This window comes from Pseudorasbora parva, chromosome 1, assembly GCF_024679245.1.
Source record: "Pseudorasbora parva isolate DD20220531a chromosome 1, ASM2467924v1, whole genome shotgun sequence".
NCBI classification, from domain to species: Eukaryota; Metazoa; Chordata; class Actinopteri; order Cypriniformes; family Gobionidae; genus Pseudorasbora; species Pseudorasbora parva.
Window position 1 is genome coordinate 37497007 of NC_090172.1, and position 62708 is coordinate 37559714.

Sequence of the window (62708 nt, forward strand, 5' to 3'; positions counted from 1 at the left end):
ACAACGAAAATATCCCCAGAGTCTAGAACCACTTCCACTTCTGTACACACACACATACAGAGACAAAGGTAAATGTATGCACTCAGATATACATTCATTCACACGTTTTCATGTTTTGACGAGGACTTTTCCATAGGCATAATGATTGTTATACTGTAAAATCTGTATCGTCTATTGCCCTACACCTAAACCCAGCCCATCACAGAAAATGTTTCGCATTTTTCAATTTTCATAACATATCACTTAGTCTGATTTATAATCTTTGGGGACCAAAACTTCTCCCCACAAGGTCAAGGTTTTTGGATATTGCTGTTGGATATTGTGGGGACATTCTGGGACATTTACCAGCATGTCTTGACACATTGCGCTCCTCCATCCAAGTTTTTTTTGTTTGTTTTTTCATTCTCTTCTCTGATTCTTGAAGCCGCCATGTAAGCTGGCATTTGTCTCACCCTTTTTTATCCTAAGAATTTTCATGTGCAATTGCTGGAAATAACAGAGCATCATTTTTGGTCAAGTTTAAGAAACATAATACAAAATAATAATAATATATATAATAATATAATTAAAAAAAGAACACAAAACAGAAAAATATCTATTAAAATAGTCATAAATATATATTCTGACACTATATATTCTGACAATATATATTCTGTTTTATTCTGTTGTGGTCTAGTCCATATCTATTCAAATTTTAAAATATGTATATTAGAGAATTTTAAATTTACATATTTAAAATATATAAATATGAGTATAATTGAACACAATAAAACTAAAAGTAATTTAATGTGTTTGTGGAATGAATATGTAACAGTTCTCAAATTCAGATCAATTACAGTAAAATAGAAGAAAACCTCAGCACGCATCATATAAGATCTTGATAATTGAACTGAATACTTATTTAAACAAAACACAGAGCTCTATGAGTCTTTATCGCAGTTCAAAATGTTTCACACGTTGATGAATTAAAGAATAAAAGGGTGGGCAGCAGTGTGAAGGGATGTGACAGTTATAATTCATCTCAATGCTTCCTGTGATGTTCCTGCCTGATATAGAATAACCTCCCTCTACCCATTTTCTCCAATACACACAAACACACACTCCCATTTCCTATGGACATACATATTATTTTCCTCTAACCTGCCATTTATCTTCAGGGCTGAGTGCTAGGCATAGGTGTGTGTATGCACAGAAACCCGGCAGTGAATCAAATCAATTGATGGAGAAGTGAGCCGGCAGCCTCCGGGTGCTTACTGAGCATGAAATATTATGGAGATTGTTGTTTAAAGTGATCTCTTCATCATCATCAGCTCTGTGTGTGAGAGAGAGACAGAGAGAGAGAGAGAGGGAGAGGGAGAAGGAGAGAGAGATTCCCTGTGCGGAACACAGCTGTCATAACTCAATCAGCCGGATAATGTAGCACGAGTCCACCACGTGTGCCGGATGCTCTCTCACACTCTCTTTCTTCCTTAAACACTGTGTTGCCCCCTCCAGCAGTCATAACCCGTGACGGCCGCGCTTGTCACAGCTCATATCTTACACTGCCCGTCATACTCACTGATGGCCCCCTGTCACACTCTCACAGTGAACAGAGCTTCATCCATGAAAACACAGGGATCTCAAAGGGGCTATCACACACACACACACACACTGATCTTACACACAGTTCATGTGATTTCTCATGCTGGATTATGCTAGTTACATCAATGTAGTGGGCTGTGTCAAACATGACAGAGAGCCTGAAGCTCTCCCACAGTGACTGCCCAACAACTCATCATATTTAAACTACAGCCACATCTGAGCAGAACATCTTCCAGGTGGAAACACTGCGGTTACAGGGGTCAATAACAAAAAAAAGAGTGTCCACAATAAAGAAAATGTTCATTACAAAAAATCTAGTTCTAAGAAATGTACTCTTTGCAAACATATTTTTTTAAATGTTTGTTTTAAAAAAAAAAGCTTTCACACCATTTTCAAAAACAGTTCACACTCATTATTTAACTGTAATTCATGAATAATTAACCATTAATATTTCATTTTTTACACGACATTGTAAAACCTGAACTAACCTTGACTTGAAACAATGCTATTTTTGACCCTGACATTGTCACTGGGGTTTATAGGGTCATCTCTATGATATAATTCCCTGTTTTATGTTTTGCTCTGTTTTTCTGCATGTAGGTTGGATCACATAAGATTGTTTTGGAGAGCGATTTGTTTTTCAAATATTAATAAGAAATTACAATTATAGATTGCACCAAGCTACTAAAGGTTTTCCTTACAATAATTGTACTTTTTTTCATGAGCGATAACAAAATATCAAAATTAATTTTAATTAAATAAATATATTTTAATATTTAATAGACAGGACAAAATTATGAGTATCATGTATCTGACTCAGAGTAAAAGCAATGCATTTAAAACCTGCTTTCATAATAATTACATATTGCATTGCTAGTCAGTTTATAGATTGGCCAACTTGAAATCAAACTGATCTACTTTATCCTAGCATGGCTGTTACTTTATCCCAGCTGAACACTCAGAGGTCACGTCCCCTCTGCAACTACTGTTCTGACCCATGGCCTGTGTGTTGTGTCCTGCTTAATGGTCCATTCCACAGCTCGGTCCAAAAGAGAGGACTGCATAATTAAGAGTCACTAGATCGCTCATCCGCTGTTCTACCCGTGTCTGTTACCGTGCTGACTGATATTACATCACTGGACGTGTCCTGGATACAGTAGCGGAGAGAGTCTGTTGCTGTGTGAATATAGCAAGAGGCATCAAACCATGATGCTGGAACCATGACCCAGTGAAGTCAAGGTCTTCTCTTAACTGTAGACATATTTCCAGCTTAACAAGACATTGATACAACAAAATAAAGAAAATTAGGCTTTATGAGAAGCAAAGGAACTGAATATCTTACTTCTGCTTTGGGTTTTCAACTGATAACTGATTCGCCTTCAGGGACACACTTTATATAGGTGGCATTACGTACTATGTACTAAAATTTTAATTAAGCGTTGGATACAATGCACTTATTGTGTACATACATGTTTTTAAATTTACATTGTACACCACACCTGTCCCTAACTTTACTCTTAAACTTACCCCTACCACCACACCTGTCCCTAACTTTACCCTTAAACTTACCCATACCAGCACACCTGTCCCTAACTTTACCCTTAAACTTACCCATACCACCACACCTGTCCCTAACTTTACTCTTAAACTTACCCATACCACCACACCTGTCCTTAACTTTACCCTTAAACTTACCCATACCACCACACCTGTCCCTAACTTTACCCTTAAACTTACCCATACCATCACACCTGTCCCTAACTTTACCCTTAAACTTACCCATACCACCACACCTGTCCCTAACTTTACTCTTAAACTTACCCATACCATCACACCTGTCCCTAACTTTACCCTTAAACTTACCCATACCACCACACCTGTCCCTAACTTTACTCTTAAACTTACCCATACCACCACACCTGTCCCTAACTTTACCCTTAAACTTACCCATACCACCACACCTGTCCTTAACTTTACTCTTAAACTTACCCATACCACCACACCTGTCTCTATCTTTACTCTTAAACTTACCCATACCACCACACCTGTCTCTATCTTTACTCTTAAACTTACCCATACCACCACACCTGTCTCTAACTTTACCCTTAAACTTACCCATACCAGCACACCTGTCCCTAACTTTACTCTTAAACTTACCCATACCACCACACCTGTCCCTAACTTTATTCTTAAACTTACCCATACCACCACACCTGTCCTTAACTTTACTCTTAAACTTACCCATACCACCACACCTGTCCCTAACTTTACTCTTAAACTTACCCATACCACCACACCTGTCCCTAACTTTACCCTTAATCTTACCCATAACACCACACCTGTCTCTAACTTTACTCTTAAACTTACCCATACCACCAAACCTGTCTCTAAATTTACTCTTAAACTTACCCATACCACCACACCTGTCCTTAACTTTACCCTTAAACTTACCCATATCACCACACCTGTCTCTAACTTTACTCTTAAACTTACCCATACCACCACACATGTCTCTAACTTTACTCTTAAACTTACCCATACCACCACACCTGTCCCTAACTTTACTCTTAAACTTACCCATACCACAACACCTGTCCCTAACTTTACTCTTAAACTTACCCATACCACCACACCTGTCCCTAACTTTACTCTTAAACTTACCCATACCACCACACCTGCCCCTAACTTTATTCTTAAACTTACCCATACCACCACACCTGTCCCTAACTTTACTCTTAAACTTACCCATACCACCACACCTGTCCCTAACTTTATTCTTAAACTTACCCATACCACCACACCTATCCCTAACTTTACTCTTAAACTTACCCATACCACCACACCTGTCCCTAACTTTACCCTTAAACTTACCCATACCACCACACATGTCCCTAACTTTACTCTTAAACTTACCCATACCACCACATCTGTCCCTAACTTTACTCTTAAACTTACCCATACCACCACACCTGTCCCTAACTTTACTCTTAAACTTACCCATACCACCACACATATCACCACACCTGTCTCTAACTTTACTCTTAAACTTACCCATACCACCACACCTGTCTCTAACTTTACTCTTAAACTTACCCATACCACCACACCTGTCCTTAACTTTACCCTTAAACTTACCCATATCACCACACCTGTCTCTAACTTTACTCTTAAACTTACCCATACCACCACACCTGTCCCTAACTTTACCCTTAAACTTACCCATACCACCACACCTGTCCCTAACTTTATTCTTAAACTTAGCCATACCACCACACCTGTCCTTAACTTTACCCTTAAACTTACCCATACCACCACACCTGTCCCTAACTTTATTCTTAAACTAACCCATACCACCACACCTGTCCCTAACTTTACCCTTAAACTTACCCATACCACCACACCTGTCCCTAACTTTATTCTTAAACTTACCCATACCACCACACCTGTCCCTAACTTTACCCTTAAACTTACCCATACCACCACACCTGTCCCTAACTTTATTCTTAAACTTACCCATACCACCACACCTGTCCCTAACTTTATTCTTAAACTTACCCATACCACCACACCTGTCCCTAACTTTACTCTTAAACTTACCCATACCACCACACCTGTCTCTAACTTTACTCTTAAATTTACCCATACCACCACACCTGTCTCTAACTTTACTCTTAAACTTACCCATACCACCACACCTGTCCCTAACTTTACTCTTAAACTTACCCATACCACCACACCTGTCTCTAACTTTACTCTTAAACTTACCCATACCACCACACCTGTCTCTAACTTTACTCTTAAACTTACCCATACCACCACACCTGTCCCTAACTTTATTCTTAAACTTACCCATACCACCACACCTGTCCCTAACTTTATTCTTAAACTTACCCATACCACCACACCTGTCCCTAACTTTACTCTTAAACTTACCCATACCACCACATCTGTCTCTAACTTTACTCTTAAACTTACCCATACCACCACACCTGTCTCTAACTTTACTCTTAAACTTACCCATACCACCACACCTGTCCCTAACTTTACTCTTAAACTTACCCATACCACCACACCTGTCTCTAACTTTACTCTTAAACTTACCCATACCACCACACCTGTCTCTAAATTTACTCTTAAACTTACCCATACCACCACACCTGTCCCTAACTTTATTCTTAAACTTACCCATACCACCACACCTGTCCCTAACTTTATTCTTAAACTTACCCATACCACCACACCTGTCCCTAACTTTACTCTTAAACTTACCCATACCACCACACCTGTCTCTAACTTTACTCTTAAACTTACCCATACCACCACACCTGTCCCTAACTTTACTTTTAAACTTACCCATACCACCACACCTGTCTCTAACTTTACTCTTAAACTTACCCATACCACCACACCTGTCTCTAACTTTACTCTTAAACTTACACATACCACCACACCTGCCCTCGGGTTAAGCAGATAAACATTTGGGTGAACTATCCCTTTAAACTTACCCATACCACCACAATAACTTTACTTTTTTGTATTTAAAGCATTTACACAATTAATAATAATAATAATAGCACAAATACTGATGCAGCATACCAAAGAAGTGAGGTCATGAGCACTTCCTCTGCATCAAATTCATTCCATACATGTGCACATTATGCATATGAAATGAAGTTAACAATGATATTTTTCTTATTACATCGTTTTAAAATGTATTTTTTTTTTTAAGCCTAGTCAACTGCTGTTTCAGTGTCCATTGGGATCATTTTAAAGCGTAAACCAATCACAGAGATTAGTTGAGTCTTGGGGTCAGAAAGCCTAAAAAAATCAAACAACCCCTACATTCAAGAAAAATCCTCCTTGCTCATCCATAAACAAACTCCAGCATATTCAGTTGTCAGACACGACTGGAAGGTCAAACGGGATAAAATAGCTTTTTGGCAGCAAATCTACCAGATGGGTTTGGTGCAAACAGGGATAAAAAGTACCCCATGCCCACGGCTAAAAATACAACTAGATATTTAATGTTGTGGGCCTATTTTTTTTTTTTGCTGGAGGTCCTGGACATCTTGTTCAGATGCATGGTATCATGGATTCTAGCAAATACCAAAAGATAAAAAATCAAAACCTGATGGATTTTGCTAGAAATCTTATAATGGGCCATGGTTGGATCTCCCATCAGGACAACGATCCAAAACAAACATCAAAATCAACACTCAAATGTGTCACTGAGCACAAAATGAAGCTTCTGCCATGACCGTCCCAGTTTCCTGACCTGAACCCTATAGAAGATGTGTGGCTGAACTCAAGAGAAGAAGCACCTACATGGGTCTGGGAATCTGAAGGATCTGGAGAGATTCAGTATGGAGGAATGGTCTCTGATCTCTATTCAGGTGTTCTTCAAACTCATCAGGCATTACAGAAGAAGAGTCAGAGCTGTTATCTTGGGAAAAGGAGGTTGCAAAAAGTATTTAATAAAAGGGTACCAACAATTGAGGTCAACGTGTTTTGGAGAAAAGCATTTATTTGATAATGTGTTTTACCCCCCATTTTCAATTATTTTACTTTAATGAAAGGTTAGGTTTTTGTGAATTTTTAAATAAAAGATCAAAAGGTCAACAATGCAGATTTATTTTTTATCAATCAATAAACAATGCAGATTTATTTTTTATCAATCAATAAACAATGCAGATTTATTTTTTACAGCCATATTTGATCATATATATATATATATATATATATATATATATATATATATATATATATATATATATATATATATATATATATATATATATATATATATATATATATATATATATATATATATGCGCACACACACACGTACACACATATTGTAATTTTAAAACAGGACAATAGCTAAACTCTTTTTGCGTGAAGTTCTAAATGTTGTAATACACTTTCTCTATATGTGCTAGAGGTGAAAGTAGGACGCAGACGAGTGCCTGATACTCATTTCACCTTGACATATGCTCCAGCCTCCTCTAACATGCTAATTATAAGAGTGTAAGAGAATGTGTAAAGAGGACCAGTACACACCTTCCTATTTAATTATCAAGAATCACCTTTCAGTGCGTATTTAAATTCATAAATGGATCAATCAATAAAGGAATTTATAGAAAGTCCAGTTATAGCATAACTATAGAAAAGTGATTATATCTGAACTACTAAAAATATGTGCAATTGTGTGTGGGTGTGTGTGAGAGAGAGATTGAGAGATTAAAAATACAGTAAAAACCAGTATTGTGAAATATAATTGTAGTTAAAAATAGCTGTTCTATTTTATTTTAAAATGTAATTTATTCCTGTGATGGCAAATCTGATTTTTCAGCAGCCATTAATACATTTGGTAACACTTTACAATATGTGTGCACTAATATACATGAATTCATGTTTAACTTATGCACAGATAATCTTGAGTTAATGTACAACTCATGAAGTCATGTGCCTCAAAAAGCAAAGTCATAACATGATGATTTATTTGCAAATCATTAGCTAATGATTCATTAAAACAGATGGTTGGAAGTTGAGATACACAGCTTTGGCCCACTGTGAAAATTAACATTAATTAACCATTTTTATGCTGATATGGAATTAATACATGAAAACACATTTAATTAATAGCACTTCATACATTACTCGATTAACTTAATCTTAAAATTTAAAATCTTAAACCTTAATCTATTAAATTAGACTTAATCTATTAACCAGATAGACACTTTATTAGTTTCTGATGCGGTAATCATTAATGAATGGTTTAGTTCATAGTCATTAATTCATTATTCATTAGTCATTAACATTAATTCAAGATTATTATTTAAGATATATTATTTAATAGTATTAATTATTAATTATTTATTTATTTAATATATTAATTTATTATATAAATGAATTAATCCATATTGGTGCACCTGTACTGTAAAGTGTTACCATACATACATACCCTTTTATTTCTCCCTGCTTTTCTTTTTCTCTTTTCATTCATGAAAATTCAACACCCCGTCCTGCCCTCTTCTCTCAAAGTTTCAGTCTCAGCATACAGCTGCTTTCATTTTACATTCTCCTCTCATCCCTGCTGCTTGGTTGCAGCCACCGGTTGTTACTCTAAGCAGAATGTTTTTTGTCATGCCGGCAAGCGTCTCCCGTTTGCATTTGTGGCCTACTTGCATTCTGTTTAATAAATTGATCTTCTAAAGTTTGTCCCTCATTTTAAAATATCAAAGCCCTGTGCTGCTAAGTAATTCCATCTCACTGATAGTCTACTTGTGCATCTCTTGCCATACCTGTTTTAATTACCCGTAACAATAAAACGAAAAGGTATTTAGAAGGATTGGCAGATGCTTGAGCTTACAAACATTTCTTCAGTAGTATAAGGGGTTGAGCTCTGCAGTCTTGCAGAACAGCAGCCATTTACGAGCCTGTTATCTGTGAGTTTGTGTGTGTTCACGTCAGTGTCTGCATATGTGTCTTTGTACGCAGTCCTGTGTGTTTGTGTGTGTGCGTGTGTGCATGTGTGTGCCTTTGCGTGTGTGTGTGTGGGGTCCTGAGAAAGTCTGAATTTTGGTCCTGTGTTCTGTCACTGCTCTGATAAAGACGGTGGAAACAGTGAGACTCAGGGAGCAACCAGACTTCAACACTATCAATGGAAAGACCTGTGTTTCCACGCCAGCTCAAACAGTCCATCCTCAGAAACCACAGACGCGTAAGATAAGACCCTTTAGTTCAGGATAACTACAATCAATCTCACATTAAGTACTTGAGTTAGAAACTCTCAAACAAGTAAGCAAAAATATATATCCCTGCTGAACAAAATACTTAAAATAGCCTAAGCTGATTTGCAAGTTTTAACTGGTTTACCTTTTACCTGGTCTCCCAGCCTCAAAGTGCTCAAAACCCTTTTAAAAACAGATGTCAAACCAGACTGGGAGACCAGCTAAGACCAACAACCTAGCCTCGGCTTCTCGAATAAGAATAAAATGTGGTTATTTCTGTGATGTGTGTGACGTGTTGTCCCACCCTCGTGCCTGTGAAAACAGTATCAGAGATGTCACTGCAAGTGGAAGGAAAGGTTACAAGGGCGCATTTTTTTTTTTTTTTTTTTTTGTTAAATGTATAATGATACACACATAAATAATTTATAATAAACACGGCAATATTCCATAAAAAGGGGGTCTCCACATCAGTGTATGCTTGAATACCATTTTTTGGCATCAAAAGTAGGGCTTTCCATAATCCGTGGAAGGACAACAGATGAAAAGAGGGTCACATACACACTTGCGATTCATTTAGCACACACACATACACGTAACTTCTCTTGCCAGCGGCCACCTGTTGCTGCTCTTAAGCACTACCTCATCCTGGCATCTCTCTCTCTCTCGTTGTGTTGACTCTCTCTTTAACAGTCCTTCTATACTAACCTGATCTCCAGATGTTATCGTACTCAGAGTGCACTGTTACTGTCCACAGCTGGCCACCTACCACACTCAACTACCATTTATAGACCCTTCTGAGAAAAAAAAAACCCAGCCGTTTTAGCTTACCGCCTCTATATATAATAGCCCAAACAATGCCTGTGTTTCTGCCTGTACAGAAGGTTTGTAAAACTAGAGGGCAATATCCTCCCTCCGAAGCTCGGAACAGATTTAATCACTCTGTGACTTTGAACATTTCCAATCACTTACAACGCCTTTTTTGATCAAATTTAATTAATGGATTGCAATTACCCGAGCTGAAATTAGTAGCATTTAAATGCATCCATTTACTTGATTAAAGTTAGATGATGAGAGAAAGAGAGAAAGAGGTAAGCTAAGCCTGGAGGAACCGGGGAGAACAGAAAGAAAAGGAGAGGGGAGTCAGGTGTCGGGTGCACACAGTGAAGCAAGCTACAAAAAGCCACAGGTAAATAAATGACGAGGGACTGTCGTGTCACTTCCTTGTCGGTTGAGCTCGGCTGAATATCGTGTAAGGCTCAGTCATCGCACGCTCTCGGATTCTCACTGAAGAACGCAGTCTGGTTACGTCACTCAAAACGCTGTTCTCGCTCTCCCTCCACTGTGTTCGTCATGCCCTCTTATGAGTATAGCTTACATGTGAGAGAGATTTATTGGGTTCAGCGAAGTAATGTGAAGCCCAGTGTTAAGAGACTCAACCCTAGCCCTCACCGATAATCACCCGATTAGCATCAAAATCTAACATCTGAATTACACCAGCCTCTCTCGGAAAAGTCTCCTTTTCTTTCTCTCTCCTCTTTGAAAAGCATATCTCCTATCTCTTTATCTTTATCTGCTAATTTGCCTTTTCTTTTCAAGGTCCAAACTAAGCAAATACTGGGCGGAATGAAAATATCCAGAAGGCTTCAAAAGCGAATGGAGGGAAGAGGTTTCCATCATGTCAGTAAATGTGGGTGTTTGGGAAACTTTGTCACATTTCTGAGAAGGTACTAAAGTCACCTTGTTTTACATTTGCATTAACACATTTTATATTAGCCTTTTTACTGACTACATCATTAATAAAATATATGTCCCACATCATATTTGAAAAATGTTCTTCAGAACCATATCGCTGTAGTGCTCACTCGCTCTCTCGCTCTCTTTTGCCCTCATTTCTCATCCCTCTGTCCATCTCTCCCTTGTTATTTATTCAGTAAAATGGGAGATTGATCAGATAATTGCATTAGGAGGGGCAGATTGGTCATAATCATGGTGGTATTGGCAGCTCGGGGCTGGAGGCTCAGCACTGACATTAACTCAGACTCAGCAGTCAGAGGTCAGCACCACTGAGATTAAACTCTTCTCTTTCTATGGTCAGCATGGTTCGGGCCATTTTACAGCCTCACATCACCCTAACTGACCCCTTGATGACCACTTGACAAAATGGAGGGGAGGGTGAAGACAAAAGAGAGCTGACCAAGGAGGGTGAGCGGCAGGATGAAAGCAGCGGGGTAACTAAGAAGAGAGGTAATGTTGGAATGTGAAGAAGAGAAAAAAAGCACAAAGACTGATGCAGCATACCAAAGAAGTGAGGTCATGAGCACTTCCTCTGCATCAAATTCATTCCATACATGTGCACATTATGCATATGAAATGAAGTTAACAATGATCTTTTTCTCTTTACATCGTTTTAAAATTTATTTTATTTTTTATTTTTTTAAGCCTAGTCAACTGCTGTTTCAGTGTCCATTGGGATCATTTTAAAGCGTAAACCAACAGAGACTAACTATATTAGTTATTAGACAAGGTCACTTCTTAAGTCATGAAATACTTTATAGACAAAAACCCTCTGCTTCTCTCGCTTCTGCCCCCAAACTCTCTATGGAAGCAATTACATTATATTAAAAGGTCTAAAAAGGCATCAGTAATCAGAGGACATCTCAAACACAACACAAATTAAACCCAAGGGCTAATTGTTGCACAACTCATTCTAAAAAGGTGGAAATAATTGTAACCAGGAGGAGGGAATATTCTGTGTACTTTTTAGAAAAGTTATGGAGATTACAACTGCATGTTCATATTTAAGAATCTCCCAAAGCAAAATGACTGATAATGTTTCTAATTTACTCTTTGTGTATATATCTTCTTAATTCGGGCTAGCTGAATAGTAGGGGTTGTAACAAGTACACTGCAATTGTACTTCAGCTATAAATGTAACACTTAATTAATGTAACATTGGGAATATTTTAATGCACAATGAACTCACTGTAATACGTACAAGCAAAACAATCCTCATAAAATAACACATTTTCAATAACAGTAGAAAAAGGCAGATCAAATAGTTTACTATCTTAAAATGTTGTCTCTTCTTCACAAGTTATATGTTTCTGAGTTACAGCAATATTGCAAAAACTCCCTGATGTTGCTGTTTACAAAACTCAATGTTCAATGTCAATGAAGCAGCTGACTGTAGGCCAGTGGAAATGCAGATACAGCACATGTTCTGCTGAGCACCGGAAGAATGCACAGAAATGCAACCCATGATACATTTTCCTTAACTATTAAAAAGTTGTATGAGGGGCAGATTTAATCTACTTTTGTATTCTATGCAAATTAATGAGAAAAACATTAGAAAACACATTTCATTTTTATCAAGTACTTAAAAATGAATAAATACATACATACAGTACATTCATACATAAGCACATATCGATACATATCTTAAAATATATACATACTTTTATTTATGAAGACCCATTTTTTTTCTACATTTCTGGCCTTAAATAAATCAATTTAGAATAGTCGGCATGATGGTAACCTTTATTAATGGGTCCATGAATGTATTCATCAAACATACTTTTCATGATATATTCTTTTGTTATTGTTGTTGTTTAACTACAGTAACCTGGATATTTGTCATAAAATACAATATAGAATTGTGCTTAACTCTCTCTTTAACCAGTTTCTGTTGTGCACACACACTTTGTGTCTCATGGGTGTGTTTAGGGTGAAAACATCTGCATTTAAACTATTCCCCTTCCTTAGGCCTGAATACAACCACTTGCTCAGCAGAGCAACAGGAAGCCAGCCATTTTTACAATAGCTGCACTTAAACATGCCAGAATGGCAATACCACTTCACACATGCTGCTAAAGTACTGGGAATAACCTAAAAATACAATACAAAATAATACAAATAATTATATTGTGAATATGTGTGTATTGCACTAATTCACTAATCACTATTAATTCATGCATTTCAAATGTTCTCTTAATAGATGTAGATAATGGGGTATTAAATGTTATGTTTAATGAAAAAGGAAGTAACAAATTAACTGATTTGTTTGGAAAATACAATTTTTTTTAAAGAAATATGATAGACTACGACCTTCAAAAGCCTGTTTCGGAAAACCTGGTCTATTTTAATTTTTAACTTATTTTATTATTATTATTATTATTATTATTATTATTATTATTACTTATATGGGTGTCCACATACCGTGAGCAGTGTATACTCACTGGTGTAATTCTAAATTCATTGTTACCGCTAGGCATTAAGACACTGAGAGATTTCTTTCAATGCGACTTACCCCAGCTCCCTACAGATTTCAGACCAATAGCTGTAGGAAAACTGTGTGTACACAAATGCCGTTTAGTTACTCAAACATTGTAAACTGTATAACTAAAGATTAGGTCTGATTCATATGGAGTTTACCTTGTCGATAAATCATTCAGTGCCTACTGGGACGCTGAAGACTGACGGCGAGAGAATGGAGAGCAGAGGATGAGAGAGAGATGGCGACTGCATGAAAATACTTCATGTTTGCTCTTGCAAATGATAATAACCTGGCATTAAATACCCATATTGATCTATGATTATTATTTTATATAATTAATTAATATGGTTTATCCATCTGTCTTTATTTTTTTGTTGAGCATAATTTGATCTTTAAAGGGACCTATTATGCCCCTATTTACAATATATGTATCAGGTATCTCCAGAATATGTCTGTGAATTTCAGCTCAAAATACCCCATATATAATGTATTATACCATGTTGTAAATGCCCATTTTTGGAGTGAAAGAAAAAACATACTGTTTTCGTGCATATATCTTTAAATGCAAATGAGCTGCTGCTTCTCACCCTGCTTTCCAGAAGAGGGTGGAGCCTTTTCTGCTTGTGCCACAATGCTCTGCCAAAAACGAATCTGTTAAATCGGTTTGGTTTTGATTATCATCTCTATCACAGTCACACTCACGTGACATTAGTTTCCTTTCAAAAGCTTCTCTCTATGCTGCGCTGAGTGCTATGGGAACACTGAGGTGGTCACTCATGCAGTCACACTCAAGAGCCACTTGTGTCAGCGGCTGGGGGGCGGCATTGCCGTGATCAACAAGATGAACACAAACATGTGACCGGCATTTTTAAAATAGCAGCTAATCAAGCTAACAGCTGCTTGATTGTAATCTCTGTTTATACAATTCATGGAGAGCTGCACGAATGCGTTGGATTCGCTTTGTTTTGATGCCAATGTAGGATCATAAAGCCATGAGCCATTGAGGGTAGGCTCGTTTGAGATGCATCGGTGCGCTGTGAAGACCGATCGTGTATAACATCAAAGTACAGTGAGTGCTAACGACTCCTTATGCTTTTGAATCGCTCACACAGTATTTTGAAATCATATGTGGATCGCTCCGCGAAGCACCGATGCATCTCGAACAAGCCACCAGGTGTTTGTATTTCCCGCTGCCTAGCTAGAATTGCTAAAACACTAGCGAGAAAGATGAGACGTATACCGTGATGTAAGACCTAGCTCTGTGGTGGCTCTCTAACCTGTGGAAAGCCAAACCGGTTCTTAAAGGCTCTCAAGATTAACCAACTTAGAACTGACACTAGCACTGGCTCTGAACTAGCACCCGGTTCATTCTGGTAGAAAATGGGTATCTGTGGCACACTGGTTACTTGCCTTGGGTCTCATTCTAGAGGCATCTTTCTATCACAAAATGCTAATGACGGGTAGGCCTTAATGCACCTGTATGAGTTCCCCCCGGTCCTGGTCAGAATTTGTTAACAAGGATCTTGCCTCTTACTGACAGCACCACTTTTTTAGCGGAAAAAAAGTTTTGTTCTCCAAGATAATCACTACTTTCAGGGTTTATGTGGCTGCTATATTGGCTTGCCATGTTCTGACTGATGGGGTACCAGTAGGGAAGCACCCTCTGCTCGCACACTTCATCATTGGGTCCAGGCGATTGAGGCCTTCTGTTAGAATCCCTTCTTGGGACTTAGCCATAATCCTCAAGGGGCTGGTTGAGACCTTCTTTGAACCTCTAGAGTCAGCACCTGATAAGCTTCTGACCCTAAAAATGGTTTTCCTCATGGCTATTACTTTACTCAAAAGAATTGGGGATTTGCAGGCTCTGTCGGCCTTGCCATCCTGCCTAGACTTTGCCCCTGGAAAAGTAAAAGCTATTTGGCATCTTCACCCTGGCTAAAGTTACATTCTTAACCTTACATTCATCACTGGTCAAGATTTGCCACTAGGCGTTAAGGCTCTCTCTACCAGGGGAGTCGCTTCCTCCCAAGATTTGGCAAGGGTGCGAGACTTGTTTTGGAGCCCAGGGAAAAGCCAGGGCCGGCGCTCATTAGCAGCTATGGGTGCTGGCCGTGACTGCAAGCTGTTATTCATCACTGACGCCTTGTCTGGCCGACGGCTGCTGGTTGATTCTGGGGCTCAGCGCAGCATCCTGCCGGCGAAAATTGTGGATACTATGGCTGGAGGGCATGGCCCCCCGATGGATGCCGCTAACGGCACACCCATTCGTACTTATGGCACGAGGTATGTGGAAGTATGTTTTGGCGGGCGGCGTTTCGGCTGGGATTTCATCATGACCGCTGTGTCTACGTCTCTCCTGGGGGCAGATTTCCTCTGCGCTTACAGACTGTTGGTGGATGTTACAAACTGCCGCCTTATCGACGCACTTTCTTTTGCTTCGTACCCCTGCACGCTGGGAGGGCCGGGGGCACTTTGTCTGTCGAATACGCTTGCCACCAGAGACCTGTATCAACGCCTACTGGCTGAGTTCCCAGACATCACCACGCCCATGTTCTCATCGGCTGTGGCTAAGCACGGCGTGGAGCACTACATCACCACGGTGGGCCCCCCAGTCTACGCACGGCCCCGACGCCTCGACTCTGCCAAGCTCGCGATCGCCAGGGAGGAGTTCGCCACTATGGAGCACCTCGGCATTGTGCGACGCTCCAACAGCCCGTGGGCTTCCCCCCTGCACATGGTGACCAAAGCTGATGGCAGTTGGCGTCCCTGTGGTGATTTCCGTCGCCTGAACAACGCCACCACCCCCGATCGGTACCCTGTGCCGCACATACAGGACTTCTCCGCCCACCTGGCCGGCGCCACCATCTTTTCAAAGGTGGACCTGGTTCGTGGTTACCACCAGGTGCCAGTCCACCCGCAGGATGTCCCCAAGACAGCAGTCATCACGCCCTTTGGCCTTTTCGAGTTTCTACGGATGCCTTTCGGCCTCAAGGGGGCAGCGCAGACGTTTCAGCGCCTTATGGACTCGGTGCTGCGGGACATGCCTTTCCTGTTTGTTTATTTGGATGACATTATCGTGGCCAGCGCGTCCGCAGACGACCACCTGGTGCATCTCAGGCAGTTGTTCGGCCGACTCAGTGAGCATGGTCTCATCATCAACCCGGCCAAGTGCGAGTTTGGCCGGTCATCCATCACTTTCCTCGGCCACCATGTCGCCCCACAGGGGGCCGTTCCCCTCCCGGCTAAGGTGGACGGCGTAGCCAGTTTCCCATGCCCGTGCACTGTAAAGTCCCTGCAGGAGTTTCTGGGCATGGTGAACTTCTACAACCGTTTCCTCCCCCATGCAGCCCAACTCATGCGACCCTTGTACGACGCCTTGCGGGGTGGAAAACTGGCAGACGTGTTGGATTGGTCCCCAGAGATGACGGAGGCTTTTCATGCTGCCAAAACTGCACTGGCCAACGCTGCTCTGCTGGCGCACCCGTCTCCAACCGCCCCTGTTGCTCTTACCACGGATGCCTCTGATTATGTCGTGGGGGCTGTGTGTGAACAGTGGGTGGGCGGAGCCTGGCAGCCGCTAGCCTTTTTCAGCAGGAAGCTCCATGACAATGAGAGGAAGTACAGCACCTTCGACAGGGAACTCCTTGGTATTTTCCTCGCTACTCGGCATTTCTGCTTTCTGTTGGAGGGCCGGCAGTTCACGGCTTTCGTTGACCACAAGCCGCTGACGTTCACCATGGCCAAGTCTTCGGAGCCATGGTCTGGTCGACAGCAGCGCCAGCTCTCTGCCATCTCCGAATACACCACTGACATACAGCATGTGGCTGGCAAAGACAATTTTGTCGCAGACTGCCTCTCCCGGGCGATCACTGGGTCTGTCCACTTGGGCCTTGACTACGCAGCCATGGCTGAGGAGCAGGCTGCGGACTCTGAGGTGCAAGCCTACAGAACAGCCCCTACGGCGCTGCTCATGGAAGATGTGGCGTTTGACACGGCCAACGCTACACTCCTCTGTGACGTCTCCACTGGCCAACCGCGCCCCATGGTACCTGCTAGCTGGAGGCGAAAGGTTTTTGACGCCATCCACAGCCTTTCCCACCCCGGGGGGAAGGCCTCCACCAAGCTGGTGGGGGCCAAGTTCGTATGGCCAGGCCTACGGAGGGACGTTAGGGCCTGGGCTGCTGCCTGTGTTGCATGCCAGCGGGCAAAGGTGACTCGTCATACCAAGGCCCCTTTGGCACCCTTCAAAGTGCCGGAGAGACGTTTTGATCATGTGAATGTGGACCTGGTGGGCCCGCTTCCCCCCTCCCGTGGTTATACTTACCTCCTCACTATGGTCGACAGGACCACGAGGTGGCCAGAAGTGTGTCCCCTGTCCTCCATTACGTCAGCTGAAGTAGCCCGGGCGTTCATTATGTCTTGGGTGGCCCGTTTCGGCACACCGTCAGACCTCTCTTCGGACAGAGGTCCGCAGTTTACATCAGAGCTTTGGACGGCGCTCGCCGAGGTCCTGGGGGTGAAGGTCCACCGTACCACAGCCTACAACCCACAGAGCAATGGACTTTGTGAGTGCTTTCATCGGGACATGAAGGCTGCGCTCAGGGCCAGCCTTACGGACAACAACTGGGCTGACCGCCTTCCGTGGGTCATGCTGGGCCTTCGCTCCACCCCTAAGGAAGATCTTCAGGCCTCTTCAGCCGAGCTGGTGTATGGCCAGCCCCTGCACGTTCCAGGGGAGTTCCTTCCAGATGCCACGGCCCCATGGTCGGGGGCCTCCCATCGTGCCGTGTCCCGGAAAATTGCAGAGGCCTTTGTCCCTATTCCAACGTCTCACCATGGCCTCCCCCAGCCCTACGTGCCTAAGGACTTACCATCAGCCAAGTATGTTTTTATCCGCCATGACGGCCATCGCACACCATTGCAGCCCCCTTACGATGGGCCTTTCCGTGTCCTGGCCGGAGGGTCTAAGAACTTTGTTGTGGATATGGGGGGTAGGCCTGAGCGGGTGGCTATAGACCGTCTCAAACCTGCTCATGTGGATATTGGTGAACCCCTTTAGCTGGGCCAACCCCCAAGGAGAGGGCGCCCTCCGGCAGCAGCCTCTGCCCCTGCTCATGCCCCTAGCACTGTCCCTGCCCCGCCCCTGGCCCTTTGCACCCCTCCTGTTAAGCGCAGCCGGTATGGCCGCCTGGTCCGCCCCCCTATACGTTAACTCTTAGGGACTGTGAGGAGCTGGACTGTTCGGTTTGGGGTACCTGTTCGGGCTGGGCCTGTTATATGGGGTGAATTCTGGGGGGGGCCTGTGTGGTGACCTACAAGTTAAACGGTATGAGACATTCACCCAGATGCGGCCCCTTTAAGGGAGCGGGTTTTTCCGGCAGAGGACATCCGGTTTAACGTTGTGTGACAGTTGTTTACATTGCTCGCTGTACAGTTTGGAAAATATATTGAAGTGTTAGTAAAGCTGACTCGACGCATCTCCGTCTCTTGTCTCATCACTTACTGCACTCCACAGAACTTTTACTTGACATGAAACGGTAAATAAATCACACCAGTGAAAGCAGTGCATTTATCGTTTATTCATGCAATATCTCTTCAGTCAGTACAATAGCCTACACTTTAGTGTTTCTGTTGAATGCTAAATAAAATGAGTCATGGTATGCTAACTGTATCTTACACAGCTTGCATATAACTATCTCGCGGCTCAACAATTTTACCTCCTACCGACCAAAATCCAACATACTTCCAGACATGGCTTTTTAGATTATGGAGTTAAAATCTCTTTCTCTGGTGCGGTCAAGTTGAGCTCTGCACTTTCTGCCATCTTCACTGCAAGACACGTCGACTTTCAGCAGTGACAGTGCGACTCCTGTGACCTGTCCCTGAACCCCCATGTGCGCGCTCACTCGCAAAGCAGAAAGCCACGCCTCTGCCGCAGCATTTTTTCCGCTTTTTAAAAAAAATTTGAATATTAATTTTCACCTTCAAAATTCATTTTTTAAAAACTATTTAGAATATAAATTTAGAATATTCGTTGACAGCCCTAGATTCCACACATGCTTCACAGTTGGTCAGATAAAAAGGTGTCCCCATAGCGCTTAGCACAGCATCTCATTCCCACAGGAATAAGATTACAGTTAAGTAACACAATACGTTCTTTATAATCTTCATGTACGGCAACGTAACTCGCCCCAAAGATATAATAAACTTGGTTAACTAAGTTCTCTTTACTCATACATATACTGCTAAATATGTTGTTAATATTATTCAAACAACAAAAGAAAAACAGAAAACCACTGCTCTTGATTGAATAACTTTAGTAACTTTAGTACAAATTTATTTCTTACTTGAATGCTGCTTCTAAACCCTCTGGTGAGGAGATAAATATAGTGGAGTGTGTATAGCTCACTCAGAGCAAGTTCTATGTTAATAGGGCAGAGACCATTAGCAGTCGTGGATAGGGCCTTTGTATTGTGAGACTGGTGCTGGGTGCATTTTACGATTATAGGTACACTCAATTACAACACATTTACACCGATCAGGCATAACATTATGACAGACAGGTAAAGTGAATAACACTGATTATCTCTCCATTACAGCGCCTGTTAGTGGGTAGTTAAGCAGCATGTTAACATTTTGTCCTCGAAGTTGATGTATCAGAAGCCAAGGCTCATTGATGCACAAGGGAGTGAAGGCTGCCCCGTGTGGTCCCATCAAACAGACGAGCTACTGTAGTTCAAATTGCTCTAGATGTTAATGCTGGTTCTGATAGAAAGGTGTCAGAATACACAGTGCATCGCAGTTTGTTGCGTATGGGGTTGCATAACAGCATACCAGTCAGGGTGCCCATGCTGACCCCTGTCCACCAGCGAAAGAGCCAACAGTGGGTGCGTGCACATCATAACTGGACCACAGAGCAATAGAAGAAGGTGGTCTGGTCTGATGAATCACGTTTTCTTTTACATCACGTAGCTGGCCGGGTGCGGATGTGTGTGAGTCGCTTACCTGGCAAACACATGGCACCAGTATGCACTATCGGAAGAAGGCCAGCCAGCGGAGGCAATGTGATGCTTTGGGCAATGTTCTGTTGGGAAACCTCTGGGTCCTGCCATCCATGTGGATTTTACTTTGACCTGTACCACCTACCTAAGCATTGTTGCAGACCATGTGCAACCTTTCATGGAAACAGTATTCATTGGTGGCTATGGCCTCTTTCAGCACGAAAATCCACCCTGCCACAAAGCAAAAATGGTTCAGGAAGAGTTTGAGGAGCACAATGAGTTTGTGTTGACTTGGCCTCCAAATTCTCCAGATCTGAATCCAATCGAGCATCTGTGGGATGTGCTGAACAAGTCAGATCCATGGAGGCCTCCCCTCGCAACTTACAGGACTTAAAGAATCTGCTGCTAACATCTTGTTGCCAGATACCACAGCACACCTTCAGGGGTCTAGTGGAGTCCATGCCTCGACTGGTCAGGGTTGTTTTGACAGCAAAAGGGGGACCCACACAATATTAGGAAGGTGGTCATAATGTTATGCCTGACCAGTGTATGTTCAAACACTATGTAAAAATACATTTTGCACAATAGGTCCCCTTTAAGAACTCGTGATGGAACTGCAATAAAATGATGGAAAATTGGTTTTGACACGAACCAGCTCATTCTTCAAACTCTTAAAATAAAAGCTTTTGTAGATTCATCATCTTGCTCTGAGCAGACATGTAAAGTAGTTGTATGTTCCCGTGTCCTGTGTTTTCAGCTCAAAGCAAAGAGCAACATCAATCAAGCAGCAGGACTCCGGTACATACAAATGTGTGCCGAGCCTTTTCTGAACAAGTCTTTTCTACACACTGACAATTTCAACAACCTCCCTCCCACCCCCAACCACCACCTCTCTGTCCCTCCTCAGGGGCTAATGTAACCCCTTGCAGGGCACAGGTCTTCATTTACATGTTTTACAAGTCACTTACGCCTTCTCACCTGATAAGGTCAGAGTTCAGTGTGATGTGGGTGCCCTAAGGCTGCAGGGTCTGTGTGAGAAGTATTTAGCCATGTTATTACGACTGGTCCCAGTAAACTGGGAGGCTGTTTTATGTAAGGTTTAAAGAGGAATGCTTTACAATGACTGGATTTCAAATCAAAACCAAACTAAAGGCCTCTGCTAGAATTTGAATAGGTATCGCAAATTGTAATATATGTGGAATTACATTTTTATAAATTATATGTGATTTATATCAGTGAAAAGCTATAAATATATATATATTTTTTTAAAGTAGCTTAAGAATTTTAAAGAGAATAAATATTGACAGCCACAAAAAACAAAACAAAAAATTATGGGGGGGGGGGGGGGGGTAATAAAAGCGTTTTGAAAACAGCTGTTCTTAGCGACATATGTGACACATTCAGTCTTACCAGAAGACGCCATGGCGGTTACAAATGTTGAAAACGAATACTCTTTGTTTGCATTTGATCTGGAAACCTCAGTGTTAGTCATAGCCACTTCCTCCTGTAATACCATACTAACTTACATGGCTCTTTTGCCAGACACATAAACATGATCTTGACCATGCCTATTGTTCATGGAATCCATCTGGTATATAACCATTACAGTAAAAAGGGATGTCCTGACTGGAAATGGAAGAAGGGGGCATAATGCTTGATTACTTATAAAGTACAATTTAAAATGAGTTGTGTCCGATTTAACGTTCCAAATAATAATATAAAAAAAAAAATCAAATAATAATAAAAAAAAAAAAAAAAAATCAAATAATAATAAAAAAATAATCTGCTATTTTATAAATATTTTCAAATAAAATTGTATTCATTTAATATAGGTGCAATATATTTATATTTTTGAAATATGTAGTGAAAAATCTGCAGCTCTTAATGGAGAACAAGGCTGTTATTCATAGTGCCCAACTGCTGTAGATCACTGTGTATATGTGTGTAGATAGTCAGGGTGCTGATAGTGCTGTAAACCCCGGGTAACTCACTCTGCCTCACAGTGTGGCCCATTTAAAAGCCCTTTGATCCAACCTGGGGTGAATGAGTCACTGACTAAAGCAAAGACATACACATACACATACAGAGCACCAGGGGTTGCACACACACACACACACACACACACACACACACACACACACACACACACACACACACACACACACACACACACACACACACACACACACACACACACACACACACACACACACACACACACACACACACACACACACACACACACACACACACACACACACACACACAGAGAATGAGATCACCACCTCTACCAGCAAGCTATGACTTTAAAAAAAAAAGTATCTATATATGGTGATGATACTATGCAGATACAAACAGAAAGAGAGAGAGAGAGAGACAGACAGAAGGACAGGTCTACTCCCTTAGGAAGGTCATTAGCTCAGGCCTGTGTTTCATTAGTCTGAATAGTTTAACATTTTAACATACCACTGCAATGTGTGTGAGATCAGCTACAGACCTGACACCTCCTCGTCAACCTCTCCGCGGGAAATACATGCAAGCCTACCCTTCACATATCGCAAAATTGAAGCATGCATATACACACACGAGGTGAAAATGTTATGAAATACACAATTAAGATGTTTGTCACCACAAAACTGTCAACGTTTTTTTCTGGTTAAAAAAATGATAATGTTTGATAAAAAGGTTTCTGCATCATACTAAATAATATAAAATAAGCTAGCAAGCAAAATCATGTAAAAACACTGTTTAGATAATGTGTAAAAGTGATGAAAAAAAATGTGTAAAGGTTGGGGATAAAAGAAAACTGGCAGAAAGAAAGTCATTATTCTCTCTGTGGCTATGGATAAGATTATATTGGATTAGAAGAATTTTGCAATGCAAATGAAAGCTGGTGAAATCAATAAACTCTGTTCAACTCAATATGCAAACTAATTAAGAGGTAATATAATCAAAGTAGAATAACATGGGGAGCGATGGTTCTTTAGAGAGAAAACCCAATCAAATCTTTTTATGAGAAAGATAAAATCTAAAGCGATCTCTCTTTGTACAAATGATGACCTGCCCTTTGTGCTAGCTTAATAAAGGAGGCTTGTCTTAAGAGGTTGTATTCAATGTGCATATTCCAATCAATATGAATTACATAGTCTCTTATCTATGGTATCACCAGCAGACGGCTAAACTAATTAATGTTGTATTGAGTGTTTAAACTCAATTATGTTCCAAAGTCACAGAAAGACACAGAGAAATGTTCTTCTCTGTGGGGATACAGGCCCTGGGTTTTTTCATAGCAGTACAGAGCACTCGTTCTCCCAGTGTGACGTCGTCTAATGATTTTAAATAAGCATCATGAAGCTACAGTCGGCTGATAATTGATGCTAGCTCACTCTTGAACAATTGTGAGATTTTTAATTAATTTTAATTAAGCTTCTCAAGTTTTTTTTTTTTTTTAACAGGAAGGATGGTGATATTTTTACAACTATTTATTGATACTACTATTGGTATTTGTTTTATGATAAACTATATGCTAACCACTCCACCATATCTCTCTCTCTCTCTCTCTCTCTCTCTCTCTCTCTCTCTCTCTCTCTCTCTCACACACACACACACGCACGCACGCACGCACACACACACACACACACACACACACACACACACACATTCTGTCTCTCTTCCATCTCGCTTATTCCAGCTGATAGCCCATTTTCTAATGCTAATGGCAGTGTGTGTGTGTGTGTGTGTGTGAGCAGGAGATGTGAGCATCTTTGTGGTATGAGCGCATAGTTTGTTCATCTGATCGTGTGGCCATGTTTTGTGACATATGAGGACACAAATGTGTATGGGTTTGACATTGGTATTACAAAGAGAGGGTGAAATATGAAGACATTGGCCATGTCCCCACTTTTCAAAATGCTTATAAATCATACAGGAAGAGTTTTTTTAGAGAAAGTAAAAATGCAGAATGTGTGTGTGTGTGTGTGTGTGTGTGTGTGTGTGTGTGCGTGCGTGCGTGCGTGCGTGCGACCTGGTAATCCCTACGTTATGGGGACAAAATGTCCCCACAAAGATGGCAATATCCGAAATCCTTGTCCTTGTGGGGACATTTTTAGGTCCCCATTAGAAAAACATCTTATAAATCACACAGAATGAGTTTTTTTGAGAAAGTAAAAATGCAGAATGTTTCCTGTGATGGGTAGGTTTAGGGGCAGGGGCAGTGTAGGGGGATAGGATGTACAGTTTGTACAGTATGAAATCCATTACGCCTATGGAAAGTCCCCATTAAACATGAAAACACGACATGTGCGTGTGTGTGTGTGTGTGTGTGTGTGTGTGTGTGTTGGCCTGTATCTAATGTGCTCTGACAACAGAGACCGATCTGATTCAGTAGGGGACTGGATGTGGGGTAACCCTCAATAGACTTGTTAAAGATTCTTATCACTCACACACGCACACACGCACACGCACACACACACACACACACACACACACACACACACACACACACACACACACACACACACACACACACACACACACACACACACACACACACACACACTCACACACAAAGCCATTCATGACAGGCACATACACAAAGGCATTCACAGACATGACACACAAACACACACACACTCATGAAGTTTGTTTCCTCTATTCTCTGTGCGGTCACCCAATGCGTCACTCATTACTCATTAACAAGGTTCACTATGCCTATATTAAACATCAGAATTTCTGTATGTAAATAATTGGCAAATATTCGAATGTATAATAAAACAGTTAGTTTGTGTCCTCTAAACCCGAGTTTTCATTTTTTTTTTATCACTCCACTTGACCTGTTAATGTTCCTGTTGTAAGTCTGTGTGCTGCTTGGATGAGCAAAAGTTTGTTTATTGTATTTTATTCAATTTATTCTGGCAATTGTATAAATTGTATTATATTATATTATATTATATTATATTATATTATATTATATTATATTATATTATATTATATTATATTATATTATATTATATTATATTATATTATATTATATTATATTATATTATATTATATAAATGTCTTCCTCTGACAAGTTTTGTTGAGATTTCTATTCAGTAAATTTGTAAAAAAAATGTGTTTGTCTGTAATGCAAGCAATTATTTGAGAAAACAGTCAAAGGCTATGGAAAATTAGCAGACAAAAAGATGTTTGCTACGGTACGCTACTGATATCAGACACAACAAATCTGGAAATAACAGGTGATACATTTCTAAAACAATTAGCTGCCTATTTGTTATGTTTTATTCTAGATTTTCTTAATCACTTTTTTCTTGTTCATTCTCAACTTTTAACAAGAATGTTGGGCAGCATGTGTGTCTAAGATGTTGCGATTTGGCAAGACTGGTGTTTACTAGTTCCTTCATGGCCGCGTACGTGTGGATGCACAAGCTAGGTATGTGCTGCGTATGTATGTGCGCTAATGGTGTGAGTGTGTGTGAGGTCTGAGGTGTCATGTGACAGCTGTACAGGATGGCATTTCTTTGACACTAAAGAGTGTGAGCAGCTCTCTAGAATTTAAAATTCAGATTTCAGATTCTGTGCATATGTCGATACGGCAGTCACATCCGCACTGTGAGACTGCCCTTCCTTGCCAGGCAATCTGTTCATCTCCAGTCCTTCATTAGATCTCATCTCTTCCCTCTCTCTCCTGGTCTCACACTTCTACTTTGTAGTTGTACTTATTCTGATTATGTAGCAACTTTTTTCCCTCTCCCAAACAGCACATTTAAGTGATTATTAAATGGTACATTCGCAGTCTGATTACAGTTAATTATTAAAAAAAACGGTTGACTTAACACTTTGGTATGTGTCTTGATGTAAGCAAAGGCCAAAAGAAAATCTGTTAAATAGAGAGAGAGAGAGAGAGAGAGAGAGAGAGAGAGAGAGAGAGAGAGAGAGAGAGAGAGAGAGAGAGAGAGAGAGAGAGAGAGTGAGAGAGAGAATGAAGGAAAAACAAATCTCGGTAAGGTCAATTTAGATCATGTTAATGTATAAAATTACAATTGTTCGTGTTAGCTCAGGTCTATTAAATAATATTAAAAGATACAACTTTTACATTTTAATAATGTTTAAATTATTTAACAAAAACTAAGATTAATAAATGCTTTAGGGGTATTTTTTTCATTGTTAGTTTGTTTATTAATGTTAATCAATGAAACCTTATTGTCTTATTGAAACCTTTTAAGGGGTAACACTTTACAATGAGTTTCCATTAGTTATTGTTAGCTAACATTAACAATGAACAATACCTTTATTATAGTATTCATTCATCTTTCTTAATGATAGTTAATAAAAATTAACTTTATTGTAAAATGTTGCCTTTTTTATTTATTTTAAATTTTTTGGTAACATACATTCTAACTTACTTTTGTTACTGTCCACCATTTTACACATCATGTTTTTTCCCCATATAATGTTTTTGTGAACGCAGCTACAATGTTGACAGGAAATCCTGTAACAACCCTCATCAACCAATTCCAGTTCAATGGAACAGTTTAACACACAGAACCGCTTTTCTCATGTCACCTCAGGGTACATGATTAACTCCTATTAAAGAGGTCTGTTGCCGATGGTTACCAATGCTGAGATGGTGACCCCACTGAATGTCTGTTGCTGGTGCGGTCTGGGCGCACACACACACACATACTCGATTTCACTATCTTTGTGGGGACTCTCCATAGACATAATGTTTTTAAAGCATATAGTCTATCCCTCTTAATAGAATATAAACTTCTCAGATGGACGAGAGCCAAATTATGACATACATATTACACACACACACACACACACACACACACACACACACACACACACACACACACACACACACACACACACACACACACACACACACACACACACACACACACACACACACACACACACACACACACACACACACACACACACACACACACACACACACACACACACATGTTGGTCTATGTGCTTTACAGGGACTCTCCATAGGCGTAATGGTTTTTATACTGTACAAACCGTATTTTCTATCCCCTTACACTGCCCCTGCCCCTAAACCTACCCATCACAGGAAACATTCTGCATTTTTACTTTCTCAAAAAAACATAATTTAGTATGTTTTAAGGCCATTTGAATTATGAGGACATTTGATATGTCCTCATAAACCACATTTAAAGTGTAATACCAGTGTAATACCCATGTAGTTATACAAATTTGTGTCCTCATAAACCACATAAACAGGCTCTCACACACACACACACACACACACACACACACACACACACACACACACACACACACACACACACACACACACACACACACACACACACACACACACACACACACACACACACACACTCACACACACACCTATGTAAGAATATAATAGAAGTTTAGTTATTGTTAGAAGTAATTTACAATGATTACATTTTTCTTTTGTTTAGTTGTTCTTTAGGAGTGCTTTCACATTTGGTGCCGTGAAAACTACTAAAATGTGTATGTGTAGTTTAGAAAGCTCTGTGACTCAAAAAAATACGTTAGCTTCTTTCTGGATTAATCACAACAAAAGCAAGCAGAGAAAGGGAGGGAAAGAGAGTAAATCAAGCAACTCTGAATTGAATGATGTCATGAATATATTTAGGGGATTTTTCTTTGAATAACACATCTCGGAACATTTCAAATTTAGTTTTTTTCCATTTAATTTTATTTCATAACTATTGATTTTTTTTAAACTAGGAATGTTATCAATAATGTATCTTAAAAAATAAACATATTTGATCTAGCACTGTATCCCAAATGTCTCTGTGTGTCTTTCATTGCATTTTTACTCTCTGTGTGGGCCTTTATTCACCTGACTTACCCAAGAGATTCTCTTTATCTTAAAAAAAAAGAAGGTTATTTCATTCAACCGTCTGGCTTACAGCTTTGAATATAACTGGCTCCATCTTTCCCTCACAGAATTCATGCTTCACTTCACTCCAATAAAAGCTGGGCCTGGCCTGCTGCAGAATGGACCCTGGTGACTGTTTGGAGGCTATTGAGAACGTTCTCCGTTTCATACAGTCCCACTTACAGCTCAACGTTTTCATTAATGGTGGTGAGCGCATTAACCCAGGCCAGCACCCAATTACTGCCAACAAGGGACTGATCTGTCTCAGAACGCAATCTGAAAAAGTTGTCATGCAAAAACCAAGCAGAAAGAGAGAGAATTAGAGAAAAAGCGGGAGGGGGTGGAGGAGGGGATGGAATTCTTTCATTAATTTAACACTCATTAAAGCTTGGGAGGTAGAGCTGATTTTAAGTCCATTAGTTTTGAATGCAGGTGACACTGACAGGACCTCTGAGATTCCTCAATCTGACCGAATAGGGTGGTGGTAAAAAAAAAAAAAAAAAGTTACCACCAAACTTCCCCCAGTATATTCTTTCTTCCTCCGTTCTCCTCTCCTCTCCTCCTTCCCCTCTCTCTCTCTCTCTCTCTCTCTCTCTCTCTCTCTCTCTCTCTCTCTCTCTCTCTAGGAAAATGTACCAAATCTCCATCCATATTTAATCACTGCCATCTGACAACACTTAGGGGTTATGTTACAGAAATGTAGAAGTCAGGATAGAGTTTCATTAATATATAATCTAAAAAAAAAGACAAAATGCTTTTCAGTGTCTCAAGACGCTCCTTCTATTTTGAGGAATCCATCAGATTGGCATGTACCACCTGAGAAATACCCCCAGATATGTGGAATAATAAGTGATTATTGTGAATAGCAGTATTTTTTTTGTTTTTGTTTTTGTTTGTTTTTTGAGGCTGATCATCTATCACTGAGTGAGATGTAAATAACACCGGCCGTTGAATATTAAATATCGGAGATGTTTTACGGGTGTAAGTGTCACATGTTCGTGTGTTGAGTTTCATGACATGGCTCCTTGTGGAGCTGGGTGATAGCGCTGACTGATTTGAGTTATGTGGTGAGGAGAGAGGATAAACTTACCTGGGTCAGGCCTACCTGCCTCCATGGCCAGGGAAGATGACACCTGTCCTGTGTCCGCACTGCTGCTGAATGGAAGCGACTGGTCCGAGATATAGTGCTGTAAAGATACAAGGATTGCAATGCTGAATGAATCACAATCCAACTGTTAAGAATCACAGGCATCGCTTAGAGGTGGACAGTAATTATTTACTTGAGTACTGTACTTAAATACACTTTTTTTTTTAATTTTACTACATTTGAAAGACAAATATCTTACATTTTACACCACTATATTTCTATCTATGTCCTCAAAGTCGTTTCTGTAGCAGCTTTTAACGTCAGTGGAGGATATTTTTCTTCTTTAAAATGTGTTTGGGTTTTTGCAGAAAGCCTTTCAGGAATCACTCTTGTAAGGGCACGTGAAGTTCAATGATTTCCCAGCATTTTTTTGAACACTGATTTATAGTTTATAGCAAAATGGAAGATGATGGATGTCAAAATGTCCATTTTGGCATTTATTCACATAAACAGTGTATAGGATCTATGCATTCGCCCTTAAAGTGACAGCAGCTCTTTAGCAGTTTTTTAGCTTTTAGTATGACTGTGTTAGTCTTAAAGTTAAGAATAAGCTGGTATGTTTCAAAACTACAACAAAATTTGCATTTAGGAGATATGAGCATTCAAAATGTACAGTCTCCCACTTCCGCTAAAACAAATCTCAGATTTTGGTGACATCATCGCAGACTTCACTTTCTCGTCAAATCTTCTGTCCAATCAAAATGCTGTCTAGAATCTAAAGCCCGCCCCCTACGCTGCTGAAGCGGCGGCTGAAATCGGTCAGTTGTTAACACACATTTACTAATTTCTACATGGTGAAAGGCACATAGCACACTATATATGTAATAGAAAACGATTCATTGTAAATATGCTTTCATTTGAGGCGAATGAAGTCTGTTTTCACATTAGTTTCACACACCGCAGCAGCGCACACACACCAACGTTTATGGTCTAAATTTAGATTACAGACACGAGAGCGCAGCACGGATCATTTGCGCGAGTCGGCGCAGACAACAAAACATATCGACCCGTTTGAATTCTGCACAGAATGCTGTGTTTCAAAGCGATATGGAGATTATGATGGTAAACAGTGTTAGAGGAAAAGGCTTTACCAAACAGAAAGGACCGCTCTTGCGCTCTAGTCAAACTGTATATTAACGAAACGCTATTGGCTGTTTCAAAAAAGGGGAGGAGCTGCTAACAGCTGGAGCCATTTCAGGGGAAAGTACGTCAACACATTGAATGATGTGGCACGTTTCAAAGCACTTCAGTGGGCCTTTGAATTAGTTTAAGTTAGCCGTATGCTAGCATGTGACTGGCTTAAACCATGATGGCATAATGTGCATTTATAAATAGTAATAAAATAATGTATTTACATAAAAAAGGAAATTTACTTACTTTTGAAAACAAATACAACTTTCACTTGTAACGGAGTAATATTTGACCAGTAGTACTTTTACTCTTACTCAAGTAATGAAGTTGTGTACTTTGTCAACCTCTGTCACTTACAGGCCGGTGTCAGCTACTAAATGTCACATCGAATTTTCTCGAACTTTTTATCATTGCTCGAGTCGCACTGGCTGCTTTAGTCTTGCCATCCACAGCACAATGTTCTCAGACAAAATAGCATTATCGTTACCAGGCTATCAGAAATGTTTTCACAATAGTGACAGCTCAAGGGTTGTATTTCACCGCAAATCTCTCAGAGGAACACAAACAACACACACACAGCAAACGAAATAAACTGTGATAAAACAGAACCCAATCGGAAATACCACAACAAACACACGTACAGTATTCACACTCCGCAGACTGTCTATCTCTCTCTCTTCATACCGTGAAATGAATACCTCAGCAGATCTATATAACAGTAATTCAACAACATAATCAAATTGTTAGTGCAAACGCTGAGCATCCCATTCTTTCCGCCACGCACACACATACACATACACAAAGCAATCATACAGTGGACCACTGACCACAGGAGGCTTGGCCATTATAGTACAGCCATAACTAACCCTGATTAGAGCCGTATTGATGGTCTGTGACATGCAGTTTGCTATAATATGCTGCCCGGTCAAATGGCTGCAATAATGAAGTATATGAGAAACACTAAGTTTACTCTGTTGTTTTAATATGGATGGATCGATTATCTAATAAAAAAGCCAAAGGACTCTTAGAGGTTTTAAACTACAGGGTGGACTCTGCTTCTATTGGTAAAGTAAATGTTTTGTGCTGCAGATGCAGAAAATACAAGTACTCTGGGAGCAAGCGCAAGTAAACCATCCCTTTAATTCTGGTTATTCATTAATATTTCCTGTCTCTGAGATATTTTAGATTATAAAGGCATAATGTACTTTATTGGTCACATGCAACAAACTAGAATTCATTTTTTCTTTGGTAAGTTGCTAAACACAATATCCTAAAATCTGCTTATTTTGACTGTTAAAACAGGGATTTCCCAACAATTAAAAATTAACTTGTTGAATGGAATATTTGTTATTCATGCCAGATGTCATGGTCACATTTGGTCAGAGAGAACTCTGAATAATTTATTTTCAAAGACTCACTTTAGCAAGACTTGGATTGAGCTCTTTCATAAAAAAGGTGTCTGGGTCAGTTGCCCTGAGGACCACTGCGCTTCGATCAGTAACACACAAAGCTTCAGGTGTTTTAAATCCTAGCACGGGTCAATTGTGGTTTACTGGAAAGAAACTCTGATATCAGTAGGAATGTCTACAGGTTTTTTTTTCCAAGCCCATAATGCAACACTGGAAACTTAATGGTTCCTGTGAGAGAGTCCTAAAAAGACATATCAGGGCCTGTATCTCTATTCCCACCATTCAGAGGTGACAGAGAGAGCTCAGTATCCATTTAGAGTACACACATACATATTCATGCTGACAAGGTTTATTGCGCTGCCTCACGGCCCTCATCGCTACAGGTTAATATTAAAACTCAGCCGTTACTCGTGAGACCACGCTAGAGAGACAGAAAGAGATGGATTAAGGAGGAAAAAAAGACAGAAGACGAGAAAGAAATGACCAAGTGTCACAGACAAAAGGAAATAAAGCAACCATGCAGGGAGAAAAAATGGGAGAAAAAAATTAACGCTGAATAAAACAATTAAGTTTACATTTACATTTATTCATTAATCAGAGGCTTTTGTCCAAAGTGGTTACAAATGAGGAAAATCATACGCAAGGTTCGTTAAAAAAATTAACTGTGCATCCAAACACAAAACCTTGTAGAGAGAGAGAGAGAGAGAGAGAGAGAGAGAGAGAGAGAGAGAGAGAGAGAGGAGAGAGAGAGAGGAGAGAGAGAGAGAGAGAGAGAGAGGAGAGAGAGAGAGAGAGAGAGAGAGAGAGAAAAGAGATATAAAGGACAAAATGTGTAAAGTGTTGTTTCTGAATTTACAGTAATTTCTCATTTTGTTCACATGATGAATATGATAATCAATGATCCATTTTGTAATATTGAAAGAATGTTTAAGAGGTTTCTGTCCATGTCAGTTTGCTGCCTTAACTTAATTTAAACAAATTATATTAAAGACTAAAAAAAACAACTTTTTAAAAAAAGTTGAAACTGCGTATGTAAAAAGTTATGACTTAATGAGTTAAAATATGCCTTGCCTTGCCTTAATGTAGTGTAAAAATGACTTATTGATCATATATTTCCTTTTATAATGTGTCAAACTGCTCGTCTCAAATAATTAACAACAATTCGAAATTATTATCAATTATTATCATAATACATTTTATGTTTTATTATTGCATAAATATCTATATTATATATTAAATATCTGATAATTAGATATCTAATCTAACCACAAGTTTTCTGTTTTTGTTAAAAAGTATGAATAAAATCATCCTCTCGACATCTTGGGACTGGAATAAAAAAGTGGGTAAAGAAGGATATTTTATGTGTGTAGACATGTGAGCTTTGACTGCATTCTACAATGAGGCATTCTACAAGAATGATCACAGTCTATAGAAATTCATACATATGTGTTTACGGTCGTTTTACCCTCTTTCGGACAATAGTTCCTCCGCTGGCGTTGTACTGTAATTGGGAGGATTGGGGAGGAATGCATGTCCTAATAGTGCATCCTAAGACACTTTGACGATGAGGAAACGTAATCTACGGGATGACATTAACGGAGGAGTGAGCATCTACCTGTCTTTGAGCCCCATGGCAGACAGTGCAGGCTAAGGTTACCGGCCCTCATTCTGATGGTGAAAGGAACACAATCAACCTACTTAATCTCCCACTGCTCTTAAAGGAAGAGGAAACCGATCTGGGCTCCATTCTACAGACAAACCACACAAGAGTACATGGGCTTCATCTTAAAATGGACCTACACATTAAATTACACTCAAGCACTGGAAGCACAGATGGCCTAAATGCAGCCCTTCTCTTCTTTTATTCACAAGGGAAAAAAGAAAGGAGGGAGAGATAGAGGGAACTGTTTTCATAACGGACAGTGTCACCACCCTTGCGGCCTTGAGACTTGGAGAATGAGCTCGGAGTCCCTAAAATTTAAGGCATTAGCATCAGAAAGAGGCTAAATACCCCTCCTGCAATAAAACCCCAACAAAAGAACTTCCAGCAATTTCAGCAGTGATGATAAACCCCAGCCTGAGACAGCCATTGCTCTGTGCGAGGGACAAGACCTTACTGTACGCCCTCCCCTCGTACTGTTGGGAGGCTTCTGCAGGCATGAGTGCACTAATAAAGTACGCACCCAATGTCTGCCCACTGCCGCCTGGCTTTTAGGACCCCACAGTGAGAGTCCCACCTGTCTGTCTAGGGACAATGGCAGCTGTAATACAATATCTCTGTGTGTGTGTCGCTCTGTGCCAGAAGAAAAGCTGAAGGAGTGGACAGATAAATGACTCGCACACTTGGACTGTGGCCAGGCCCCTGTCCCACCTCGGAGCGAACCTGCGGCCAGACCGAGCAGAAGACAGAGCCCTGATTCAGGATTTAGTGTGAGAGACAAATGTATGTATATGTATATATATATATATATATATATATATATATATATATATATATATATATATATATATATATATATAGATAGATAGATAGATAGATAGAGAGAGAGAGAGAGAAGAGAGAGAGAGAGAGAGAGAGGAGAGAGAGAGAGAGAGAAAGAGAGAGAGAGAGAGAGAGAGAGAGAGAGAGAGAGAGAGAGAGAGAGAGAGAGAGAGAGAGAGAGAGAGAGAGAGAGATTGAAAAAAGCTGTGCTATTTACTTAACTGTTTCAAATAGGTGACTTCACACCTGCCTGCTTCAAATTCTGATTTAAGACACACTATGCAACGCAAAGGCATACTAACATTGGGCTTGACTTTTTAATTTGAATGATAGGGAGAATAATGTACTGAATTTTAATATTTAAAAAAAAACTGTGGTCCACATAATTTAATTTATTAAATATGATGGAATATATAAAATATGAATACCTATTTAAATGTTGTTTTTTTTTTGCATTATACTTTAATTCAATTCTGCATTTGCTACCTCTTTTTTATTTTTTTTTATTTTTTTAAGTATGAATGGTGCACAACAATAAAATAATATTGTTAAGCTAAAATAATATATTATAAAATATGCAACCTCAGCCCTTAATATTACATGTGGCTCTGTAAATGAATTACAACATCAGAGCAGGCTTTTTTGCTGTCATGACAAAGCAAATATGTTGAAATAATATATTTAAAATATTAACAAAAATGTATTTCATAATTCAAAATTATTTATACATTTTTAAATTCATTAATACTTCCTTTATGCAGTGTTTAACAGTATGTGTAAAGTCATCTTTTTGTTGTATATGCTGCTTGAGATACAGCTTCTGTGCTGTTCTTGCAGTGTAAAGATGCCACATGCTGGCTTTGATTACTCTGCCATGATAAAACACACACACACACACACACACACACACACACACACACACACACACACACACACACACACACACACACACACACACACACACACACACACACACACACACACACACACACACACACACACACACACACACACACACACACACACACACACACACACACACACACACACACACACACACACAGGCTGAGAAATCTTCCTCCATGTTTGCTCTTTCAATCTAGAGATTCTCTTTCAGCCAGCTGTGTACACGTCTCAGAGACTGAGACTCTTTCCTCAGGAAGTCATGAACCATGAGAGAACAGAGGGTGGGAGTGAGTTAAGAAAAAGGGAGAAAATGCCCGACTAGTCAGGGTGAAAGTGAAGATAAAGGACAACACTAATAACATGGACAACGAACAGATGAAAATCAAAATGAGCAGTGGATCCATGGAAAGACAACACTAATTGCTCTAATTGCATCCTTTGCTCCTACAAGCCACACACGCCTGTCACCTGGGAATGATTGACAGGAGGGCAGGTGTGGTGCTGAGCAGTGCTTCGGTCGAGCAGCACTTCAATTGTCCCAAATGTGTCTTTGATCTCCCCTGCGTAGACCAAAAACACAGCAGGGAGTCGCAGCCAGCCCCCGGGGCTAAAGCCAGCATACAGACAATATAGAGCAGAGGTGGGTCCGTTACGTGAAGAGGTCGCACGCTCCGTTGAGAACTCCCTGAGGCTCATACACGGCACTGAATCCTGTCAGATCTCATATCCTTCCCCTTTGAGAAACTGAAACAACGGCCACCTGCCTTACTCACTCGCTCGCACCACACCTCCAACAACTGTACAGACCGCAGAGAATTAAACACAATCCCTCATTATATCCGCTGTCTTCTAACAAGATAACTCCACATAGCAGCAGTCAATCTGAATTATGTACAGGCTCATTATAATCTTGTTCTTTTACTAATTCCATTTCCCTTTTATTAAACTGCTTGTTCACATAAATTAACCTGATATATTGCTATGGTCATACATCACAAATAGGGAAAACCTCAAATAAAGTGGCCTAGATGCACTACTGACCTCATGAAAGCTGTATCATTAAAGCAGATGAAACTAATACTGTGAAGAATGAGAATAAATTCTAGAGTACATAACACAGCTCAGTCAACAGTAATAAAACGAGAAAACAAGAATCCGAAAGGTAGAAAGGTGCACTCCATTCCTTCATCTCAGTGTGTTTTTGCTCAAGCAACAACAGGTCTCAGAAAACGTCACATAGCTGTTCTCATATCTGTGGATGCTGATAAAGGGTGTTATTATTATTATTATTATTATTATTATTATTATTATTATTATTATTACTCTCCTTCTCTCATTTGTGCTGTCATTGTCACATAAAACAATGACCTGGTTAGGTGTTGACCGGCTCTTGCTTTCTCTCTGTCTTTTGCATTTACAGTATAAAAGGCCTACACACACAAATATTATCTCTCTTCTGAATCTTTCCCAACCTGCTGTTCAAGTGTTTGAAATAAAAAACCTAATCAGTTGCTTTGTATAAAATTGTATGCGTCATAAAAAATAATTTCAGAGAAAGCTCCATTTCAGTTTAAATCACATTATGAGACACCCATGCATTTGACTGGTTAAAATGTACTCCTCATTAAAGAAGAAGAAGAAGAAGAAGAAGAAGAAGAAGAAGAAGAAGAAGAAGAAGAAGAAGAAGAAGAAGAAGAAGAAGAAGAAGAAGAAGAAGAAGAAGAAGAAGAAGAAATATAAATTAGGTTATCAGCAAATTACAGATGCAGTGTAATGTTTTAAACTTAAAATAAGAACTGCAGAAATAAGAATATGAATTAAGATTATTAAAGACATATTAAAGATTAACATTTATCTGTTTGTTTTTTTAGTTCATGGATTGTATTTTTTTTTTAAGAGAATAAATGAAAACTATGGAATTATTATTTAAAAGTAGAACATTAGAAAATAAAATCATTTGGAACATGAAATGAATATGGTACATTGAAGAACTGGACTGAAACATCCAGTGGTCATAAAACTTTGTTCTACATTAAATTCATCACATATAATATTTCGTTAGAGGGTTTATTGCCTGAATGTTTTAATAGTAGTACCAAGAATCAATATTAAAACTAAAACATTATACCCCAATAACAGGAGCATAATTCATCACATATCCTATATCGATGTATCATATAATATTATTATTATTATTTATTAATTCATAGAAAAATAGACTCTTTTATATTTTAACCAATCAAAATCTTTCCAGAGTATGCGTCTCATATTGTGGTTTCAAACCGAAATGGGGCATTTTCTAAAATGAGTTTCTTTAATTATATTATTATTATTATTATTCGAGATGTACTATATTGATTGGCGTCCTAATGTTAACATGAAGTTTCAATGAAAATTAAACAATATCACTCATTACAAATAAATCTGAGAAACAATTAGGTGCTCAACATTAATTTTACATGAATCTACAATTAAATCATTGGCCTTAAAAAAATAGGCCTTGGTCAATAAGTTGACGAAATTACCGCAAATAAGAAATGCATTCGTCCAGGAGCCAAATTTAACGGGTGCGAATCAAAACACTTTGATTGCAAACACCGTATGACAAATGTCATAATTGAGAGGGGATCGGTGTCAATGCTGTCAATAAAGTGCTCGCGGTCTGTCATTGAAGAATCCGGAAGCTGGGCTGTTCAAACAAAGCGCCTGTCGCGGGGTGAGAGCACAGATTGAGAGGGGCGGGGACCCTCTGCCGCTCCCGGACTGTTTGCAAGGGTCATTTAGCATCGTGATCTTGTAAATATTGGGGAATTTAGCCAGCTATAAAATCCGGGGAGGAGGCGGCGTGGGGCGAGAGGATGCAAGCCTCGAATTAACAAATCCCGCGTTTCAGGAAGTGCAATGGTGTGTTAAATTAAATGCAGCTGGTGAAAAAGCAGGACATATATTTTATTTTAAACGATGATAGATTTATAGTTATTATTATTTGTTTTTTTTTAAAGCCCACTGTTAATCAGTGACATTTCCTTAAAGGGTTTATTGCCTAAATGTTTTAAAAGCAGTACCAAGAATCAATATTAAAACTAAAACAATAAAATACCTCGATAACAGGATGTTTTATGCTTTTGCTGGTGAGGACAAAATGTTATAGGGCGACGATCAGGAGTCCAAAGGATTAAGAAAATGACACTATTCGTTTAAGGCGCAGAATTAATATAAATATGTCCATTCGTTTAAAAAAAAAAAAAAAAAAATTATATCAAATGTAGGCATTTACAATCCGACTAAAAACCAAATCCCCGGTAAATATGAAACAAATCACAGTACCAAAATAAAGCATCCTGATTATCATTACTAAATGAAAATATTTTCAGCTAAAACTAGGCTATTAACTCAAAGAAAACGGGCTAGCCTATAGCCTATAGAAAGTTTTCCTTATGACAAGAACGGTGAACCGATCCATCTAAACAAACGCTGAAAGAAAGGGGCTTCTAAAACGATCGATTGTTTAATTAAAGATGCTGAAGCCTGTCAACCGCCAGAATGATGAACTCAGAAATGTGACTTACAGAGGAGCTGCATGTGTTTTAATGAAGCGCTCTGTAATTGCATTTGCATCCTGACGGACTCGGTCTGACACGTTGAAGTTAAATATGTAACCGACTTTGGATTAACATTTCACACGTTTAATGCACTCTGTCGGGAGAAGAAATCCATAGTCCATCAGCAAAATAAATTCTGCCAGAGCTAAAAACGGGATATCGACTGGGCAAAATCAAAATTTCAAATGAAAAACAAAAAAAGGGGCATATATCATTTTAAATACTTAAGATGGTTGCATAAAAAATAAAAAATCATCAAGACCGACACTCTTTCTTTTGAAAAACTGATGTATTTGATTATTAGAGTAAAGAATTACAGTATCGTAGTTGTTAGTAGGTATTAAACTGTAGAGAAACTGGGCCCTAAAAGATCTTTCAACTTTTCAAGAAAGTGCATGTAACAGTCCATATATATATATTTATATAATATTTATAAAAACACTATCATCATTTGTCCCCTGGCCGAGATGGACTTTGTCTTGGAGTAAGACTATGTACAATTGTTGTAAAGTAATTTGTTGCTCCACGTCTGGGGGAAAAAATGTATAGGGTGTGTCAACACATGATGTGCAGTAGATGCTAGTACCTAGCAGCAGTTTGAAAGCCCAGCAAACCTAAACCTCAAAGATCACACAAGGCATTTTGTTTTCCCCCTCCCATTCATAAGTGTGTGGACCTCTTTGTTGTCGTCTATCAACCTTTTATGCTATTAGCACATAAAGGGTGAGAACTGAATGCAATTATAAGCAAAATGAAAATACCAAGGTCTAAATAAACCGCTGCAGAGAAACCCTTTTTGACATTTTTTTTTAAAAACTTCTAAGACAGAGAGAAAGGGACTAACCTATGTCCCTGGATTTATGAAATGTTGATATTTCTCAGAGGAAAGCTTCTACACAGCTTGTAAACCATCTAGCACAGATAAGTGTAAAGTATTTACAGCCTTACGTTGCACTTTTTAAGCTCTAAAATCATTACATGAACATCAAGTTTTGTTAACACATACTACAGATAGAAAATAATTTAATGCCATGGTGAAGTCTTCTACCAAGAAAAGCTAAGTTTCAAAAGCACACTTTAAAACACTCATACAGATTCACTCTGCTGATAAAACAGAAAATAACATAAAAACTAAGTAACTGTTAATATTTCCACTTGGTTTTCGAGCAAGGTTATAATCACTAATAAATAAGCTCCAAAACTATAACGTGTTGTACATTGTACAAAAAAAGCAAGTTCTTTTCAAACTCCTCTTGATAAAGTCTTAATGGCAAGCAAAAGCTGATACAGTTTTTTTCCTTGCTTTTTTTCTTTCATGGACGCATTTACGGGAACACTTGTGTGTGCCAGTTAAAGAGTGTATGTTTGTTCATGAGCACAACAAAAACGATTCTCTAGTTGGTCACTATCTCCTTGTCCTCCATGAAGCGTGTGAAGCGGAAGTGAGTCCCGTTCTCCGTGTTGGCCATTTTCTCTAGGCCAGCCAGAGCAGGATTGGGCTCAGAGTTATGCAGCTTTTCCATGCTGCCCGTCAAGCCGCCGATCGGAGAACTGCCCCCATTGCCCACACTCCCTGAAAGTGGAGGGGGCAGACCTCCGTTCTGGATCACAGAGATCTCGTTGGTTTTCATGGCCAGGCCGTTAGAGAAAGCAGCAGCATACTGATTCCAGAAGCTGGTTGGGTCTCCGTTTCCAGCCCTACTGCTTAAGTCCTTTTGGAAGAGCTCAGGAAACTTTACAGGGTTGGTGCCCAGGAAAGCCATGGGACCATCTACCGAAAGCCTGCGACCACGCCGTGCAGGAGCACTGTTCCACATGTGGGTACCCATATGCACCTAGAGAGAGGGGGAGAGAGGGAGAGAGAGAAAGGGAAGTAGAAGAATAAGGATTAAAGAGAATTAAAACAAAGGATAAGGAGAGCTACATCGTTTAAAGTTTGGAAACATTCAAATGAATAACACGTGAGATGATGCAATGGAAAAAGAGAAGTAGTACTATAATAATTAGTATTAAAATAGGCCCACTGGAAGCAGCATTTGTCTAATTATTTAAACAAGGTTCAAATGTTGTAACATTCACTCAGTGAGAATGGTGGTCTGCATATGAAAGAAAGAGCCTGTGGTAGACATGTGTTCTGAGAAAATTGCACTGTCCACTCTCATTGTGCTGGACAGTATTGTATCTGACAGTTGCCCCCAGTTCACCCTTGAAGCATGCAATACATTCGGGGGGAAAATACCTTGTTTAATTGTTGCAACCCTTTGTGTAGCACTGGACATATGAGGTACAATTTTAAACAAGCTACTTTTACAATATACATAGCTCTAAAATGATTATATGGAATTCTTTTAAAATGGGTTTTGTTTAATGAATTGTTATTTCATGATTAGATTGATTTATTTATTTTTAGAGCAGTACGAGTAAATATCGATATTTTTTATGCGGTCATCATATCAGAATCATTGAAATTAAATTACTAAAAATAATTATTTTAAATAGTGATTTTTTTTAGCTAGATAGTACATTCCTTCCAGAAAATGTAGCCTATAGTTAGTATGGCTTAATTAGTGAAATCACATATCCATATGCAACTTGCAGGATTCTGTTTATGTGTGTACTAAGCTATTTTTTATTGCGATAAAAAAGAAAACCATGCTTTTCACAAGATAAACTCTGGAAAAATACTTTGCGTGCCACTGCTAAGGGTGGTCGCTTCTGGTAACTGTGCTTAAAGCCTGTTAAACGAAGCATTCCTGGCTATGTTCCACCAACTTTAAGCTCAGGTTTTAGACCAATATTCATATTTATGGGATGACTCAATATTTCCGCATCTCCTTTATTATTTCACTACACAACTCTGTTTTTTTGTACAATGTTGTTTATACTTCTACTTTTCCCCCTTTATAATTTATGCATTCTAATTATCTTCCCTCATCAATAGTGGTTTATATGGTCAATTCCCATTGTGGCTGGCTTTTGACAAACATAAATAGCAAAATAACATCAAGCAAATGGTCAAATAATGTATTTCATAAAATCTGAGATAATTACTTTCTTTATATATATATATAGCAATTACCTTGAGATTTCCTTTGGTGGTAAATGCTCGTCCACAAATGGTACAAGCAAAGGGCTTCTCTCCCGTATGGGTTCTCTCATGAATTTGCAGGGCACTGGAGGAGGAAAATGTCTTCCCACAAGTGGTACAGTAATGCTGCTTAGGCGTCCTCCGTGGTGGGGCAGTCGAAAGTACCGGAGAGGTGGAAGCTGATGAGGTCACTAGTGCCGAGGGCAAGTCTTTTACTTCAGGTTGAAGACTGTGCAGAAAGCCGTTGACCTCAGTCTTCATCATGGAGGTCAAGGGTCCAACAGACAAAAGAGATGGAGTTGGGCTGGAGGCAAGACTGGTGTTGGGCTCGAAGAGTTGGGAGGGCAAATCTCGCATCTGATGCGTCAACATATGTTGCTTCAAGTTCCCCTTGGTGGAAAAGCCCCGGTTGCATACTGTGCAAATGAATGGTCTCTCTTTGGTATGGCTACGGTAATGGATGTCCAAGGCACTCTGGCAGGCAAATGTCTTGCCACAGATGTCACATGCTGTATTCTTCATGGTGCCTCGCTCACGGAAGGGGAAAAGCATGCTAAGGGGATCTTTTGATGAGTTAATTGAAGAAAGATCCAGAGCTCCAGGACTTGAATGAGACTGCATGAGACCCGCACTAATGTGCTCCAGTGACAATGCCCTTTGCTGACGATCATCTAGACTAGGAGACTTTTGCTGATGAATAGTACCATTAAATGGTGATGGAGCTTGCATGGAAGAGGTAGATTCAGAGACAGCTGGACTTCCGGCACTTTGGCTTTCAAAGTCGCCTCCAAGTGAAGAAGAGTCGTTTGTGAGTCTGTCTCCTTCCATTAATCCGTTCTCCAATGATTTCCCTTGGTCATACTGTATTTCCTCTCCAGCTCCCTGGTTGGCACACTTCTGGCTCTCCATTCCTAAAGAATCATGTGGAGTAGGGGATGAACAGAGGCTGTCTTGAGATGCATCAGCTGACTTTGGTGTGTCTGGAATGCTGCTGTCTGGTCCATCCTCAATTCCTTCCATGTTTTCATCAGAAAAGTTGTCAAGATCATCAAAATTTCTCTCGTCAAATGAACCAGCATCGGACCCCATAGATTCTGGATAGTTGTCAGGAAGAGGGGTGTTCGGAATCTGGCCACCCATGTGCATGCGAATATGCTGCTGCAGTACCACAGCATTTGTGAACTTCTTCTGGCAAATAGGGCAAGAATGCTGGACCCTCAGTGGCGGCATAGCTCGATGGACACTGTAATGAGTCTTGAGGTTGCCTTTGGTGGTGAAGGCACGACCACACACTTTACATTTAAAAGGCCTCTCCCCAGTGTGTGTGCGGTAGTGCATTTTCAGTGCACTCTGGCAACTAAGAACACGGTGGCAGATAACACACTCATTGGGGTCTGTCACCTTCCTGTCGATGTTCTCAACAAGTTGCTGAAGCTTAGATGTTTCTGAGCCTTGGAGAGGATCAAGGAGACCCCCGAATGGAAACTTAGCTTTGAACTGTTCTGACATCAGGGGCATGAGTGGGTTAGTGGCCAATGGAGGACTGTTGGAGGTGGTGTACTCAATGGTACCCTCCACTGCAGAGCTCATGCTTGTTGTTAAACTGGATGACTGATTGTTTTCTTCAGCTTTTCCATTTGAGGTAGGCAGGGTTGTGCTCTCACCTTCTTCCAACACACTATCTGTGTTCTTCATAGGTGTATCAGCAGGACCTGAGTCGCTTTTAGCAGAATGAGAAGGGCTGCTTATAGCCACTGAGTTATTCTCTTCTTTCTTGATGAATGGAGGCAGGCTTGGTATAGTTGGTGGAAGTAACATGCCAACAGAAGATGTCAGAGTAGACAGAACAGGTTTACTATCAAGCCAGCTAGTCACTGGCTTCTCAGGAGGCATAGACATACCATAGGGAATGCCAGTACTTGTTGGAATATTGTCTAGATGCTCTGGGACAGGGTAAGGGTTCATCTGAATGTGTGGATACTTCTCTTTATGACGCTGAAAATGAACCTTCAAGTTACCACGGGTGGAAAAGCGGTTGCCACATATGTTGCACTTGTATGGCCTCTCACCTGTATGAGAACGTAGGTGAATCTGCAGCGCACTGTCACTACCAAACACCTTGCCACAAAACCTGCACTTATGCTTGAAAAACGTATCCTCAGAGCTAGTCTTCGGTTCAAAAGATGAGACATTCGGTGGCTTGCCTTTTCTTTGCTGAGCCAGTGCAGCCAGTGAGTTGAGATCCTCAACTGTAGTACCAACACTGGGTAGTGCACTAGAAAATATTGGATTGCCTGGTGGGGGCTGAGGTAGAAGGGTATTAGCCACAGGATTCAAAAGGCTTCCCATTGCAAAGGCTGGTGTGGACGACTTTGCAAGTGATGGGTTTCCTAACTGAGGATGCAAGCTTCCTGCATTGCCTGGCCTCTTGTCTGAAGGTTGGGCATTAACTGTAGCTGGCCCTGTTGCGCCAAGGCTTTGAGATGACTCTCCCACACTGGAATTGTTCTGAGGTAGCTGCGCAGCATTAGCCATCTGTTTCAAACTGCTAATGCTTGCAGACTGGCTAGCTATGCTCTGTGCTAACCCTGCAGCAGCTGCCAACTGTTGAGACAAATGTGAACTAAGAGTGGTTAGCGGGCTAGTACCTGAACCTAAAGTCACAGGGGAAGAACTAGGTGGTGCTTGGAGTTCAGGTGACTGTGATGCTAGCAGAAGAATCTGGTGACGAATCTGCTCAATGAGCTGTAGCTGATGGATCTGTTGCTGCTGCAGGGCCAGGAGCTGTTCCATGAGGGCTGGCACAGCCACCCTTTGCCCTCCTGCTGCTCTGGTCTCTTGAGAGAACTGGGCCACAGCCACTTTGGTGCTCTGTAGGTTTTCAATTATGACGTTGCTGTTGATCATGGAAAAATTGCCCAACTCAGTCAAGTTACCCAGCTGAGGTAGTGAGGCAGAGATGACAGAGTTTCCCATACTGGGCCCAGAGCTGCCCAGAGCGCCATGGCTGCTTCCAGCACCACTGAGTGGACTGCCACCTGCCATACATCCACTTCCATCATTATGGGGTGCAGAGACTCCTGACATCTCTGTGTCCATGGCCTCCTCTTTGTCAAGTATTTTCTGCTCCAAAAGGTCGGTCAACTCTGCTTGATCTGTGTTATTAGTTGTATCATTCATCTGCTCATCAGGATTATGAGGAGAAGATCCTGGGGAGAAGGTTCCGGAAGGAGACACTGGATTTTCATTCACAATTAGAACTAATTGATTCTTAGTGCAATTCTTCTGGTGTTGTTCAAGGTCCGATAGTTCAAAGAACTCTGCGCAACATCTGCTGCAGACATTGGCACCCGAGTCTTTACAGGGGGAGATGTCCGGGTTGGTCTCTGTGTCCCCTGCAGAGGAAAATAAGAGGGGGGAACAGGGGGATTAGCGATTAGAGATGTTTTGTATCTGAAGAAGCAGCTTTATCTGTTCAAATTCTTTTGTTGTTAATCTTCCGTTAATCAGTTTAATGCTTATCCCCCCTCATACGTTCAAAAAACAATCATCAAAAAAGAAACAAATACCAAATAACACAAAGAAAAGGCCTTCACACCATGTAGAGCTATGATGAAATAGGATAAGAAAAGAGACTAAATCAATAGCACTTTTACAATATTGCTTAAAAGTGATCTTTGAAGATGTGTATCAAAGTCCCATCAATTCTACCACCTTAGGTAATCATTTTCTTCAGATAATCCATCAAAACATAAAAATACTATGAACTGAGAACAATGGGCCCTAATGAAATTTCATAGAGGGTCATTGATTTCCAATATTTCATACTCCTCAATGTCTACATGTCCACTAGGCACAAATCAACCATTTGAAGGACTTATTAGACTTTCAATTTGCTGTCAACTTCGCTCATTTTCAACCAACTGCAGGCATCTCGGACAGGTTATCCCTGTCACTAAACTAATTTGTATCCAGTCAGCCTGCAATCAGGATCTGACAGGAACAAGTAAGCCTTTGGCATTCAGATTGCTATGCACTCTACAGAAGCTCAAACTCATTCATACCAGGCTAAGCATGAATGAAATCATGTCATGATCATCTTAATACAGCACACTTTTTTAAAGTTATTTGGAATAGTAAATTATTATTAAATCAATAGGAAAATTTCTAAATATTTGATTATTTATGCAGCATTTTCAATGCAAGCACAAGTATTAAAAAAAAATACTGCAAGAAATGTATAATACGACTAAGCAAGAAACTCTTTGCTTGTTCAAACAAAGTTTAAGTGTACAGTAATAATATCATGTGCTAGAACATGATAAGTTTCATTTAAATTACACAGTGGAACAGGTTTTGAAACTTTTCTAGAAAATTAACCATACGCATTTCAAATAAAAAGTGAGAAAAACTATTCTGCTCCCTCCCTCCCTTCTTCTAGGACTGTGGCCTTTCTCCAGTTTCCTCATTCTTTCTCACCCCACCTCCTCGCTTTTTGTCCCTCAAAAATCATGCTGTTTAACATACAAGTTGATTTACAAATTGTGAGGCAAACTCATTGTGGGGCTTTGCTCTCAACATTTTCATCAGCGTGGAGATTCATTTGCAAATGAAACCCCTGCAAGAAGTGTGTCCCAGCCCTGTGGAGAGACAGGATGGCTCCCCATTGTTCCCCAGCATGGGAGTGTCAGAGCAGGGGAGAGGGGCGAGGGCCCAGCCTGTTCATCACGGCTGGCTCTAAAGCAGATCCTGTTTAATTCAGGGATTATCTTCCCCCTGTGTCTCTCTGAGCTGGAACATCAGATAACGTTAAAGTTGCCATGACAGTAAAGCCGTGTCTCACACAAACGATGTGTTGCACAGATGAGAAAAAGTCAACTTTTTTGCTAAATAAGTTTTAATATTAAAAGTCTGTTGAGGTGAGGCCAATGAAAGGGGAAAAAAATAATATAGTTTTGGGGTAGGAGAAAAGATTACTAGAGAACAAATACATTTTCAAAATAAATAAATAATAAAAAATATAATAAAAATAATAATAATATACATTACAAAACAACCAATGAAAACGATGTTATTACAGATAATATTATGATGATGATAAAAATAATAATAATATCAATATTGCACATTAACAGCTGCTTGCTTATTTACAGCCAAATGTAATGGTCACCTCAAAAATTAAACAACTTCAATGTATTCACTGCAACCTGTTGAAAACTTTTTGTCTTTGTTTAGAACATTTCAGTCCATTTACCTCATCAAAATATATATATTTTTAAAGTTCTCCCTCCCTCAGTGAATATGTACTAAAAGATGAGCAATAACATAACAAGTCTTTGGAAATAATTGATAAAGGCCATCAATCGATTGCTATGTGGTTGATACTATATCCTTAAAAAAATGCATATTCAAAAGTTACATTACTGTGGACTTTTTGAATGTTCATTTTATTAGAAATATTAATTTCATTACATTTTTTTAAATTAAAAAAATGCCTTGTTTTCTTACAATATATTTTTTGCTATAATGTATACACTATAATGTATACATTTGAACTAATAATTTCCAAACAATGATTTGATGATCATAATATGACAGATATGAATGATTATGAATGATGGAATTAATTCAAATCAGATACATTTTGACACTGGTCCAAAAAATAAAATAATAATGGACACATCTGCATGCCCCAAAATAAAGAAAGTGAATTAGCATTAGAACAAATGAATAAATAAATTTGCATTTTAATAATTATTTTCCATTCCAAAAACATGACAAGACAGCAGAAATACATATTTAAATACATCTTTCAAAGGTTTAGAATTTTCGGGAACTTAATTATACCCGAATGATGATGCGTAATGGGCAGCTTACAAAGCCAGATGTGTTTCTATAGCCAGTCTATAGTACATGGAAAGCAAGAAACGACGCTAGTTTTTGAAAGCTGTGTACGGCTGTGTAGATTAGTGAGACAGAGCTAGTTTTGATGAGAACAGTTCTCTACAGCGTGATGGCGTTGGGTCATCATCAGCATGCTACAGAGCAAGGTCAAAGATCTCATCCCAAGCAAATCAAGACAGAAAAAGGAGAGAAAATTGGTGATGTGGTAAGTATATAAAAAATAGTAACTAGAAAAAAGAGAGGATAAACATACATGAAAATAATTTGTAATATCTACGTTACTTTTCTCAGCTCAGCTGCAGGCGCCTTGCTAGTTGTGACTTCGAAGAGTGAGTTACCGTTCACTCAAAACCTCCTTCTGTGTCCTTTACTCTCTTCCACCCGCCCTCAACTTTCCTGCTTTCCCTTTGCGTCCCTCCCTCACTTTCTCTCTCAAGCCATAGAAAACTTCCTACTGAACACTAGATGGTGTGCCTGGGAAAGGCTTCTCTACTGGTCACCGAGCCCTCATCCTCAATTCTTTTGACATGCTATTAAAAGGATGGGTGTGAGAGGGGACTAGCAAAAAAAAAGTAAAAAATAAAATAAAATAAAAAAGCCATTTCCAAAATGTCAAAACCATTTCCAAAACATTGACTATAAACACTGGCAAAATGACATGATACACAATCCCTGTTGTTTGCAATGCTTCTGTGTGTATTTTGGAGGGGGGACCTCCTTTACAATCTCTCTGGGTGGGTGGGTGTGTGGCAAATTTGCTGAGGTGAAAGGGGAAAGCAGCCATATTGATCTCAATCCACATCACCCCCCACCTCCTCACCCTCCCCCCCAAACCCCACACACACCATCCCAGAAAAAGTAAGAGTCCCTGTTTGGCTGGCTATAGCACAGCATGTTGGAGGTCAGAGACATGGTACACATGAACACACCATGACCTGATCTCTTCTTGCCTCCCCACCGAGAGAGCCTGGCAAAGGTTAAAAAAGCTCTACATCCCACCCTCAGTGACAGGCCAACAAGGACAGACTCCTCACCTCAGGCTCAGTCTAGCCGTAACACTGCTTTCTAATATCCCACACAGGCCGCAAAGCATATAGGGAGAAAATTAACCTCGCTGCTATACGTTTTTCTCAGAAGAGACAACACCAATGGAAGTTTATCTGTACTTAAGGCCTGGTTTACACTTTATGTTAAGGAAAAAAGTTATCAAGAAATACTTAGGCCAAAAAGACAGCAATACATCTCTGAGCACTAACACGCACACTAACATACAGGTTATGCATTTGCCTTATGCTTTGAATGTGCTGTATTTGGCAAAACTGTGAACTTGGGTCAGCTGACAGGGGTTGACAAATCCTACCATTCACTTCTTTATTAAATTTATATGGGAAAATCCAGCATTGGTATGATTTTGAAAAACTGTTTTCTTTTCCGTTTCTTAAATTCTAGCAGTAATCACATAAACTTCACTTATGAATGCCCTTCACACGTAGCCTAATACGCTAACCAACTGCTTATGTAAATCTGGGCTGTTCTTGTATTAATTTTTAATAACACTGAGCTGACTTCTGTACATTTACGTTCTTTACAAATTTGTTTTTAGAGAAGGTAGTTTATAGATTGTTGTAGCTATGAGAAAATATGATGATGTGCATCTCAACACAGACCGCGAAAATCATACTTAAATTTTTTTGAGAATCTTTTTATTTAACAATTATCGACTATTGATATACAGTCTATTTATTTGTTTTTCTCATAAGCAAACATCATGTAGATTTAAGGAACACCTTTTAAACTAAAGTTTGGTCATCTAAAAGCAACTGGTGTCTTTAGCGGTCCATGAACTGGAACGAAAAGCAGTTCAATTGTTTTATTTAGAACACTAAAAATCAAATTAATTTAATGTGAAGAGATAAAGCTTCAAATAACGTTGATCTCTACTGCATTATAGATAACTAACACTCCCAGTGTGCCAGTGATTAATGTCTCTTTATGGATCTTACCTAAAGATTGCCGTAGAAACGTCATTAAAAGAACGATGTGCTATATATCTAGCCTATAGCTTTAACGTTAACATTAACGGTATAAGTAGGTCACTTCTGTTAATTCTTCACGTTTGCCGACGGAGTATTAAAATGGATTCAATTGAAAGATTAATACAAATTAAATTGAAGAAAATTGGTTGGATCTAGCTTAGATATGAAACAAAATCCTTACCTCCTCAAAGGTCCCATAATCAGAAACACGATAGCCTATAGAAAACGCTGAGTTAAGCAAGAGATAGGAAAGTTCCCCCGAAACATGGCGTTTTAAAACGGTTCAAATAAAGCACTTTACTGAGCAAAATGTCCAGTATGCCCTTTAAATTCATTATAGCTCGATGAGACGTGAGACGAACTTTGATACAGTTTAGAAAGTAGCCTAGTTAGCGTATATTTTTAAAATATGTAGGCTACTAGTAAATGACTGTTACAAAACCTTAGTCACCATCTGCATGAATGTTCCAACACTGAAACTATGAAATTATAAGGACTACATTAGTATGAGAGCCTATTATAAAGGAAAATGATTTACATAATTAGGCTTGTTATATCGTTATTTACATGCCAAAGAAAATAATACATTTAGCTATAATAAATTGCACTCTCATTTAGATTAAAAAAAAAACCTTTCATATATGTGTAGCCTAAATGCATGTTATAAAAGTTGACAACGCACTGTATGAAAGATGAGCCTGGTCACACAGTGTGGGACAGTGTGTGTCGGAAACTACATTGCACAGCCTGCTAGCAAGTCAGCTCTTGATCTCAAAACTCATGTTGAAACTCATTTAGAAGCAAACGAACGAGATAACCTATTGATGGAAGTTTTGCGATACCCGTTTATTGTATAAGAAGGTAGCCTATATCAAAAATTAATTCGCAGCAAAAAATGTCTAAATTATGTAAGTATGAAGTCATAATGCAAAAGCTCGATTACATGAGATTGTGTGATTTTGTTGTTCGATCGCCCGTGACTACATGCCATTAAAGTTTAATTTTGCTTAATTATTACCTCTTATAGGGTTTCACAAAAGTTGGAGATACTGGGGCAAAATAATTTTTTTTCTCAAAATAAGTTTCGCTAATTTAGCCTCCACTTCTGAGAACGATCTCGTGATATAATTTTCGATAACGAAGATAACATGGGATAAAACGCTGCTGATGTGGAATATAATATCCTACAGAAGTGGGGAAGAGGGGGGAAAGCTGAGAGCATGCGAATCCCCACTTGTGTGGGCAACTTCAACGGTCCAGGACAAAACTAATTCGATGAGTTTTAATTTTTGGAAACCCTTTAATAAATTAAATAATAGAACATCACCTAGATTATAGGCCACTTTCTTTAATGAGTCAACTTAATAAAATAAAATAAAACTAAACTAAAACAAATAATAATAAAGGCACAACGTGATGCTTACTTAAAAAAAAGGTACAGAACTAGATGAAAAGTGTTTTTATTTTAGGATAAAGTGATAGATTCTGATGATCGCACGAGGCGTCTAAAAGTTTTCAACTGTAGGCTACTTAAATAATAGAGCTCTTACAGCGAGTCCCTTCAGCAGCACACATAGATATAGGGAGATTACAATTACCAAATTATTGCCAGGTATAAAAAAAAAACAAAAAACAAACAAAGGACAAGTCTTTCTAAATAAACTCGACAATAACAAAAAAAAAATAAAGTTCGAAATCCATTTTTGGTCAAAAGTGCAGAGTGAGTTTAAGTGTGTAATAAGGGCTTGAACTTACCATTGTGCTCGGTTAGGACCAGCTGCGAGTCGGACTGGAAATGCTGCGGCTTCGCTTGTTTCCTCCGCGACATGCTGGCTCACGCATCAGCCACGAAAGAATAAAAAATTACTATCAAATCTGCTCAAAATTACGGAAATCGAGCCCATCCACCGCGCATGTGTCCTGTTATGATTATCAATAATGCCTCGCGATTAATCATGGAGGGGAGGGGGTGGGGGGGTCCTCTGAAAGGCGATTGGCACCTTGCCAGCCCCCTATTCAAATGAAGTCTCTTTAATCAATTAGCCGCTGATTTGCTGGGGACTCTTGTCTCTCTTGCTGCTCCCACCCAATGAGTTGATCCGTGTGGAAGAAAGGCTGGATTTTCCAACTCCCTTTAGATACAGTTTAACCCTTCTTAGCAACCATCTGGTGGCTACGTTGGAGCTTAACTTAGCCACTACAGGAATGTCAATTTCTCTTTCGAAAGACCAACCGTATCTTTTGATCTTTCAGCGCATCAAACTGGTGCTCAAAAGTTGCAATTCACCCAAAAGTGTCCGGATAGCCAAACTGTCTGCCAAAGACTTTCCCGTAGCTTGACGTTGCGGAGCGTATCGCGTATCCTCGTTTGTGACTGGCATTAAAGTTGTTGTAATTCAGCTCCTGGATGATTACAAGCGCACCGTTTCTAAGCAAGTCGTTCTTTCCTCAAGGCAACGATGTTAAAAGTAGGTCGGTCAACTGAGTTTCGTGCGTAATGGCAACTATCGGCGTCTCGAAAGTCCAACGAATGTATCAGATGTCCCAAATCAGATTCATCTGATTATTGCCGAACGGGATCAGTAACACGTTTTCATCACACGCCGCATTCAGCGAACAAACAAACTTTAAGGGCCCATGCAGAACGGTGAGAAATCTTCAGCCCCACCCCTCTGTTATTCTATTGGCCACTGCTCTGTTCTATCATAACTCGCGCTCTCTGTCCCTCTCAGTCTCGCGCCCTCCTCTCCTCTCCTCTCCTCTCCTCTCCTTCCCACTCTCACTCTCTCACCGCGCGACTGAGAGACAGAGGAAGCGCTCGTGCTTCACTGCAAACCTCTTCTGCTGTGCGAATGCAGCCCATCTAGATTAGCCTGCTTGAAAATCATTTCGCAAAACAAATTTAGCATATTATCTTTCGAGGTCGCAGAGAAGAAAGCCATCATCTAATGAATCTTTAGCGATAAAACGTTAGAAGTCGCGCTAAGGTGTAAAAGTCTGGAAACCATCAAGAAAGTGTTTGGAAACTACAAGTATATTTAAAATCGATTTAACAAGGATAAAAAAATACGTCTCTGCTTAAACAGTTTGCTCTTTTAACGAGGACATTTGCTCGTATTATATTGGCACATAGCCTAATAAAATTATTATTTTTATATATATTTTCAAAAATCAAAAGTTTTGATGAAATATGAAAAAGTCCAATGATCAATGAAACAAGAGTAAACAATATGAGCAATCAAATAATTTGATAATTTTGCTTTAACGTTTTATTATTGGCTGAATCACTTCCATATCTTTCCTTTTTAAAAAGTAAGAATTACATATTTAAAATGTTCAGTACAGCCCATGCAAAAAACTGGGTTTAAAACAAAGAATTTTAATCACTACAAACGCAGCAATCTCTCTGATGTTATTCAAAATTATCTTTTATAAAGTGCTCCATTATACTATTATATTTTAATACTTATAATAATAATATGTTAGGCTATATTTATAAATAGGTAGTGTTTTAAAGAAGAGAGATTCCCTCCGGATTGCACTGCAGCGACCTGCAAAGCTGAAGATTTATGTCCTGGAAAAGACAAACGAAGCTATCAGTCTAGCTGATTTTGAGAAATGAAGATAATAACGTTACTATAGGTGATGTCTCGGATGCCATTATTTCTCACTGAATATTTAACGAACTGCTGCCGGCGAGATGGATCAGGTCCTATAGCGTCAGCTATCTATACTTTAAGACGACTGTTATTTACTTATTAATGAAAGAACAGAGGGAAAGAGGAGAGGAGTAAACGGACGACATGTGCTTTTGGTTGAGAAAAAAAAAATCATACACGGAGTAGAAATCAATATGTTACTTTTAAAGCTCTTTGGGTTGTGACTTTGTTTTGAAGCTATTATGATGATTTTATTTGTTTATTACACTGGCATATAACGCATTCCCAACTGTTCATATTAACTGCATAAATATAGATAATTTTGTCTAAAACAGTTTCCATAACAGGACTAGTCTTTCTTTCTTTCCAAAGTTATAGAATAAATTACTGGGCTATTAAAGAACAGTCTAGACAAGGCAACAACACCTGAAAATCATATCGTGCCATAAATGCAGGAATACGGACTGTGAGGAGGAGGCAATATTGTGATGTCTCCGGTGAGAGGATCGATGCTCGGTTAATTGATGTGAGTGTTGGTGTGGGGCTGTAAACACGCTGATTTGCAGCTCAGCCGAGCGCGAGACGCTATAAATGAGATTCCCCGCGCGCGCTCGGACAATCACCGCGTGAATGACACTAACGGCGAGAAATTTGGGCTGTGACTCGAGAGAAGTCAGGGGTGCACCACAAGAATGGGGGTAGGGGTTAAGTGAAAGCGCTCAAACACTCCCTCCCTCTTACTATTATGCGGTGGCAATTAATTGGCAGGGCTGAAAAATGTTTGGAAATATTATCTGGGTGACACCGCGTTTACCGATGCGCACGAAAACACGCAGAGTTCCATTTGAAAGTGAAACATTTCCCTAAGTTAGACATGAGAATATTTATTACGAGCATCGGCATATGGAAGAATTCTTAAAGATAACGTTTCCCTTAGATTGAACAACGAACAAGTCAGGGCTCTTTCTAGAGCGCAGATGCTCGCGCTCACTCGGGGTGTCACGCGCTAATCGATAAGAAGCATATAGCAGCGGGAGCGCGTGGGGTCATCATTCACCATTATCACTGACAACCGATAATTGATCATTCCACAGAAACAGAGGGCGTTTGACCGCATAATTGAATAGCATAAGCAGTATGGATGATTTTTTTCTTCTTGATTTTTTGCCTTCGTGTGTGTGGACGCCACATATCACTGTTTTATGTCCTTTATCTCTTTAAAAGCAGAGTTCAACATGTAGCCCTCAGTGAGGAGCTGAACTGCTGCACGCTCTGCGTGGAGAATTACAAACAGTTGGATCACACTTCGAATAGGATCAGCTCGAAAGAGTGGCGAATGTGAAGAAGGACCTTATAAAATGTTAAACTTCATGTCACAGGGAACTCGCATCCTCCTAACTGTTGAGTTATAAAAGATGTTTCTCTTAACTTCTTCCCTTTGAGGAACTGAATGCCGTTTTTTCTTCTTCTTTTTAATCAGGCTGATTTACACTCTGCCTGTTGGAGGTAGAAGAAGCACGACTGTTTTCAGCCCCGTTTATCCACATTCATTTGCGCTCGATGGCTTCTAGCAGGATAGGAGTGGAATGCAAAGTACAGTGTGGTATTAATAGTTTCTAAGAGACGTGGACGAACGGAGGGATTTTGATTTTGAATTATGATTATGAATTATTTTCTGTCCGTTAGAAAGTGGGTAAAGTTTAAGCGTCTATCTGGTGTTGTAAATTGTGATCTTGTCTCCATGGCAGGCGTGATGATCATGTCAAGTGGCAGACAGTCGCCTCCTGATGACATCTACCATCTGTTATCAACAGATGACGGGGATTATTGCAGCCACTGAGGCATTTTTCTAATGTGTTAACTTCCAGACCTCAGGGCGTGAATGCTTTATTTTATATATATATATATATATATATATATATATATATATATATATATATATATATATATATATATATATATATATATATATATATATATATATATATATATACTTTTGATCAATACTGAAATACATTTCCATTTTATTATGCAAATAACTTTCATTAGAACAATTTCATAAAAGTAATGAACAGCAGAATTGCCTGCTTCAAATAGGCCTATATCAAACTGATTTCAAGTATAACTAAACAGGACCATCTTGTTAGACAGATGGAGATGATAGATAGATAGATAGATAGATAGATAGATAGATAGATAGATAGATAGATAGATAGATAGATAGATAGATAGATAGATAGATAGATAGATAGATAGATAGATAGATAGATAGATAGATCCAAGTGGAGCTTTTGTCCTTTACTGAACCCCTCCCACACACACACACACACACACACACACACACACACACACACACACACACACACACACACACACACACACACACACACACACACACACACACACACACACACAAACTCACAGCCAACATTTAATCCAACATAGGCTTTACCTCTGTAATTGTTGCAGTGACACTGTCCATTGCAGTCACTCTATATCAATAGACTGTTTGCTTTTGCATTCTCAGAGACAGAAACTCTCTCTAGTGGCGCTGCCCTGCTTGAGAAAACAAGTAAACACACTTTTGTACTTGTTGAGTGTACAAGAAAAGATTACAATACAAATATTGAAGAATCAATAAGAATACTAGAATTCAGTGACCACCTCAGAATAGAGTCGTCATCCTCTCCCAGTGCTTTACCACTGTAAAAGCCCAAAATACTTACTGGAAAAAGAACAGCGCAGCACAAATGAAAGGAAAGAGATGAAGCTGTTGCACATGCTTGGATGTCCTGCTTTTTAATTACACATGCTTTCAAGCAAGCATCTAGGTGTTTGAGGCAGAAGATTTGCGTGTCGAATTACCATGGGGAGGACCTTACTTTGTGTGTCTGTGTTTGTGTGTGCGTGAGACTGAGCGAAAAAAGGGGGTGTCTGTAGGGGTTTGCTGTCTTCAGAAAAGATGGATTTAGTGATTCATGACCAGTTATGTCACAATTTATCCCAGATTTCACACATAGATAACAGTAGAGTGTTGAATTTATCCAATTTGAATTCTGGATAACAAAGAAAGTATACATTTGATATGCTTAAAACAAAATGTACTCTAGTCAAAACATTTATGGTCTGTTTCAGCTTTTGTGTGTGTTTGTGAGTAAATACTCTCACTTATACAAACAAAAATCTCCATCAGATGTGCTTATGGCTAGATTTGATGAACTAACACTGCGTTTTGAAAACTAAGAATGGAATCATGAGGTGTTCAGGGCTGATGACGACTGGCCTACGTGAATCACATCCACTTCTCATGACACTGAAGAATGGTATTTGGAGTAAGAGCTCCTCAGCATGTTTGTAGTGGAAGAGGGAGATATTTTGACATTTCACAAGATTAAACACACCTTGTAAACCTCAGTATTAAACATAAAAATTGCAAAAATGAATTCAATAATTTTCAATCACTCAATACAAATAAACTTTATTAATAATTCATACTTCACACACTTGTCACACGCTTACTAAATGCCAGAAAAAAAGAGAAATAGCTCTCACAGAACCACTTCGTCTGAACACATACAAGGACACACACACACACACACACACACACACACACACACACACACACACACACACACACACACACACACACACGGATGCAGAGTGAGTCAGTGTGTAAGAAAGAGTAGAAAGAGTGTGACTACAGAGAAGCCTTTTGATATAAAAATACACAATTCACTAATAAGCCTCTTTTAGCAGGTCATGTGATCAGTAATAAAATGAGAATCAAAAAAGTCTAAAGAGAAACAGCAGAAAACTTAAGTTTAAAAATCATCTTAAAAAGGCTAGAAGTACACTATGAGTATACTTTCAGTCTGTGAAGATGGATTAAAAAAAAGAAAGTCCCTGTTTCCGCATGAACATTATGATTTGATTTTTTATAGCTTGAGCGGTTAAGGAATTTCCAGCATATTTTAGAAATAATTGTGATGTTTAGGAAGAGGTGCAGTCCATGGCACGCAGAAAGCATTTTCAATGTGAGAAATGTAAAATGAATGTTTCAAGATGTTTGCTCTTTCATTCACATCTTTCTAGCACCCGACAAAGGAAAAACTGCATTAAATTCAAGCTTTTCATTTTTAATTGTTCTTTAAAACAAGCAATAACACACATTAGACGGAACTGGGGTTTCGGTGGTTTGAAACTGCCACTGTCTGGAGGGAGGATAAGCAATATGTGAGTTTGTCTTTGAAAAGCAGACTAAGCAGTCTCATTCACAAAGACCACACAGTAAAACACATGCACACTCGCTGGAAAGAAAACCCCCAGAAAAAAAACAAGTATGACATTTTCGCCACACAAGTGACCAGTTAGACCGAAGATGCAGAGTAAAAATTCCTTGACATGCAGTGCAAAGTTCTTGTTTCTCTGCCTCTATCTCATTATTAACTGTAACAGTGTCTCTGCTTATGTTCATAGCTTTATATAACAAAACATGTCTGAGTACAACTACTGACCTACTGACCACACACACACACACACACACACACACACACACACACACACACACACACACACACACACACACACACACACACACACACACACACACACACACACACACACACACACACACACACACACACACACACACACACACACACACACACACACACACACACACACACACACACACACACACACACACACACAGGTTCCTGCGCAGGGAAGTTTGCTGTTGTTTTTATTGCTTCCTTTTCCATTGGCTGGCTCCCTCCCACATGTCCCACTATCACTTCCTTTCTTCCTTTGTGCAGGTTTTAGAGAGCAGTGACAGTGCTAGCCTATTACCCTCTCTGGCCCAGTTTTCCCCTGTTTCTTTATTCTTCTTTCTCTATCTTAGCTGCTTTCTAAGATTTCATGCCCTTATTCTCTCCCTCTGTTTCGCTCTCCTTCTTTCTTTTTACTTTCCTTTCCTTTCTTTTTCTCTCTCTCGTTAATATTCACAGTAAGAGCCCAGGCACTTACAAAGTCTCCTCTAGAGTCACAGCCAACTTTGGCCCTGTGAGAACAAACATGCATAGCTGACAAACATCTACATGAGGTGCCACTTTTTATTGTATGTCTATAATATATTATATATACACATATAAATACACACACACACACACACACACACACACACACACACACACACACACACACACACACACACACACACACACACACACACACACACACGCACGCACACATGCACGCACGCGCGCACACACACGCACACAGATCAGGCATAACATTATGACCGGTGAAGTGAATAACACTGTTTATATCTTCATCACGGCACCTGTTAGTGGGTGGGATATATTAGGCCGGAAGTGAAAATTTTGTCCTCAAAGTTGACGTGTTAGAAGAAGCAGAAAAAGTGGGCAAGCATAAGGATTTGAGTGAGTTTGACAAGGGCCAAATTGTAACGGCTAGACGGCTGGTTCATAACATCTCCCAGTGGTCAGTATCTTCTATCAAAAGTGGTTAAAGGAACAAACACTGGTGAACCTGTGGCAGGGATATGAGCGGACAATGCTCATTGACATGCAGACACAAATCTGTTCTTTAAAAGCATGTATAAACTGTTGTGTTTTATAATTTCTTTGCTGATAAGCAATCCTGTATAATGACTTTTTATATTTATACATTTAAACTCTGTAATGACTGTGTGTGTGTGTGCTGTATAGGACATCATTATGCACATTTATCTCCTGGTGTATGTGACAGGAAGCAGACAGTCTATTGAAGACCTTCTCTTGATTTTAACAGGCTCTGATTGGACAGCAAACTCGCATTAAGACTATATTGATCCTCATGCCGTTTCAGAGGCGATCAATACAATTGATCAGAGGAGGCTAAATCTAATACAATAGAAAGTGTGTGTTTTTCTGTCTGTATGTGCGTGTAGTAAAATAGAATATAAAAAAATGAATAATAATATAAAATAAAAAATACATTAATAAAGCTTGATAATGTGTGCACTTTGTGTGTGTGTGTGTGTGTGTGTGTGTGTGTGTGTGTGTGTGTGTGTGTGTGTGTGTGTACTTTGTACATTCATACACACATCTATTCATCCATACATGCAGTTACATTTTTCCAATGCTTCAACATTTAAAAGTACAGGAATATTTAGAACAGCTTTTAGAACACTAATTAATGAGATAAATCATTTGCAAAAGGGTATCAATTAAACACAAAAGAGGTATGAACTAGTACATGTTCAGCAATTAGGAACAATGAGCCTCTCTTAGGCATTATTGTATGTTAATCACTTATTACTATTCACTAATTATGATGAATATAATTATATTGTGAGTTCTCATTGGTCATCAGTGGCAGGTTTATAAAGAAAAGGCAAATTTGTTCCTTAATTTCGCTGTTAATGAGATTAGGTATATTAATGATTCAATTACACAATGTAATGTCTGCGGCTTATAACCTTTGCAGCAAGGGAGATTGATTGTATCAGTAATGAGAAAAGTGATTTATCTGTCTCAAAGGTTGTTCAAAACGAGTAGCGTTATTTCTCTACACAAACCGTTCATTTGTTAAGTGTGCTTAACTTACCCCCCTAGCTAATGGTTATTAACTATTTTAATAATAACAATATTAATATATTCCATAATCGGTTCTGTCATTCTTTTAAATGCTATAATCTCTCCTATGCATCAGTAATGGTTTGCAATTATTCTATCCAGTGTTCTCAGTTGTTATATTGAAATGATCTCCTGTCTTTAAGAGAGAGTCCAGAACTGTTGTTACTGATTTTGATAATTGCTAGTGTTGGTGAAAGAGGATCTTAAGGATATCTTGTATTTTCTGTCCAACACTAAATATCCTCATTATCTTGCAAACTTTTCAACCTGCCCGTGCCCCATCTTAAAGGCTCAAATGAGAGCTTCCTGTGATATACAAATATGATAATTGTGAATATTTAACCTGAGCCTGAGAGTTAGTCACGGGGGATACTTACTAGTTACTAACACAACACATATAAACATGCCTCTGTCCTCTTTTTCCAAACTCCTGACCCAAACACACCAAAACATTTCCCAATTAAGAAACCTCTCATAATTCAATGTCACCAAATTCAATTGGCATGAGACAAATTGAGTTTTCTCACCAAATGCGGCTGAAAATAATATTCTAAATATACAGAGAACATGTTTAAATAAACTAAGCATTTGTTTGTTGGAAAGTCATGAACAAATAGAATTATGTAGTGTTCGCAAATCTAAATAAAAGCTTGCGTGCGCTACTGCACAGTTTAAAAATACCACTGAGGTTATTGGAAGAGACAATAATTGAATTGTAACAGTCAATCAGATGCTTTCTCACACCACATCCAGTTCATAAAGCCTCATCCTGTCATTGGTAATTTGAAAAACTTCTGATAGTGTAATCAGTCCACATAAAGGTCCATTCATTTTAACTGTAAACTCTTTTGGGGAAGCTGAGAATGTAATAAAAGCTCAAATTGTTTAATAGATCGGGATACTTGACATATGCTGTCAATAAACAGGAAAAAAGAGAGAGTAACAGAAGGAAGTGTGATGTCCTGGATGAGTCGTAATCCTCAAATAAACTTTGCCCTGATGACTATGTGGGTCTTTTGTAGATGAAACTGCATATATTAAGCATTTGTGTATACAAAACATAGTAAATAATAGGCCAAGTTTATGCGTAATGTGGAAAACAATGTGCAAATTGATTGTGCATATATGAATTTAACCTTTTTTACATATACAAGTCTATCATGAACATACAAGGGACAAAGAGAAACATTAAGTGTGAAATGTAGTCAAATGCTTCTAAAACCAAGGCCCGCATATCACGTGTGTGCATTTGAGATGGCTCTGATAGTCATATCCTTCATTCATCACATTCAAATTTAGACAAAACTTTTCTCACTTCAATCTAATAACAACAAACCTCTGAGAATTTCAACTGAATAAAAGGTGAAGACTCTGTCCATGAATTATAGCTGCTGATTTAACCAGCCTTTTCTCAGTGGATTCATTTCAGAGCGTGATGATAGGCAAGCAGGACAAAGAGGAAAAACATCAGTCATGGGCTGTTTTATCATTTCAATTTGAATAATGATAATATACATGGGCTGTGTGCAGACATATCTTACACCTAACAAATGGAGAGAGAGAAAGAGAGAGAGTGAGAGAGAGAGAGAAAGCAGAGGGAAAAGTGAGTAGAGAGGCTGGTGTTTGGGGCGTGTATGGGGGGGTAGAGGAAGTAGAAACGGGGGGTTGTCTGAGGTTGCGAGCAGCAATTCCTCTTTGTTATCAAGTGAAATGACTCTACAAATATGACAATAAATCACGTCGGAAATCAATCTGGGCGGAAGCGACTGGGAGGCGCTGATAATGCATCAATCAATATTTAATGTTTAGAGTTTAATTAATCCAGCACTGGAGAGCATTCTTTAAGTGACAGAGAGAGAGTGTGAGCGGGAGAGAGAGAGAGAGAGAGAGAGAGAGAGAGAGAGAGAGAGAGAGAGAGAGGAGAGAGAGAGAGAGAGAGAGAGAGAGAGAGAGAGTGAGTGTAGACTGTTTTAGCACAGAGATGCTCCTCTATCAAATCACCTCTGTGTGTGAAGAAGGCCCATCACTCCTTTCCTCTCTCATCCTTTGTCTCTCTTTTTCACCTCATTTGTTTATGCTATTCACAAATGCATACAAGAAGTTGCCTGTGGGCAAGAAGTTTTACCCAAAAACTTTGTGTGCAATGTTCTTGTAAATTGCGATGTATGAACTGCTCTCTCTCTCTCTCTCTCTCTCTCTCTCTCTCTCT

The 62708-nt window shown here is 39.5% G+C and overlaps 1 protein-coding gene across 2 annotated transcripts; it reads right to left on the reverse strand.

Annotated features, from left to right (window-relative positions):
• Positions 1 to 39444: 39444 nt before the first annotated feature.
• Positions 39445 to 52877, reverse strand: sall1a (spalt-like transcription factor 1a). 2 transcript variants are annotated; one of them, XM_067440080.1, is made up of 3 exons: positions 51958 to 52877; positions 42254 to 45657; positions 39445 to 41009 (listed from the first exon to the last, which is right to left on the reverse strand). In XM_067440080.1, exons 1-3 carry the CDS (start codon positions 52028 to 52030, stop codon positions 40569 to 40571), a joined length of 3918 nt encoding a protein of 1305 aa, XP_067296181.1. In that variant the 5' UTR covers positions 52031 to 52877; the 3' UTR covers positions 39445 to 40568. The 2 variants fall into 2 exon arrangements, with proteins under 2 accessions (XP_067296181.1, XP_067296188.1); XM_067440087.1 differs by lacking the exon at positions 51958 to 52877 and adding an exon at positions 48449 to 48537.
• Positions 52878 to 62708: the final 9831 nt, after the last annotated feature.

Excerpts from the sequence above, each read along its gene's own strand:
- sall1a (XM_067440080.1), bottom strand. The coding sequence starts at position 52,030 with ATGTCGCGGAGGAAACAAGCGAAGCCGCAGCATTTCCAGTCCGACTCG. Across the intron at positions 45,658-51,957 it reads GGTCCTAACCGAGCACAATG|GGGACACAGAGACCAACCCG; the intron begins GTAAGTTCAAGC and ends TTTCCTCTGCAG. Across the intron at positions 41,010-42,253 it reads CCACCAAAGGAAATCTCAAG|GTGCATATGGGTACCCACAT; the intron begins GTAATTGCTATA and ends CCCTCTCTCTAG.